This window comes from Hemiscyllium ocellatum, chromosome 2 (assembly GCF_020745735.1).
Source record: "Hemiscyllium ocellatum isolate sHemOce1 chromosome 2, sHemOce1.pat.X.cur, whole genome shotgun sequence".
In the NCBI taxonomy this organism is placed as follows: Eukaryota; Metazoa; Chordata; class Chondrichthyes; order Orectolobiformes; family Hemiscylliidae; genus Hemiscyllium; species Hemiscyllium ocellatum.
The window spans coordinates 118,766,159-118,828,425 of NC_083402.1; the positions used below are offsets into that span (position 1 = coordinate 118,766,159).

Below are 62,267 nucleotides of genomic sequence, written 5' to 3' on the forward strand. Positions count from 1 at the left end.
GATTAGTTCAAAGGGGTTAGGCATGTGCTAACATCTAGGATGAGCATGTAGGCATGGTAAAACAAAACTGGGCCAATGGGAGTAAGTAATATTCCCTCTCCATGGCAGGTCAGAACCGCGTCATCAGGTGAGAGGTTCTGTTGATGTTGCTGCGTCTGTCTAGCTGAAATCCGGCTCCTGGCAGTCACCCAAACCATCTTTCGCTTTATATGGAGATTGAAAATGGATCACATCCACAAAAACATGATGAACAAAACGCCACGTAATGTTGGGAGAAAATACACTCAACATATCCCTCATCCTAATGCCCACATTTGTGGCTGGCAACATCAAGTTGTGCCACTCAGAAAAATAAGCACCAAGTGCCACTACATGATCAGGTTCTACCTGTTGCTGGGTGTTGTAAAAGATGTTTCTGACCTTGTAACCATAGAACGTTCCATTCAGCTCATACATTTACATAAAAGACAACTTTTGATTATTAGTCTGACATGGTGATCTGCAATTCGAATCAAAGTCTTACAGGAAAAGGAGATTGTAGGTCCTGTTGGAAAGTCATTATTGTCGTTAAAATTTTGGTAAAATGCCACATTACCTGCAAATAAGCATTAAAATATAACATAGCTGGTGGTGAGAAGGCCCTCGATTTCAGATCCATCATACATATCTTGAGTTTCTTTGCCTCTGTATGTTAACCTCAAGCTAGGTCTGGATGTAAGTTTGCTCGTTGAGCTGGAAGGTTCATTTTCAGACATTTCGTCACTGTACTAGGTAACATCATTAGTGAACCTCCAGTGAAGCAATGGTGTTATGTCCTGCTTTCTATTTGTGTGTTTAGGTTTCCTTGGGTTGGTGATGTCATTTCCTGTGTTAATGATGTCATTTCCTGTTCTTTTCCTCAGAGGGCAGTAGATGGGGTCCAAGTCAATGTGTTTGTTGATAGAGTTCCAGTTGAAATGCCATGCTTCTAGGATATCTTGTGTGTATCTCTGTTTGGCTTGTCCTAGGATGGATGCTGTCCCAGTCAAAGTGAAGTCCTTCCTCATCTGTATGTAAGGATACTAGTGATAGTGGGTCATGTCTTTTTGTGGCTAGTTTTCTGCCTATTTGTCACAGTTCTTGCAAGGTATTTTGTAAATGACATTTGGTTTGCTTGTTGTCTATATAGGGCCCTCTAAGTTCATTAGCTGCTGTTTTAGTGTGTTGGTGGGTTTGTGGGCTACCATAATGCCAAGAGGTCTGAGTGGTCTAGCAGTCTTTTCCGAAATGTGAACAGGGCTATTATTTCAAAGGAGACCATTATTTCATCCTCTTCTATCTAATAAGAAAGAAGAGGATGAAATAATGGTCTCATTTGACGTAACAGCCCTGTTCACATCCATCAACAGCAACCTGGCCAAAGAAACACTGACTACACTATTAGAAGAACCAAAGACACTTACACCAAACACATGCAACTTCATCAGCAAAGGATATCATCAAGTGAGTGGACCTATGCCTTACCATCCACTTCATTTTCAATAACAAAACCTACAGACAAATGCAGAGACTCGACAAAAAGCTCTGCCAACCCAAACTTTGGGTCCACTACGTGGATGACACCTTTGTCATTACTAAATGAAACAAATTAGAGGAAACCTTCAAGGCCATCAATAGTATCCTTATTGGCATAAAATTCACAAAAAGGGGAGGAAAACAAGAACAACCTACCATTCCTAGATGTCACAGTAGAGTGAACAGTCAATGGAGAAGTTGAAACCAGCATCTACAGGAAAATAATGTATACAGACCAAATAATGAACTACAGAAGCAATCATCCCAACACCCACAAACAAAGCTGCATTAGAACAATGAGCCACCCCACACTGCAGCAGAGAAATTAAGAGTATAGGAAAATCACCTATACAGCGTATTCAAAAAGAATAGGTACCCAATGAACACAGTCATTGATTTCTCAGCAACAAACCCAAACAAGCAGACAAAATGCACCCAGAAGCCCTAGCCACTCTCTCCTACATCAAAGACATCTTGGAAATGACTGCCAGACTACTCAGACCTCTTGGCATCATGGTAGCCCAGAAACCTAACACTCTATAATAGCAGCTAATGAATTTATAAGACCCTATACAGGCAATAAATAAAACGAACATCATTTACAAAATACCTTGCAAGAACTGTAACAAACACTAAATTGGACAATCAGGCAGAAAACTAACCACAAGGATACATGTACATCAACAGGCCACAAAAAGACATGACCCACTATCACTAGTATCCTTATGTACACTTGAGGAAGGATACCACTTTGACTAGGACAACATATCTATCCTAGGACAAGCCAAACAGAGATACGCATGAGAATTCCTAGAAGCATGGCATTCCAACCAGAACTCTATCAACAAACATGTTCACTTGGACCCCATCTACCACTTTCTGAGGAAAAGAACAGGAAATGATATTGACACAGAAAATGACATCACCAACCCAAGGAAATCTAGGCACATAAATAAAAAGCAGGACATAACACCATTCACTGGAAGCTCACTGATGATGTTACCTAGTATGGTGACAAAATTTCTGAAAATCTCAGTGAGCAAACTTGTATCCAGAACCTCAACCTGAGCTATAAATCTCAAAACCTGCTCAAGGTAGCTGGTAGGTAAAAGACCATTTTTCAAACACTTTTGGAATGTGCCTTTGCAAAGTAAGTTTTAAAAAAAGGTAGTGCTTTTTGTCAATGTTCATCTTGAACAGCTCCACAAACACAGGACTCTGCTCCGCAGGCTGGAAGATCACAAGCTTGATGAAAAACACACTTCAGTCTCCCTGTAGCTTGTTGGTTTCTCATTTTCCTGAAGAAGGGCTTATGCCCAAAACATCGATTCTCCTGCTCCTTTGATGCTGCCTGACCTGCTGCGCTTTTTCCAGCAACATATTTTTAAGTTCCAGTTTTTCAGCATTGTCCATAACCATGTCATACAAACTGAAAATACACAGAATTGGAAGACACTGGTTTGTTTTGATTTATATTCAAACTTAACTTTGAATGGTGCTGTAATCTATGTTTATAAATTTTATGAATAAAATGTATTGAAGAAAAAGATAAACAGACACAGAAGTCACGTTGAGTAAGTTGTCTTGTTGGTCAACAAATTACATGAAGGAAGGTTCCACAGACTGTATTTACTCAGTGTACATATTACTGCTGGAAAACACTGGTCAAGATATAGACTTCATTTAAAGTTCTGATCAAAACCTCAGTATGTAGTTGGCCAGTGAGTTAGTCTGTTCAAGTAAACGTAATCATGTTGATTGCAAAATATTGATTTTACTGTCTTATTTCCAACTTTATATTGGACATTAAGACCTGGGAGGAAAAAATCTTTCAATAATGATAACAATGCAACCACTGTTGATAGTCTTAAAGATCATTTAGGAGGGAGGGGAAACATCACCTGCTATCCTTACCTAGTCTAGTGTACATGGTTGACTCCTAACTGTCCTCTGAATAATAAATGCCTACATACCATGAATGATATTTTTATACATTCTGCCTGTTGTGTATTGCACTGAATAAGATTAGCATGTGCCCAGCTGCAGGTAGCTATTATTGAACAAACTTTATTTATACCTCCCCCACCAAATGGGTAGCAGAGGGAGCAGTATAACAGATGGAATGTGCTTCCATTTACCAATAAAAATAGCTGATGTGATCCACTTGCAACTCAAATGTAAAATTCTCCTGATTGTGATCATGTTGATAAATAAGCGATCAAGAGGAAAGTGATTTGAGTTCTTTTAGTATTCACATGAGCTAACAAAAAACATGGAATTGAGAGTAATGACTAGGAACATGAATAGGCCAGTCTCTCAATTTCTTTGCACATAGTAAAGTGTTAGGGCTTTCTATACTGTCCTGTACGGTGTTCATTTTGACACAAGATTGAATGAAATGTGTTAAACAATATTGCATTATAGCATTGCATATCTTGCGTACCCATTTATTGCTCTCCCTTGCAAACATATCACTTAGAAAGGCAGCTTCTTCCAAACTGCTCAGATCTTCTGTTACACTATATGGCATTATTTTTATCGCAGTATTATTTTAAAATTTCATTAGAATAACACCAACTACAGAGGTAACTAAATCTTTAAATGGTTTAAGCATAATTTCAGAGCCCCAGCATCTTTTCATAACCTTGCTTTATTCAATTATTAGAACCAAGATACAAAATTTTACCAGAAGCAAAGAAACGACGACTCGCCTACGAAAAGGTTCCTGGAAGAATTGATGGGCAGACCCGCCTCGTATTCTTTTGAATAAGTTTGAGAGTTGTTCAGTTTTTCTTCAAATTCTTTTTTCCTCTATAGTTATACTGTATGAAGTTAAATATTAACAGATCTAACTAGCCCAATGTATTCTATTGTGTATTAAGCATTAAAATATTAGATTGTTATTCATCGGAATGCTGAATTATTTTAAGGTAATTATCATTGATATTCATGGTATTGGTCGGAGATCCAGTTTAACTTTCTGCTTTACCATTTTGAAGTTGTGCAAATGAAATGCGCAGCAATGGTCACAAGGAATTTTAACATTTATGAATTATTGCTGCTTTGGTCCTTAGCCATTGAGTAGGTACACTTTCCCTGCAAAGCTCATTCCAATGTAGTTTTCTTTTGGCATTCTAATATTGAAAGAAAATTTAATCCAAAACAACTTTCCTTATTACTCAGTTTCTATATAAGTAGGATATCCTGCAAAGTTAAAGATATTGTTAAGAATATCAATCAAAGGGATTGCTTGAAAATTACAAACTTGGCCCGGATTCATTCAGATCACAAAACTACACACCCAATGCACCATCAAGCTAATTTGTTATTATTTTGAATATATTTTGTTTTTGGCTAGGAATTAGAGATATAATTTTTACTTGAAAATTTAAAAAATACTGTCAAGGCTGGAGATTTTAAATATAATGTAGTAAACACTCAACAGGTCAGGCAGCATCTGTACAGCAAGGAATATATGGTTGAGATTTCAGATTGATCACTCTTATCAGAATACTTTCAAGTGGGGTCAAACCAAAACATTAATCTAATCTATTTCTGTTCACAGATCATGCCGAATCTGTTGGATGTTTCCAGCATTTTTATATTGGGATTATAGTGTGGCATCATTCATAGAGTTACACAGCACAGAAACAGACCCCTTGGTCCAGCCTGTCTGTGCAGACCAGATGCCTGAAATTATCTAGTTCCATTTGCCAGCATTTGACCCAGATCCCTCTAAACCCTTCCTATACATTTACACAGCTGAAAATGTGTTGCTGGAAAAGCGCAACAGGTCAGGCAGCATCCAAGGAGCAGGAAAATCGACGTTTCAGGCATGAGCCCTTCTCCAGGAATTCCTGAAGAAGGGCTCATGCCCAAAACGTCGATTCTCCTGCTCCTTGGATGCTGCCTGACCGGCTGCACTTTTCCAGCAACACATTTTCAGCTCTGATCTCCAGCATCTGCAGTCCTCACTTTCTCCTATACATTTACACACCCAGCTGCCTTTTAAATGTTGTAATTGTACCCACCTCCACCACTTTCTTTGGCAGTTCATTCCATATAGGCACCTCCCTCTGTGTGGAAAGTTGCCCCTTATGTCTCTTTTAAATCTTTTCCATATCACCCTAAACCTATGCTCTTTAGTTTTGGACTTCCCTACCCTGAGAAAAAGATCTTGGCTGTTCACCAGATCCATGCCCCTCATGATTTTATAAATCTATATAAGGTCACCCGTCAGCCTCCGATGCTCCAGAGGAAAAAAACCCAGTCTATTCAGCCTCCCCCTATGGCTCAAACTCTTCAATCCTACTGACAGCCTTGTCTTTTCTTCTAAATCTTTTCTGAACCATTTCAAGTTTAATCATATATTTTCTTTAGGAGGAAGACCAGAATTGAACACCATATTTCAAAAGTGCCCTAAACAATATTCTGAATAACCGCAACATGACATCCAAACTTTTACAATCAACACACCGATCAATGAAGGCAAACACCCTCACCACCCTGTCTACCTGTGATTTTCAAGAATTATGCACCTGCACCCCTAGGACTTCTTTTGTTCTGCAACACTCCCCAGGGTCCTACCATTAAGTGTATAAGTCCTGTCCTGGTTTGCCGTTCCAAAATGCAACACTTCACATTTATTTAAATTCCATCCATCACTCCTCGGTCTATTGGTCCATCTGATCAAGCTCTCTTTGTCCTCTAAGATAACCTTTTTCACTGTCCATTATACCAGTTTTGTAAACTTACTGACCATACCTGCTACATTCACATCCAAATCATTTATACAAATGACAAAAAGCAATGCACCGAGCATGATTGTTGTCACAGGCCTTTAGTCTGCAAAATAACCATCTACTACCCCTCCTCTACCTTCAGGCCAATTTTGTATTCAATTGGCTAACTCCCCATGGACTCCATTGCTAACCAGTCTAACATAAGGAACCTTGTCGAATGTCTTGCTGATGTCCATATAGACAATGTCTACTGTTCTGCCTTTAATCTGACCAACTTGTCAAAAAACTCATATCAAGTTAATGAGACATGATTTCCCACACACAAAAAGCCATGTTGACTACCCCTAATCAGTTCTTGCCTTTCCAAATCCATGTAAATGCTATCCCTCAAATTCCCCACCAAAAACTTACCTAACACCGATGTCAGCCTCAATGGCTGATAGTTCCTTGGCTTTTCATTACCACTTTTTTATATAATGACACCACATTAGGCATCCTCCAGTGTTCTGGCACCTCACTTGTGTTATCGATTATACAAACATCTCAGCAAGGGTCCCAGCAATCTTTTCCCTAGCTTCCCACAGAGTTCTTGATCAGGGTCCAGAGATTTATTTACCTTTGTGTTTTAAGACTTCTTGCACTTCCTTTTCTGTTATATGAATACTTTTTAAGACATAGCTATTTATTCCTTCAAATACCCTAGTTTCCATGACCTTCGCCCAGTAAACACTGATGCAGAATACTTGTTTAGTGTAACACCCGTCTCCTGTGGTTCCATATATAAAAATCAAAGAGGATGTCTAAGGGACCCTAATTGCTCCCTGTTTTGTCCTTAATGTATTTGTAGAATGTCTTTGGATTCATTTTAAGCCTTTATATCAAATCTCTCATGTCCCTGTTTTGCCTTCCTGATTTCCCTCCGAAGTATACTCCTACTGCCTTTATACATCTTTAGGGATTCACAATCCCAGCTATCTACACCTGATATCCGCCACCTTCTTTTTATTGTCCAGAGCATGTCCATTTTTCTAGTCATCCAGCAATCCTTACACCTACCAGCCTTGTCCTACACACACCAACAGGATTATACTTTCTCTAAATTCTCGTCATCTCATTTTTGAACACCTCCCAATTTACATTCGACCCTCTACCTGGAAATAATCTGCCCCAAATCAGCTGTTGAAAGCTCCTAATATCGTCAAAATTGACCTTACTCTAATTGATAACTTTAACTTTTAGATCATGTCTATTCTTTTCCATATATATTTTAAATCTAATAGAGTTATGTTCACTTGCCCCAAAGTACTCCCCCACTGACACCTCCAGACTTGCCCTGCCTTATTTTCCAAAAGAAGGTCCAGTTTTGCACCTTCTCCAGTAAGTACAGCCACATACTGAATAAGAATATTTTCTTGTACAGTCTTTAATTTCTCTCCATCCAAGCCCTTAACATTTTGGTAAGTTTCAATCTATGTTTGGAAAGTTAAAATCCCCTTCCGTTATAATTCCACAGCACTATTATGTTAGTTTCAATGCCTTTCATTGCCTATATAACAATGAAATAGTGAGACTACGTTGTCGACAAAAAAAACTGAAAGATGCCCAGTAACTGAACGTATGGATCCTGTCTGGACAAATTGATGTAGCTCTATATCTACTGCACTCTGCTTCTGAACTCACATAGTTTAGGCCTGAGGAGTGCAGGAAAACTGGTTAAGCAATCCATCAGATGAAGAGTTTCTGGCTTCTTGATTTAGTGGCTCAAGTATACAGTAACATTATTTATACCATTTGGAAAGCAGCAAGGAGTTACCCTGGAATCCTAATCATATTTCCTCCTCACACGGCCTCAGAAATGAATAAAGCCATTCATTTCAGTTTTGTGATATTGCAGCATGCAAAATAGCTGCAGTGTAATATACTCAGTAAGAGCAATACATGCTGAGCTGCAGCTAGGATGCTACAGTTAAACTAACCTTATTTCCACTCCCCATCAGAACAAAGACTACAGCTAGCTCTTAAAATACACTACACACCCTCCCAAAAGGAGCAACATTTGCACATGAAAAGGGCTTGCAGCATTTTAAAAGAGTTAGAATTACAGATAGGATCTCTTATGGCAAGTTACCTTTACCGCTGATATAGTTTTATATACCTTGATTGCACTCCATACAGCTATTGAAACTGGTTCGGGATTTGGAAAGGCAACTTGACTGTCTTGATTAGATGAAGATGTTAAAGAATGATGATGAAAGGATGGATAAGGTTTAGTTTAAATAGCTACAGAAAGACGGTTTTGCACTGAGAAATAAGTGTATTTCACAGAAGGTAGATTTAAAAATACCAAATCTATCCAAGTATGTGAGAAATAGTAATCTGTAGTTAGGAAAATAGTAACTGAGTGAAATGCAAATATCATCCTTGCATTTAGACAAGCTGAACAATATTTGTCATGCCTTTGCATTATCATGTGATTGGTTTCTTTTGTTTGCTGATATCAATGCAGATGCATAGCATGACTCATACAAGGAAGTGAGTGCTGGTCAGAAGTGTAAAATTAAAATCTCCTGACAGTACATTACACACTACTGTTTTGTTCTTTTTAAATATGATCTGATGCATTCTGTTCTGTTGCAACAGAACTTTATTTTTCACAGTTCAGTCATAAAAGTCTTATTTTTAAAGTCTACATGCTACGGAAGACATCTTTTTTATTTAGCCTTAGCTTCACTTTCCATCCTTAACACATTGAGGGAGATTTTATTTTGAACAATTGAACAGTTAAACTTAAAGTACTGCCTGGATGCAACAGGAAAAAACAGGAGGGGAGTGAGGTTGACGTACCAACCTATTTTATTTCCATTCAAAGATGCCAGAACAACTGAGCAGCCTCCAATATGTGCACTTGAATGCCCGAGCATTTTCTCGCTGCATTGTGCTCAGGTGCTGGTATAAACTAAGCACTAAAAATGAACATCAGTCTGATATTTAACATAAAGGTGTGATTTTGCAACATGTATTAAGAGATGTGAGTGTCTTTATAATCAATAAAGATGACCATAAGTGCAAACATTTACAAGATTGTTGCCAGGACTCAAGAGTCTGAGTTACAAGGAGAGTTTGGACAAACTAGGACTTTTTTCTTTAGAGAGTAGGAGACTGAGGGGGGACCTTAGAGAAGTGAATAAGATCATGAGAGGCATGGCTAAGGTGAATGCACTCAGTCTTTTTCTCCAGGGTTGGGGAATCTAGGACTAGAGGGCATCTAGAGGGAGTTTAAGGTTAGAAGGGTAAAAATAAAAGGGAACCGGAGGGGCAACATTTTTTTAAACACAGAGGGTGGTACGCACATGGAATGAGCTGCCAGCAGAAGTGATTGAGGCGGATACATTAACAAAATTTAAAAGGCATTTGGACAAATACACGGACAGGAAAGGTTTAGAAGGATATGGGCAAAGTGGAGGGAAATGGGGTTAGCATGGATGGACATTTTAATCAGATGGACTAGCTTGGGCCAAAGGGTCTGTTTCTGTGCAGTAGGACTCTGACTCCCTGTGATCAAACACAGAACATTCTGCAATACAATGATGCATCTGAAAAAAAAGACTAATTTTAGATGACTGAGAGTCCTTGGTTAGAAATGAAAACTAAAAATATGTAACAGTTTCAATTCTGACAAAATGTCTGCAGCCAGAGTTAGCTCATTGTTTCACTTTTCAGATGAAGGTTCCTAACGCACCTTACTGAAAAATTGTTCCTGTTTAAAATTTCCACAATTTGTAGCTTTAAGTGGCTATCTTCCATTGTTAGCCACTAAACCAATTCCACATCACAGAGACCATACAGGCTCAGATACACTGATTTGACAGTTTTTTTTTTGTCCTCGACACTTAGCATCTTTGTAAGAATACGATAAACAATTCTGAACATCCATGTAACTTTCCTAGTCCTTTATCTGTGGCCTAATTTGCATTCCATGTTTTCACACATGCCACTTGGATGGAAAAAGAATCGAACAACTATTTATTAGATGCCAAAGACCACATGTACGTCTCACTGACCCATCAGCAACATAGGTGAGCGAGGGCAGGATAACCTGCCTGGGCCTTGCTTTGTATGAAAGAGAGGGAAGAGAAGGCAATGACAATTCAGAAGTTTCACATTGTGTCCCACGTAAAAACTTTTCCAAATAAGGAGTCATGTTTACAGGATGCCTGGTGCAAAACTAGAAGATCAAACAGAAACTGTTAATTGATTTTGTTGCGCCGAAACCTCAGTTATGCATTAACAATAGTTCAGTGTCAAACTGTAAGACTTCTTTGGAATTTTAAAAACCAAAAAGGATATATTTCAGCTATGAACCCAAGTATATACCCCAAGTAGAAGGATGTGAATATGAACATTTCAATCAAGACCATTTTCTTTTCAATAGTATTTTAGTTATTTATGTAAGTTAGCCAAGCTACAGGGCTTTAAACTATGAAAATGAATTTCCCCAGACTTCTGACCTGCTTCAGCTAACATCTTGAGGAAGCCAAAAATACAGTACCTTTTGAAGTGGTATCCATAGCTTTAGGTATGGATAGTGAACACCAGTTTTTACCCAACAGCCAAGGCAATTCACGTTGCAAGTTCTGTAAGTACAAGATTTATTCAATGAAAATTAAACCTAGCTGTTTAGATACTGATCAAATTGGAGGAAATTTGTCAGTGACAGTCCCTGCGGTCAGTATTTGTCCAATGTACAGATTTCAGCCACAGTTCGGTGGGTACTGCACTTCTATCTGTTAGAAGCTTATGGGTTCAAGTCTGACTCCAGAGACTTGAGCACAAACACAGCTGATTCTCAAGCACAGTACTGACTGAGTGAATGCTGCACGTTTAAAGGTGTCATTGTTTTGCGTTAGACACTTAAACAGAGAACTAATCTCAGGTGGATTTTAAAGATCCATGGTGTTATTTTCAAGACCAGGAGAGTTCTCCCCAATGTCTTATTGATACAGTATCTGGTTATCACATTGCTGTATATGAACACTTGATCCACAGAGATTGGCTGCTATATTTTCTACATAATGTTAGTAACTTATTGGATAGAAAATGTTAATATGTAAATATGTCCAATTTCATAATTTGGTATAAAAGCAAAGAAAAGTGACTTTCCTAAAGTCAAAGTAGGGCTTAAACAAAGTGAAAACTATAAAAACTTTAAAGGAGGGCATGGATTAATCAGAATGGAGAGAAGAGTCAGATAACACATTTTAACAGGAAAAATACTGAGAAATGGTTGAAGCATTTTGATAAAGATACACCTACATTTAAAAAAGTTGTTTACTTGAAAAAACTTTTCCAAGTCATGCATTTGTTACATGTCACAATTCAAACACTTAAACAGATTGTTACCAAATTCATTCATCTTTGAAGCAATTCCAAATTATATTATCTTGGAATGGAATAAACATATTTAATCATTAAACTAACAAATTAATAAATGTTTTAGGTTTACACATGTACAGCAGGTTTAAAAATAATTGAAATCATTACTCTGCACGCACACAAATTTCCAATTTTGAGTGATTGAGGCTTAAGTCATTTCATGTAAAATTGGTGCCAATGCAACACACATGCAAGATAGGTACAGGCTGAACTTCAGTTATGTGACCAGACTGTATGATTCGCCAAGCTAATCATTTCACACCAGATCACAAAACACATTTTAAAAAAAAAATTATTTCAAATAAATTTAATGAAACCACACAAATGCGCTACATAATTGTTAAGATTGGTTACAATTAATAATTAAAGAAAAAGGTAAGATGTGAAGGCAGTTATATGCCTGCCATGTCACAGCAACTCAAAAAGGATGGTGACAATTCTTTGGAAAGACTTGGTGAATAACATTCAAGTGTTTGTTTTATAAATGACCTGTACTTGTTTTTTTTTGATAACCTATAAACACTGTAGAGGCTTAAGTTATATCTGTGACTGCTTATCTTTATGGCAGTAAAAAAAAGCAATAACATGCACAAAGTTTACTTGACAGTACTCCACTATCCAAGTGAGCAATGCACTCTTCAAGTGGTATTATTTTCTTTAATTAGAACAAACTTTACTTACTCTTTAAAGGCAAAATTAAATACACTCCAAATGCAGATTATGTACTATTGCACTGGCAAGCTGATGCCAAATTCATCAGGGTTATTTTGCTGCTAATCCTTAATCAAGGATTCTCATTTGAAAAGCAAAATGTAGTGAGGCCCATCATCACTACTGACAATTTTCCTTCCAAGAAACCCAACCATAATGGGACTGACTAACCTATAACTAAAATAATAATTAAGATATTAAATGTAGGCATAATTATCTTTGTATGGTTTTTAGTTTTAACAAAATTCCAACAATTTCACACAGTAAACCTCTTGCCCTTCTTACAAATTGAATATAAGGCATTTCTATGACACCAACTTGCCCACTGTTGAGAGGTTTCTAATGCAAAAACATTCATATTCCACAAAAAGGTAGAATACTGCCAGATTAGTAGGAAACTGTTATATAGATACTAATAAATACAGAAATTGTTTTGGCAAAGAAGGAAGTAAATAACAGTACGAAAAAATGTCTTCATAAAGAGGCAACATTAGTCATAGACAGGCTTCTTCCAAAAGTATCCAATTTCCTGCAAGAGAGAACAGATCATAAAAATTAAACAAAACATCCTGAGAGATAACTAATAACAGATGACTGATAAAAAGCTTTGAAGCAGAAAATGGCTTGCAAGCATAAGAGAACATGGAGACTTTCTGAAGTACTAAGTAAAGTTTCAAAGGTTTTAAATAATATCCTTTTGGTAATATTTCACAGAGATAAGTGGGCAATAAAAATCAAAGCAGGACCAAAAATAAAATGAATGCTGTAAATTTGAAATAAGAACAGAGTACAGTTCTGGCAGCACCCATGGTGAGAGAATCAGACTTCATGTTGAGATCAATGACCATTTTAACAGAACTGATGAAAGAATACAAGCATGCTTTAATTACTAAACTCTGGAAAATTACCTTTTCAGATAAAACCTCACTGACTAACTCAAACTAAGTGTTATTTACTCAATGTCCGTGCTCATTGGTATTTATAAATTCTTTCAATTTTAAAATACACAGTTTGCTTTACAAATGCCTGACATCTTTGGCTATCTCTAACCTCTTCCAGCTTAGCCTTCTGTGTCTCCAGTACTGGCCTCTAACACATCCCCAATTTTAATTATTTCACTAAGTGGTGGCTACATCTTTACCCACAAAGGCCCTACATTTTGTGGCTTCCTCCCGAACCCAGATGATCATCTCTACCTCCTTCTAGAAACTCCTTAAAATCTAACTCTCTAACTAAAATTTTAAATCAATTCTCCTAATATCTCCTGATGTGGTTCAGTGACTAATCTTGTTTGAAAATGCTCCTGGGACAGGCTTTGGATTTGTTCACTATGTTATCTTGGTCACATTGTTTCAATGAAAGTGGTTAATGTTACAACTAACTTGTGACACAGCATATTTTATCCTCCTGTCAGAAGCAAAGCTGTTCCCATGCTATTGATACAAAGGAATAGGGATTAAATGTGGGGATGTTAAATAAGTATTACATCTCCCTTTTTTTCAAACAGTTTACCAAGTGCACCTTCAGTCATTTGTGTATTTTAAAAACGCAAATTAACTGCAAGCTATTATAACCTGATTCTACAATCTGGGCTCCTTGCAACAACAGCTCCCATCCAAACAGCAAACTTAGCTCCTAAGAACATCATTCAAAAGAGAAGGCCAAGGGCATGAATCAGGCTGGATCTGCCTTACAATAGTTTCCTCTGTGTAATCAAACGTCACTAATCTACAACAGATGTGAGAATCTATGGAAAAAAATTGTTTAACCCAACACAGGAGCCATTGGAGGTCAAATACAACATACCAACTAGAACACAATAACTCAATTAATTTCTTTTTCATTATTATATTCTAGTACTGACATGTATGATTAAGAGTTCTTTTGAGAGGAGTTTCAATTTCTCTCCTCTCAGTACCAAACCTTGCAAATTTCTTTTGCCAACTTGCCCACATTTTGTGGACACCATGTGCCAACAGACCATTTCAATATGGGAGGAAGGGCATCACCACTATGTCCAATCTAACCCTGACCTCACCCACACTCAAATGCATTTCCAATTCTCTCCTCACAATCAAATTATCTTCAGCATGAGTCTTTAAAAGATACTTGAGACTGAGTGTACGATTTTTACCATTCATGAATCACAGTGACATTGAGATTAAGTGGTGCACACTTAATTCTGATAATTGCACAGAACTAATTTGGATCCTTTCTGAACCGCACAGCTTAGTTGTGCGGTGTTTTTAGGCAGAAGCAAATTCACAGACTCCATCATTGACCTTTTTTTTCATATTTTGAGGCACCTCCATTCTCATGCTGTTCCCTCCTCTCAGTAATTCTCTTCTGCCCGGTCTTGCTATCATAGCCCCCCAGTCTTCCTCATAACCTCATTCTCACTAACCTGTCCATGCTGCAAGAATCCCACTCGCCTCCATTTAGGTTCTGGAACTTGAATTTGCAGACTGCTATGGTTCAAGGAAGTGGCCAGTGCTCTTGGTGGCACTACTTGGACTATAGAGCCTCTGGGCAATCTGATCAGCCACTGAGGTGGAAACACTAGCCAGCAAGGAGCTGAAATCCTGCCTCCAGCCTATTAACACTCCATTAGAGATGATGTGTTCCTAGCCAACTCTGAGGCAGGGACAAGATGTAGAATTCTGCCCTAATCAGTTTTTTAAAAAAATTAAGTTCATTACATTGTGTCTCAAACGAAAATGACTCAGTGACAAAGCCTGATGGAAGTTCTTGCTTAGGCACTGCTTGTTTACACCAAAGTTGGGAAAGCACATGATACTGCTCATTAGTAACGTAAAGCTTCAGGCCATTACAACAGCAACTCAGACACAATGAAACTTCAGACTTGATACAAGTCGTATCAAACAGCTTCCCATCATTTTGGGAACAATTGATTCTTAAAAAATTAGGTGACAGGTCAGGATCATGAAAAGACAATTCCAAACAAATTCCCAAAAGGTTTTGAAGCTTTATATATCCTGATGATGAACATAATTAGAAGCAGGAGTAGGCCACTCAGCCCTTTGAACACGCTGCACCATTCGATAAGATTATGGCTAATCTGATTGTTGTCTGTTGTCCCAACAACCTTTGACTCTTTTGTCCACAAGAATCTACTTACCTCCTTCTCAATTATGCCGATTCTATAGCCTCTGCATTCCAAAAGCTTCTGACCCTCAGAAGAATATGCTTCATCCTAAATGGGAGACCCCTTATTTTTAAACTGTGACTCCTAGTTCTAGTTTCCCATGAGGACATCCTTTCAGCATCCACACCATCAAGTCCCCTCAGGATTTCTTGTGTTTCAATGAGATCACATCTTAATCTTCTAAACTATAATGGATAGAGGCTGAACCTTTCCTTATTATTAAGCCATCCGTGGCATAATTCGAGTAAACTTCACTAAAGTGCTTCTAACATTTTAACATCCTTTCTTTAATAAGATCACCAAAACTGTACACAGTGCTGCAGATGGAGCCTCAAAGTTCTCTGCAACTGTAACAAAACCTCTCTATTTTATACAATATTCCCCTTGCAGTAAACAACAATATTCCATTTATGTTACTAATCACTTGCTGAATGTGCATACTAACTTTACATGGCTCAGGTACCAGGATATCTAGGTCCCTTAGTACTACAGAGTTCTGAAATCTCTCTCCATTTAAATTTTACCCCTTTCATGGTTCTTTCAAGGAGGAGTTGCAGGTAGACAGCATAGTGAAGAAACTGTTTGTTAAGTTTGCTTTTACTAGTCAGTGCACTGAGTATAGCAGTTGAAATGTCATGTTGTGGCAGTATAGAACAATGGTTAGGCCATTTTTGGAAGACTATATTCAATTCTGGTCTCCCTGCTACAGGAACAATATTGTTAAACTTGAAAAGGGCCCACAAATGATTTATAAGGATGTTGGAGAGTTTGAGCTATAGGGAGAGGCTGATTAGGCAGAGGCTGTTTTCCCTGGAGTGTTGAAGGCTGAGGGGTGTCCTTATAGAGGTTCATAAAGTTAAGAGGGGCATGGATAGAATAAATAGCTAAGATACCAGAGAAAGACCTAGGATCTTCTCGCAGGTTAGAGGAATCTAAAACTACAGAGCATAGGTTTAAAGTCAGAGGGAAAAGATTTAAAAGAGATCTAAGGGGGAATTTTTTCAGGGAAAGGGTGGTGCATATATGGAACAAGCTGCCAAAGGAAGTGGTGGAGGCTGGTACAATTACAACATTTAAAAAGGCTTCGGATGTATATTTGAATAGGAAGGGTTGAGAGAGACATAACCAAACGCTAGAAAATAGAACAAGATTAATTTAGACTATCTGGTCGGCATAGACAAGTTAGACTGAAGGATGTTTCCATACTGTGCATCTCTATGATTCTATAATATCTTTCCTATAGCAGGGAGACCAGAATCGAATACTGTATTCCAAACAAATGGCTTAACCAATGTCCTCTATAGCCGCAATATGACATCCCAACTCTTATACTCAATGCACTGACCAATAAAGGTAAGCATATCAAACACTGTCTCCACTACCCTGTCTGCCTGCGACTCTACCTTCAAGGAACCTGCACTCCACTGTCTCTTTGTTCAGCAATACTGCTCAGGACCTTACCATTAAGTGTATAAATACTGCCCTGGTTTGCCTTACCAAAATGCAACACCTCATATTTATCTAAATTCCATCTGCCATTCCTTGGCCCATCTGATCAAGGTCCCATTGTCCTCTAAGGTAACCTTCTTCCTTGTCCGATACGCCTCCAATTTTGATGTCATCTGCAAATTTACTAACCATTCTGCCTATATTCACATCCAAATCATTTATATTAGTGGCGAAAAGAAGTGGATCCTTGTAGCACACCGTTGGTCACATGCCTCCAGTCCAAAAAAAACCCTTCAGTAAATGCTGGAAAAGCACAGGTCAGGCAACATCTGAGGAGCAGGAGAATCGACATTTCGGGTGTAAGCCCTTCATCAGGATTTCCCACACACAAAGCCATGTTGACGATCTCTAATCAGTCCTTGCCTTTCCAAATACATGTAAATCCTGTCCCTCAGGATTCCCTCCAGCAACCTACCTACCACTGCTATCAAGCTCATCTGTCTGTAGTACCCTGGCTTTTCCTTACCACCTTTCTTAAATAATGACACCATATTAGCTGTTCTCCAGAATTTGGTATCCCATTGCTATAAATAATACAAATATCAGAGCATGGAGTACAACAATCACTTCCCTAACTTCTCGCAAAGTTCTGGGATATACCTGATCAGGTTCCTGTGATTTATTCATCTATGTATTTTCAGATGTCCAGCATCATCACCTCTGTAATATGGACACTTAAATAAATATCAGTATTTATTTCTCCAAGTTCTCTACCTTCCATTTCCTTCGCTACAGTGGATACTAATGTGAAATATTCATTTATTATCTCACTCATCTCTTGTAGTTCCATACATAAATGGCCTTGATCTTTAAGGGGTCCTATTCTCTCCATAGTTATTATTTTGCTCTTAACGTATTTATAAAATCACTTTGGATTCTCCTGAACCCTATTTGCCAAAGCTCTCTCATGTCCCCTTTTCACCCTCCCGACAGTCTCTCGAGTAAACTCTTACCACCCTTATACTGCTCAAGGAATTCACTCAATCCCGGCTGTCCATACCTGCCATAGACTTCCTTTCTCTTGACCTGATCCTCAATATTTTCAGTCATCCAACATTCCCTACACCTACTAACCTTGCCCTTCATACTAACAGGAACATACTGCCTCTGGACTCTCATTATCCTCTTCAGTGAAGTCAGATGCAAAATGTGTGTTCAATTTTTCTGCCATTTCTTTATTTTACATTAATGACTCGGACACACTCTCTAGAGGAACAGTGCACACTTTACTCTGCTCTTTGAAATAAAATCAGATTGTAAGAGTTTATATGAATAAGCTAATTCTTGTTTTTTTTCTTCTTGTTTAATACTCCTGCTCCTTAACTCTTAATTTCATCCTTAACTTTTTAAACATTCTTTGCTGTTTTTTTAATATTCTGTCCAATGTTTCAAACTTCTGACCTCTCATCTTTGCAGAATTATACTCTTTTTATTACACAGTTTGTGGCATCATTAACTTCCTTAGTTAGCCATGGATGCTGCCTCATTTCCTTAGAATCTTTCTTTCTAGAGAAGCGTGTTATGAAATATAATGGCTTCAAAGCGACAATTTGCATTTATCTTAACAAGATGGTATCTCAAGGATTATATTGTTACCACTAGTATTTGTGAAAGATTCCAGTAATTAACAAACATAACAGAAAATTAGGCAAATTAGGCAAAAGAGTTAAATATGACTATGATTCCAGATATACACAAATTAATGAGAAATCATTTTTATATGGAATATACAGAATAGAAACAGGCCATTTTGCCTGACCACTGTGCATTTAGGCTTTATGTAAAGGGAAGTTATTAAACAAACGAGACTGTGACAGGGTGTTGTAGAAAACTTAAGAGATGAAGAGGTGGGGCATTAGGAAGTACTTTGCATCTAATTTTAATTATTACAGGATGGTACTCTGCTCAAAATAAACACAAATATGTTTCATAAATATCTCAGAGGAAAAATAGAACTCATGGTGTAAGGAGAAATATATTATCACGGACAGATGATTGCATGACTAACAGGAAGCTGAGAGTAGATTAGATTACTTATAGTGTGGAAACAGGCCTTTCCAGCCCAACAAGTCCATACCGACCCTCCGAAGAGCAACCCACCCAGAGCTATTCCCCTACATTTACCCCATTCCCCTAATACTACATGCAATTTAACATGGCCAATTCACCTAACCTGCACATTTTTGGACTGTGGGAAGAAACCAGAGCACCTGGAGGAAACCCACACAGACATGGGGAGGATGTGCAAACTCCACACAGACAGTTGCCAGAGGTGGGAATTGAACCTGGGTCTCTGGTGCTGTGAGGCAGCAGTGCTAAACACTGTACCACCGTGCTGCCAAATAAATTACTCCAAATAAGTACAAATAAATTAGCTTTTTTCAGGTTGGCAAGCTGTAACCAGTGGAATGGGTCAGGAATCAGTGCTGGGGCCTCAGCTGTTTGCACCTACCTAAATGACTTGGGAGATGGAGTCAAATTTATAGTTGCTCAATTTGCTATTAATGCAGAGATAGGTAGGAAAGTAAATTGTGAGAATATAAAGGATCTGCAAATGGATTTGGGCTCATTGGGCAAAAAGTTAGCAGAGAGAGTATAATGTGTAATAGTGTGACCTCTTGTTCACATTTTGAACTATGTACAGCTTGGTTCTCCTTATTTGAGAAAGGACAGAATAGCATTAGAAGCAGTTCAGAGAAGAGAGGTGATCACACTGTAACATTATGATTCTAAGGAGTAGATGCTGAGATGTTGTCTCCCTCAGACCAGAACCAGAGAATAGAAAAATAGATAAAATAGTATGTGAAAAATAAGGGACTGCAATTTAAGATGGTGATGGGGAGAATTCTTTTCTGAGGGTTGTTGTGTGAAATTCTCTTCCCTTTAATCAAATGGCAGAGCTGACTTGAGAGGCTGGAAAACCTATTTTTAATTTATATGTTCGAAAGATGCAGACTAAATTCAAGGTATGAAATCTAAAATTAACAAGTTCAGAGTTCATTTATCCTGGTTACTGTGAAGAAAATGATCAAATATATGTATCTATAGTAAAAGCAAAACTAGATTCTGATATTATTCCATGAACAGCACCTTCAAGTTGCTTCAAATACACTGCGCCATAGAGACAGACATTTTGCCCAGCATTCAAATGCACTGTAAAGGTCTGCATGTACAGTTCATCAGATTCAAGTCTTTAAAATTATTGATATACTGATGATGTGCAATTGAACAGTTCAGTTGAGGTAATAGGGCTGCATGAATTTTGTATAAAAAAAAGAGATTGGAGGTTGGTCATAAAAACAACTGTCTTGGGTGGTGATTTCTAACAAAATTGTAATTCTCCCCATCACCATTTTAAATCAGAGTCCCTTACTTTTCTGATTCTATTTTATCTTTTTTTATAATATGGTTGTGGTCTGAGGGAGAGAACATCTCAGCATCTACTCCTTAGAATCATACAGAATACTGTAATATGTAATTGTCTTCTAAATTGATATAGGCCCAGTCATTCCTCCTAAAGTAACCCTGTATTCTCCAGAATCAATTGAGTGAACTTCTCTGAACTGCTTCTAATGCTATTCTGTCCTTTCTCAAATAAGGAGACCCAAACTATACGCAGTTCAAAAGATCGAGGCGGAAGATAGGTAAGATTTGGGACACTTAACCACTCAGTCAAGGCCTTTCAGGATTTGCCAGTGAGGGATTCTAAGGAATCTTGGACAGTTTCTTGAATTGGTTACATCTCTTTTCTTTTAACTCAGAGGGGGATAGCTAGGAATGGTCCTTTGTTAAAAGGACAAGTTCTAGGAATCCTAGTGACCGTTTATTCAAAGTGTATCACATAAAACAATAAAATATGACAGAAACTGCTAAGCTTAAGGGCTGCTTGATGTACCTGATTTTAGAGAAGGGAACAGGACCTAGGTTCTCTGAAGGGGTTGCTTCCTGCAGGTAATCCTACCAGCAGTGCATCTTTACAGGCATTCTGGACGCAATACTGCTGGAGTTCTGTGGCAGCTTGTGAAACCTGTATTTAAAACAAAGATTGATTACATTTCACGCACAAAAGCAGAGGAGAAAGATAAATTATAATTTATGTGACATCAACGTAATTCCCACAATTTGCTCACCTATCTATTCAAACATGGTTTTCACATTCTCAACAATTTGTACCCAGCTTGTTCTGTTGGTGTGAGACCAGAAGTCAATTGAAGTTTTAGATTTATGTCTCACATTGTGAATATCGATCTAAAGCTACAACCCACTGCCAATGTGAATAAGTGTCTCTTTATCAATATTGACCAGAACATCAGTAATAACTTCCCATTCTTCTCTGACAGTTCCATGGGATCTTTTACGCCCACTCGAGCAAGCAGATAGATCCTCAGACAAGCAACTCAGAAAGACAGCACCTTCAATCTGCAATGCCAGTGCATCTTTATGTTCAACAACAAATGGGAACAATGCAATTTTTCCTCAGTTTTTTTCTTTGATAATGTTTCCACCAAGTTTTGAACCAAGGATTTTTCATGCAATTGGCAAACAGGAGAACTACACCACTACAGAAACAAATATGTTAGTTCGTTATCCAAAGAGTGTTTTCTCTTTTTTTTCTTTCAGAGTGAACTGGGTGTCAAAGAGTGCTTTCTCCCCTGAATCCCTGACCCAGAGATACTTGATCTTAATTTACTAATTAAACAACTACTTAAAGGGGTCTTCTGAAGCATCAGCAGTATCCTAACCTGTGGGACAGAAGGTCAGAGTTTAAATCTCATCTACTCCAGGCATGTGATCGCATGCCTGAACAGTTGTTTAAACGCAGCTACCTGGGTCCTTAAACTCTGGAATTCACTCCTTAAACCCTTTAGCCTTCTGATCAAGCTTCCTTTTTTAAAACATTCCTCTCAATCTACTTCTTTGGCAAAGCTTTTGGTCACCTGAATAGATCATTATGGAGCTGTGTTAAATTGCATTTGATAACCACTCCTGTGAAACAGCTCAAGATGCTTTACAACATTAAAGGTGTGACATAAATGCAAGTTGTTGTTCACTTAGCTGATTCCAGTGTGTTTATTTTTGCCGTTTAGTGTGTGTTCTAGTCTCTCTTTTGCCCTGCCCTACTACAAACTTCCCCACTGCAGAAGTTGGAATTTTGTGCCAGTTTCACCTTTAACAGAAAAAAAGCAAAGAACTGTGGATGCGAAAACAAAAACAGAAATCGCTGGTGAAACTCAGCAGGTCTGGCAGCATCTTCAGGGAGAAAGCAGAGTTAACATTGTGAGTCTGGTGACTCTTCATCAGAATTTCTTTAACAGTAATGTTTTTCTTCAGGCTTTGGCGGTACATCCCCAAGACGTCAGCACTGACTGAAGCTCTCCTTTAATTGTGATTTGACAAAAGTTCAAACTAGAAGCAGCTAGAACTCCAAAGACGTCAATGATGCACATTATGCATATTAGTGCCTTTATGTTTTTGGCAGATGCAGAGCCAGGGATTCAGATCCCAGTCAAAATGTTGGACACATCTGAAACAAATACTGATCAACTGTAGTCTGCCATAACAATGTAGCAGAAACGGGAAAACCAGTCCTGAAAGATCAATTCTGATTCTGATGCATCTAAATCATACAATAAAGCTCAGTGCAATGCTGAGTTTAACTTCAGGTTTAACCTACATTCCTTGCAGTATGCCCAAAGCCAAAAAATTGTATACTGCAAACTTAAAAAAACAATTCTTGGTAAAGCAACGCCACAGAGGCAATAGCTCCGTTTAAAAGTTTTTCAAGGAAAACATGACTCACCAAGTGTGAGTCACATACACAAAATTTATACGTAATGAACTAATGTATTTCTACAGCTCACATTTACAACTCCACACAGTTTGTGGATCACCCAAAGCTAATCACTGAAATATTTATGAATTATTGCTTGAATTATTGAATGATATCCTTCAAAAGGTGGGCTTTTGGCTCATTGTGCATGTTCCAGGTGTTTGAAAGAACTATTCAATTAGACCAACTGCTTGTGCTCCTTCTACATAGCATAGGCATCATTCTTCTGCATATTCCCATTGCAAAGTCACTTTCTATTCCACTTGTGTCTGTTTTCCTGAACAGTAAATCACTTCGCAACCAAGTCCTACTCTGGTGTTTTTAAGTTCTAGGCAGAATGGTTTAAATTTCTGGGCTACTTCAGGGCATTGACGCAACGAGGTCTTTCCCTTTCACTCCTTAATCTTTTCCCCAATTGATGCCTACCTCTGTATTTCCTGCAAACTTATTATATCTTCAATATTTTCCAACTGACAAAGGTCATGGATCCGAAATGCTGACTGTTTCTCTGTCCATAACTGCTCCCTGAAATGGTGAGGTACTTCTAGAATTTTCTGTTTCTATTTTGGGAAATGTGAATTTTTGTTCTACATTGTTTTTGAAAGTGAAACAACAATTGGACACCCAAGGCAAGACTTTCACTTTTACGAGATTAGATTAGATTAGATTACTTACAGTGTGGAAACAGACCCTTCAGCCCAACAAGTCCACACCCACCCTCCGAAGAGCAACCCACCCAGACCCATTCCCCTACATTTACCCCTTCACCTAACACTATGGGCAATTTAGCATGGCCAATTCACCTGACCTGCACATTTTTGGATTGTGGGAGGAAACCGGAGCACCCGGAGGAAACCCACGCAGACACAGGGAGAATGTACAAACTCCACACAGACAATTGCCTGAGACAGGAATTGAACCCAGGTCTCTGGCGCTGTGAGGCAACAGTGCTAACCACTGTGCCACCCATGGGTATCTTGAGTTGGCAAACTCCCCAATTAGGCAAATGTTTCTCAGTAGATAGTGTTCCACCAGACCCACCTTTCACTCTGGGACATATGAAGTGGGTTAGAGTCTGGCCCATTGCCCTCTGAAGCAGATTAGAGGTGGCAACAAGCCTGGCTGAATGTCAATATAGGTAAGTTCTCTGGGGCTTTGTCCTAGCTGTGTTGTTATCCCCATCATAACCCCACATTAAAACACAGCAAAGTGCTCACCAGGCTGTTGGAGCTGCCAATCTTGGCTGGGAACCTCGAACCACTCCCCCCACAGACCAATTCCAAACCAAGCTAAGATAATTAAAGCTTTTGTAAATCAACCAAACATTCTATGTAATGTTGATAAGTTGCATGTCACTGCAGGCGCTACTTTATATTGCTTCCCCTCTATTTTTGTCCTCCCTGTTCCATTTGCAGGCTACAGGCTCTGGCGATGGTCCATCTCGGTGCTGGTTTGGATGCGCAGGAGACTGTTTAAAATCCTTACCAAGAGACAGTCATTGTAACTGATAGAACACAGATTTCTTTTAACTCTCACTGACAGTTTTTCAAAAAATGCAAATATCAGGCCATTTAAAAGACAGTCACGCTGTGACACTTTAACGGATTATCCTTCCAGAGTCTACGTATCTACACCATAAACTTACAACTCCCACACTGCGGTTTAAAGCCCCTGCCACATTCAAAAAGAGGTTTGTTTGAACCAGCACAGAGTTCAGGTTTCTCTTGTTCGATTCACATCCACCCCCACCCTGTCCCCACAAAGGGAAAATCTCTCTATTGGAAACAAGGTTAGACTCTAGCATCTGGGTCCCAAGCAAATTTGGAAGCTCTACAAAGTCTCCGCAGCTTGGCTCATGCAAAAGAAACTATGGTCAAGCCATGCAAGTAAAGGAAAAGTGCATTTAACTATATGCTCATAAATCTTTTGATCACAGTGACATAGAAATAATATTGGATTTAGCATGTGCTAAGGGGGTAATCAAGGCTGAAGTTTGAGACACTGAAACAGGATATTGATTAGGATGCACCTCAATGTTTGTATATATTCTAAAATCTTTCTGATGGCCACTGAATAAACACAAGAATTATGCAATGCTTGGTTCTATTTCAAGAAAACTATATAAGTGGTTCAGAATTAAAATATAACTCAATTTGGAAATTTACTCAAGTTCCATTGAGAGGTGCCATGAAATAGCCTGCATAGGCATCTCTCAAGTTTCTAGATATAGGATTGTGTGCATTGCTCAGTGTTTGGTCTTAAGGTTAACCTTTTGAACTATTAATAACTGAAGGTACGGGTTACCACTGTCACTAATTTCTATGAATTCCTCAGGCTTATGCAGCATTGCAAATAAAATTCGAGCAGTTTTCAATTGATAAGAGTCCAAAAATATTAAAAACTTTACCTCAAGTAATAAGAGATTTGGGGAGGAAAGGTGGAGACATATGGAGATAGGTATGCAAATCAGCCATTAAAATGGAGGATGAATAAGAAGTTACAGGGAAAGGGTGAGGCAAGATTATGGAGGTGACTGAAAATGAGGGTGAGGTAATGTAAAAACCACGAGCCAGTGTAGGTCAGTCAGCAGAGGGCTGACGGGTGAACGGGACGTAAAACCAGTTGGGAAACAGGCAGAGCTTTGGATGAGTTCAAATCAAGCAGAAAGGTAAACAAAATTGTTGTTTTAGATCAGTTCTGCCTCACAGTGTCAGGGACCCGGGTTCGATTCCAGCGTCGGGCAATGCCTGTTTGCACATTCTCCCGGTGTCTGTGTGGGTTCCCTCCAGGTGCTCCAGTTTCCTCCAATGATCCAAAGCTGGCCATGCTAAATTGTCCAGAGTGTTCAGGGATGTGTAGGTTAGGTGAATTAGTCAGAGGTAAATGTAGAGTAATGGGGAATGGGTTTGGGTGGGATACTCTTCGGAGGTCGGTGTGAACTTGTTGGGCCAAAGGGATTCTTCTAATTCTAAATCATTGCATGACTCAGTGTCAAATTCCTGTCTGATAAATGCTCCTGTGAACTGCTCTGCATCTAAGTGTGTTGGCATTTAATGTCAAACTCCTTCATGACAGACTGGTACTATATTTAACTGACAGATCCAAATAGCTAAAACATTGTGGAAGTGAAGGAGGAACTTCAATTCTTCCTTGATCACAACTCCAACGTTTAATTTTAATGCCCAATAAAAGTATCAATACATTACTGCTAAAAAATGGTTTCTCAAGTTTTGAGACAGAACATGTGCAGAGACTAAATCCAGCATTAGTTGATCAGCCAGCCTACAATTAGACACACAATGACTTCCCTTCTCATTTTTAAAATAATCTGTATTTAAACGGTCCTAAAAATACAGAGTTCCGCTGCATTCAAATTTCAATTTCTCCAGTTTTCTTAATATTCATTCATGGGATTTGGGCATCATGAGCAAAGTCAGCATTTAGGTGGGGAGATAGTGGTCTGGTGGCAATGTTGATGGATAAGTAATCTAGAGGCCCAGGCTCAATGATCATGGGTTTAAGTCCCATCGTAACAGGCACCGCTGGTCACTCGCTCAAAGGGTAATGAGAGGGATAAGCAACAAATGCTTCCCTTGCCAACTGCACCTACATCCCATGAATGAATCAAGTAAATTATTGCCCATCCCTAATTACCCCCAAGAATGTGGTGGTGAACAGGATTCTTGAAAACAACTGAGTGACTGGTTAGGCCATTTCAGAGGGCAAGTCAGAGTGAACCACAATGCTGCACGTTAGGGATCACATAATTTCCTTCCGACAAGAGGATGAATAAACCAGACAGGTTTTTAATGACAATCCAATAGTTTCACAATGACATGATTGCCAATATAAGCTCACCATTCCCGGCTGATATGATTAATTGAATTGAATTCTCTAGCTGATGGGATAGGAACATAATTCCTGAAGGGACTCTGGAATCCGAGTCAATCATAATTTTCTAAAGGAAATCAGATAAATATCTGAAGGGGAGAAATTTGCAGGGCTGCTTGGAAAGATTTGGCGAGTGGAAAATAACTGGATAGCTCTTTCAAAGTGTTGGCACAGTCACAATGGGCTGAATGAGCTCTTTCTATGGTGCCTCAGGTCTCCGAACTGATGACCTATTCAAATACATGTTAAAAGTATTGTTGGAACCAGAAAAGAAAAAGAGCAAAAATGACAAAAGTACCTCCCAAATGTGTTTTCATTTTCTATTGTTGAAAGATTGAGATGTTTTCTCTCCCCCACAGTAGAATCAGCAGAACATTTAAAAGCTTCAACCAAGGCATTAGTTACAGTGTAGCATCTCATGCAAGATTGGAATCTACAGCTACGTGGGAGGTTTCATTCCTTAGAAATCATTTAAATGACAGCTCATAAAATATAATTTTCAGGTCACTAATCACCTTGGGAGTTGACCAATTAGAGAGCTAACACATAAAAAATGATCATCATCCATAAAGGGAACAGTGTGACGGCCTCATAGTTTCAGAAATAGTTCCTCTGCTCCATGTTTACCTGTCCACTGAGAGTTGTCCCATTACAGATCAAGCCCAGTTTCAGTCAGGAGCTAAAAGCTCCATTATATTACTATTGCTGCAGGCTAACGTGTTTGCCATTTGATTTGATTTAATTATCTGAGTGAATAAGCTGCACAGTTATGAGAACATGGCTGGGTGCTTCTAACCTTTTCGGGAACAGCAAATGAGGAGGAGGAAGAAAGTCAATAAGTACATCATGGAACTATAGAGCAAAGAAACAGCCATCCTGCCCATTGTGCCTGTGCTAGCTCTTCAGGAGCTATCCAGTTAGGACCACTTACCTCCCCTCATGGCTTCCCATCTCCTACAAATTTTCAACCATTTATTCAATGTTCTTTTGAAGGTCACGACTAAATCTGGTTCCACCATCCTTCCAAACAAAGCTCTAATGAATGTGGCATGAAGGAGGTTTTAATCTCTTCAGGTTTCTTTTTTAAAATAAAAGAGTAGGTGCTAGAAATCTGAAACAAATACAGAGAATGCTGTACAGGTATGGCAACATTGGTGGAGAGAGTAACAAATTTAACGTTTGCAGTCTTCTTCAGACTGGAGAGGACTTGGAAAACTTTTTGGTATACTTTTGACAGTGGTGGAAGAAGATCAAGATGGCAGATGGTGTAAAGACCCAGTGAAAAAGACAAATGGGCTATTAATTGTGATGAAAGAGAAGAACAGATGGGGGTAATTTAAGGTGTGATCGGGAGAGAATAGGTTCTCCTTACTCCAAGAGCAAAGTAAACAAGATGCAAACAAGTCTGGAGGAGGGGAGAATGCAAGCAAAATGAAGAACAGATACTATGCAGGTAGTTTCTGAATTTATGGAATTCAATACTGACACCTCGAGACATTAAAGTACCTAAGTGGAAAATGAAATATTATTCCTTGAGCTCGGACTGTCCTTCACTGGAACACTGCATCAGTCCCAGGACAGAAACGTTAGCATGACACACATATTGAATTGGCAGGTGACTGAAAGATGGGGTCCCTCCTACAGACAGAGCCAAAGTGCTCCAAAAAGTGGTCATCCACCTGTATTTGATCTCACTAAATGTAAGGTAGGCCACATAAAGTAATCCTTTGAATGTGGAGATTAATGGGTTGGAAATTGGAACCCAATTGCTGTTTTGGGAAAGAGGGGAAAGCGTGAAGGTAAAAGTACGGGAAATAGGTCAGACAAGGCCCTGTCAATCATAATGGGCAGGACGGATCATACTTAGTCGAGGAAAAAGGAGGAAAGGAGATCATGTCGGAGCCAGTCTGGTGGAAAATGAAATCATCAGAATAGATGCGACAGAGATGGAGAAACTAGGAGAATGGAATGCAATCCTGGCAGGAAGCAGGGTATGTGGATGCGCAGTCAGGGTAACTGTGGGTTTGTAATGGCTATTGGTGGACAGCCTATCTCCAAAAATTGAAACAGTGAAGTCAAGGATGGGGAGGGAAAAGTCAGAGATAGACCAGATGAAGGAGAGAGGATGGAAATCGGAAGCAATGCTGATCCTTTTCTTCAGTTCCATACAATTATCCACTCTGTCCATCCCCGCCTCACCTCAGTACAGGACCCATTCTCTCCCTTTGACACCTTAATTTAGAAACATTTTACATCTCTCTTTCACCATCATTAACAATCCCTTTTCCTTTTACACTGACCTCGACACTATCTGTTGCCTTGCTACCTCTCTGTCAAAAGCCTACATAAAAAAATCCCCATTCTGAAGAAAAGACATACTCTGCCCTTGTGCTACTTTCCCTAAACCCCTGACCTGATTACTAACCCTACCTGCACTGGAAACAGTATGTCCGGTTATTCCATTCAAACTCCCTAAACATTCTGAACACGTTCAAGTATTTACATATGGAAGTAAGAAGCAGTTATGTCGAGGTGTACAAGCATCCACTGAATACAAGAAATAGCAGGAGTTGGCCATTTGGTCCTTTGAAGAAGATTAAATAATATCATGGTGATTTTATTGAGGAATCATCTCTACTTTCTCAATCCCCATAATCTCAACTCCCTTGTCGATCCAAACTCTAACTCAGCCTTGAATATATACACTGGCCAGCCTCCACTGCTGAGTTAACAATCCTCAGAAGAAATTTCACTACATTACCTTTTTAAAATGGGAGACCCCTTATTTTGAAGGTGTCCCCCACAATTTGAGGTCGCCCACAAGAGAAAACATTCTCCCAGGATCAACTCTACCAATTCCTGAAAAATTCTACATTTCAACAGTCACCTCTCATTCTTCTAAGTTTCATGAGTGTAATGTAACAATAAATTATCCACTACTCCATTAGAGATTAATACTGTTGGTTTTGTTTTGCACATAATGAGTTCTCTCTACCTTTCTTGCTCTCTGTTGGTTAAAAATCCAAAATTTCTAGATGTTTTCCCTTACAGAAGAATGCATGAAATATTTACAGGGTAGTGAAAACTGTAACATGATTAACTAGGATAGGATTTATATTCCACTTGAAGTCTTTCACACATACTCTAATTTTCACAGTTTTGACAAACATTAATAATCAATTACATACTTGGAAATGCAGCCCATTTTATTGCTAGTTTACTGGAGGTTACTAATAGACAAAAAGAGAATATGATAAACACTGTGCAGAATATGTACAGCAGGGTTAGAGAAAAGGCTGTTGTGGGTTAAAGAACAAGGCCAAGGTTAGGAAATAAGGTAGACAAGGAAGCTGGAAGAACATAGCAAGCCAGGCAGCATCAGGAGGTAGAGAAGTCAACGTTCCGGGTGTAACCCTTCTTCAGGCCTAGTCTGACTCACCATCTCCTGATACTGCTTGGCTTGCTGTGTTCTTCCAGCCTCCTGCTTGTCTACCTTGGATTCCAGCATCTGTAGTCTTTTTACCTCTAACTAAGGTTAGGAATTGTGGCTGTTTTTCATCTCTTAATGCTTTACACAATGGTGGTCAGATTTCTGTTAAACATTGCCTGTTGGGATCTCAGGAACACAGCCCTCCAGAGGTGAGATAGCCACATTTGCTGCAGAGGAAGGCTGTGGGCTAAGATGGTGCAAGATTCTCTCCCTCTGTTCTCTCACAGCTCTCTTCTCAGCCAGCTCAATGTCTCGTTCCTGCCTTATCTCTTCTGATGTCCCTCAAAACTGTCAACATCAAGAGGTCACAGCTGTCAGTGGCCATCCCCATGTTGCCCTTGTCAACGTCCATCAGCTTTAGACTTCACTTGTAGCGGACATGGCCCTACAGCCAATTCACCATCTAGAAAGTCTTCAGGTATATAACTGGCACCAACACCCCCCACCCCTGGTGAACGTGGCTGAGCCAGTGCTGACACTGCTACCTCCGTAATGAGCATATACTGAAAGCAACAGCATTCTCTAGGATCTCTGAGTTGGTGACGTTGTTCTGCCAAGAGATATTAACAGTATGATGAGACACCAAAGATGGAAACTGACTTGGCCAGTTTCATCAACTTAGGATAAATAGCAGCAATGAATGGACTAAATTGAGAGCAGGTTCATGGCTTTACTTGGCCATCTCCTGTTCTTATGCTCTAAAGGCATCTTTACAATCTCTTCATTTGACTGATTTATTGTCACGTGAACCAAAGTACAGTGAAAACCTTTGCATACAAGCAGTGCATGCAGATCAGAGGTTGTAAAACACGCTTAGAGGCATACAGGTTACATTGCACAGGGTGTGTGGCAGGTGAGATCAATGTTAGCAAGACCAACATTATTTGAGACTACAGAATCCATCAGTCTAACGACAGCCAGGAAGAAGCTATTCCCAAACCTGCTGGTGTGCACGCTCAGGCCTCTGTATCCTCTGCCTGATGGAAGACGTTGTAGGAGATCATTACTGGGGTGCGATTGGTCTTTGATGTTGGCAGCCTTTCCGTGGCAGCGAGCCATGTAAATGGAGTCCATGGAAGAATGGTTGGCTTCCGTGATGGCCTGGGCTGTGCACACCATCTTCTATGGTTTCTTATGGATCTGGGCAAAGCAGTTGCCATAGCAGGCTGTTATGTACCCAGATAATGTGTTTTCAATGGTTCATCTGTAGTAGCTGAAGAGGGTCCTTATGGACATGCCAAATTTCCTGAGCTGCCTGAGGAAGTAGAAGCATTGTTGTGCCTTCCTGACCATCACATCTACATGGGAAGTCCAGGAAAGGTTATCAGTTATTGTCACTCCAAGGAGCTTGACGCTGTCGACACTCTCAATCTCAGTTCCGTTGATATAGATGGGGCGTGTGCTCCTCCTTACTTTCTGAAGTCAATGATCAGTTTTTAGTTTTGCAGAAGTAGAGAGAGAGAGGTTGTTCTCACTGCATCACATCACCAAAGCCTCTCATCTCCCCTCTGTATTTTGACTCATCATTGTTAGATATCCATCTTACTACAGTGGTGTTTAAGCAATTGTGTGGATGGCATTCATTTGGAATTTGGCAAAACAGTCATGGGTGTACAAGGAGTACGGTAAGGGGCTGAGGACACTTCCTTGGGGGTGCTCCAGTGTTGATTGTTATTGTGGATGAGGTGCAGTTACCTATCCCAGCTGATTGCAGTCTGTTGGTCAGAAAGCTGAGGATCCAGTTCCAGAGGGTGTAGCCAAGACCAAGGTCTGAGTTTTGAGATCAGTCCGGAGGGGATAATGGTGTTGAAGGTGGAGCTGATGTCAATAAGCAGGAGTCTGACATAGGTGTCCTTGTCCATTTAATCCAGGAATGAGTGCAGGGTCAGGGATATGGCATCCACTGTGGACCTGTTATATGTCAGTAGACAAATTGTAGGGGATCAAGGCAGAGTGGGAGACTGGAGTTGACGTGGACCATGACCAGCCTCTCTAAATACTTCATGATTATTGAGGTCAGAGCCATCAGTTTGATGTTGGTGAATACCCCCGCCAATTGGTCCGCACAGGATCGGAGTTCTCAGACAGGGACACTGTCCAGGCCAGTCGCTTTCTTTGGGCTGACTCCCAGGAAGACTGATCTGACGTCAGCAGCATTCAGCGAGGGAACAGGTGTATCCGGGGCTGTCGGGTCACTGACGTTCTGCTCGAACTGAGCACAGAAAGCATTGAACGCATCAGAGAGGGTTTTAGAGACAGCTTTTGAGATCAGAATTTGTGGGTTTGGTGTTTAAAAAAAATCTATGATTTAATCTCTACTCTTTCAAGTTTCAACAATCTGGACAATCAGCTTCTTATTTTCTTCCTAGTTTGTATATACGTCACAAGCTCACTGTTACTTTGTCCTGGTTTTTCTTTGAAGGGGTTGTAAGGCAGAGGTCTCTGTGAAAGTAAACAAATTTGAGGCACCCTGGGGTTTTTTTTCCCCAAAAAACTTGGAACAATGGAAGCAGCCTGAGTGTGACCAGCTCTCTCAGGCCAGACTTTCTAGTTTTTTTTTAGTTTTTAGGTTTAGTTTTCAGAAGCCTTTGAGGTCTCAAGAGTTGAAAGCTTCCGTGAATATGTCATGACTGATATACTTTTTCTGAATTTTCCTCCTAGATTGAAGAACTGCATGTGAGAATCTGTGTCTGCATTTGCCTTTTTGCTAAAAGGTGTGTTTAAGGAATGTTACTATATTGGAACAACTAATTAGTAATAGTTAACTATTATTTGGTTAAGTTTTCCAATTGTTAAGTTATTCTAAATTCCTCTTTTGTTTGTAGTTTAACTATCGTGTTTAAATAGATTGTTTTACTTTATTTATCTCAAGAGGGTTGGAATATAAAAGCACTGTTGTGCTACTAAGACTTTATAAAGCTCTGGTTAGGCCCCATTTGGAGTACTGTGTCCAATTTTGGTCCCCACACCTCAGGAAGGACATACTGGCACTAGAGCGTGTCCAGCGGAGATACACGTGGATGATCCCTGGAATGGTAGGTTTAAAATACAAGGAACGGCTGAGGATCCTGGGATTGTATTCATTGGAGTTTAGAAGATTAAGGGGAGATTTAATAGAAACTTACAAGATAATACATGGCTTGGAAAGGGTGGACATTAGGAAATTGTTTCCGTTAGGCAAGGAGACTAGGACCCGTGGACACAGCCTTAGAATTAGAGGGGGTCAATTCAGAACAGAAATGCGGAGACATTTCTTCAGCCAGAGGATGGTGGGCCTGTGGAATTCATTGCCGCAGAGTGCAGTGGAGGCCGGGACGCTGAATGTCTTCAAGGCAGAGATTGATAAATTCTTGATTAATCTAATCTAATCTAATTTAAGATAATCTAGATTAGATTAGATTAGATTACTTACAGTGTGGAAACAGGCCCTTTGGCCCAACAAGTCCACACCGACCCGCCGAAGCGCAACCCACCCATACCCCTTATTTTAACACTATGGGCAATTTAGCTTGGCCAATTCACCTGACCTGCACATCTTTAGATGTCACAGGAATTAAGGGCTACGGGGAGAATGCTGGTAAGTGGAGTTGAAATGCCCATCAGCCATGATTGAATGGCGGAGTGGACTCGATGGGCCGAATGGCCTTACTTCCACTCCTATATCTTATGGTCTTATGGTTTAATATCGAGTAGTTTGACCAGTTGCTTCATATCTGGAACACGGCACTTCACATATAGCTTTAAAATAAGAAAACGTGAGGTCTAGGCTACTTACATGAAATATTTTGCGGGATTCTGGTTTGATCCAGAACACACACCTATTACGTTCTGCCATTATCAACACCCCACATCCACTCTATACTAGTGCAAAGAATTTTTTTTAAATGGAAGAAAAATTGAATCGAATTCAAGGTCACAAACTTTAGCATGAACAGGATTGCCCTGGACAAACAGATAGTTTGTCCCAAATAATCCCTATCGGTTGCAATATTCCACTGGAGCCTGCTCTCACCCCTCTTCATCTCACCATATCAACATATCCTTCTCTCTCCTTCACCCTCACATATGTATCTGGTTTCCTTTGCATCTATACGATTCATCTCACCCATTCCCTGTGGTATTAATCCAACCATTTTCATTGATAATTTATTCTACTCTTACTACAGACATTCAGTTGCGATAATTTTATTTTAAATTTCAAAAGAAAACAGTAATAATGTAAAATTACATGTAGCATCTAAACTTGTACTCAGGAGATCTGTCACAATTCCCATTTTGTAACTGAAACAAAACTCCAAAACATCCATCAGCCACATACATTATGCCTCAGTTCCCCAAAAAGCAGCTAATTTGGGGCTTATCGTCTGCTGTCCCCTGCTACACCCACTAAATGGAGACCTGGAGTGAGAATCTGGAAGAAGGGAGGCAAATTATGAGAAATTAAGAGTTGAGGACAAGCAAAAAAAAAGAATGAAATGCTAATTTGATTCCTAAGTTCAGCTGCAGAATCACCAAAACAATTTTTTGTGTGTTGTTGAGAAGGCAGATATGTTGCTAGAGGTTTCCATCTTGCACTTGGAAGAACAACCACAAGAATACCAAATCTCAAAACCTCATACTGCAGTGGGATGGAGGAGATATTTGAAATTTCTTGCATTTGTCCTGATGTGTGCAAGGTGAAAAGCTTTAGCAACAAGTCTCATTTTCCAGTAAAATTCACATTCTGTATTAACAAACGTTTTGTACTAACAAACAACATTGACTTGTACAGAATGTGAATTTCGATCTCCAGCTTTCAACAATGAAGCAAATTTCTGACCTTGTGGTTAAGTATAAATAGTAATTCTGAGCAAACAGTATATTTCAGCCATCTATATAAACAGAGTCTCTGAATTACTGATTTTGAGTCTGTCCTACAACACAACTTGGCTACTTCTCCAGTGCAATATTGAAGGAGTGCTGCATTGTCAGAGGTGCTGTCTTTCATATAAGACATTATACTCAGCTGCCCTCTCAGGTGGATTTAAACGATTTCAAGGCAAAATCTTTAAGGGCAGCTGGGCAGTTGTGACCAGCTCAATATCCCTCATCCAATACCACTATGACAAATTATCTCGTCATAGTCTGCGTGCTGTTTTCTGTGTGCAAACCTACCATGTTCCTACATTATAACTTTGACAATGCTTCAAAAAGGTATTACACAGGGCCATTTACCAGGATTTTTGTGATGTGAACATTATCTATCTCTTGCTAACTCAGTGCTGGTTGTTATCCAATTCTTGTTGTCATTTCTACAGTCGTTACTCAGCATTGAGGATGACAAGAGGGTTGATGACTAAATTTAAGAAATTAGCAAAAGGAAATCAGGAGAATTGTTTTACTCAGTGACCATTGATGACCCTAAAAGGTCAATGGAAGCTGATTCAATAGTAGAGAAAGGGACAAATACTTGAAAAGGGAACATTTGCAAGGTTATGGGATAAAATGAATGAGTGGCATTAGGTGAATTGCTCCTTCAGGGAGCCAACACAGTCATAATGAGATAAACAGCCTCCTTCAGTGCTATAACCACGCAAGTCTGAAGCAGGTGTTCAGTAGTACTGAGCTTGACAATTGCTGAAAAAAGTCATTTTATTCAAATATGTTGATTTGCACTTAATAGGATAATTCACAAGAATGCTAATTTCAGGGGAAATCCAAAATTGATAAATGTATGAGGGGAGAGTGTTGGCATATTCAGATTCTATAATAGGTAGAAATTTCCATTTAATACATAAGTGGACTCAGTAGGTCGTTTGGTCAGGGACTTCCCCTCCCAGATAAAGTTGCCATTTTTTCTGAGATTAAAAATAAATCTTTTGAGTCTTTCAACAGAGAAAAAGGATCTGTGGTGACTGGCTGCAAGTATTGATACAGATGCAAATATTCAATATCCATCCAACCATTCTGAAGAGCCTGCGTTCCCCAAGAGGAGGAAATGCCATCACTGCAAACATTTTTGATCAGAGACTAAAATAAACGAGGAAGTTAACAGGAAATGTTAAGATCTGAAGCCATAGAGAGCCCAGGGACACCAGCTGCAAAACCTGAGTCAATAAACTTAACCCTACACACTTTTTAAAAACTGCACATTTAATTTTTCTTCAATCTAATTGCTGCAGAACACTAAATCTGAACTAATGCATGTTACATATGAGAATCTCATTGTGGAGCTATTGTCAAATCTTAACATCAAAAAGTAAAACTATTTTGGGAGGAATGAGAAAGACGCAGAAATCTCCTGCATTCCCTGTAAAAGGGAGCAATTTACAATCCCTAAACTAGGTTATTAGAATATGCGTTTATACAGCATCTTTCACATTGCAAAATGCCCAAAGCACTATGCTCAAGTATTACCATAGTCAAAATGTGAATTCCACCTGCTTTCTCCCAAGAAACATTTTTACATCATGACACAGACAATATCATTTTGACTGCTTCTTCTATTATTAAGGATTCATGATAGTTTAATCAGATTACGATTTTCAATTGCTAAGACGACTCACTAGGTTGCTCTATACTAAGAAGTAATCTCTACATAGCAGAAAGATCAGTGTGGATCTAGATATTTTACTCCCTTCCCCCCACCCTTTCATTTGCTCAAAACTTTTATCAAAACATATCTATCTTTACTCCGTTCTAGTGCAGGGTCATCATTGACCCAAAACATTAGTGGTTTCTCTACACAAATACACTGCCTTATTTGGTGAACCTTTCTAGAATTTTGTGGCCTCTTGATCAAGAGGGTGGGCTCAAGCAACGTTTAAAGAAGGAGCAAAAGGGACATTTTATGGTGGAAATTCCAGATTGTAGGAATCCAGACTGGCACAAAGTACAAAATGTCAGGAAGATGAAAACTGGATATAAGAATCACAGAGTTACAGGCGTATGGAGTGGCTGTGCAACTTTCTCTAACTTTCAGTCAGATGAGAGAATAACCCCATTGTTACAGCACAGGAAGCCATTGGCCCTTCAGGTCTATACTGTTTCTCCTCAGGAACAATTCACCTACTGCCATTCCCCTGCCTTTCCTTGCACATAATCATCCAATTCCCTTTTGATTGAACCTATTTCCATTGCATTCTTGAACAATGCATTCCTGATTGCCATCGTTCCTTTTGCCAATTACCTGAAATCTCTACCTTCTCATTCTCGACCCTTTCCATAAATGGATAGTTTCTCCGTATCTACTCTGTCCTGGTCCCTCCTAATTTTGAATATCCGTACTCAATCTCTTCTCAGTCTTTGCTTCTCAAAGGAGAGCAGTCCCACCTTCTCCAGTCTGTCTGCGATACTGAAGTCCCTCACCTATCCTTGTGGATCTTTCTAGACTCTCACTAATGGCTTCACATTCTTCCTAAAGTGCAATGTCCAGAAGTAGATCGTAGAATTATAGAATCACTACAGTACAGGTAGAGACCATTTGGCCCATCAAGTCTAGCTGAATCTTTGAACAGTTTCCAACTCAGACCCACTCCCAGCCTGTAACCCTGCATTGCCCATTGCTAATCCACTGAACCTTCACATCTTTGGATTGTGGGAGGAGCAGAGCATCCAGTGGAAACCCAAGCAGACAAGGTGGGAACATACAAACATCCATACAGACAGGTTGGATTCGAACCTGGGTCCCTATCACTGGGAGGTAACAGAGCTAACCACTGGGCCCACCGCACAGTGGGTGTAATACTCCAGCTGAGGCCAAACCAAAGGCTGTGGAAGGGTTTTCAAAAGACAGTCCTCACCAAAATAGACTGATGTGTGTTGAGATGGGTGACACTCAGTACAGGTTAGGATAGGAACAACATTAGAGGGGCTCAAGTTTATGAAGGATACAAAATGGAAAAATATGTTCAAAATGTTTAGGCTAGGCCCCAGCACCCCGACATTCCCTGCATACAGCCGAATTCTCGCTGAACTGGTAAATGAACCTCACCAGTTCTGGTTGAAAAGATGCTAATGAACAACCACTGGGATAAAAATAGATACTACTCTTCTTGCATTTATAAACACAAATAAGATAAATGCGACATCGAGAGCGCTTTAAAAAGTTCTGGTGAGACCTGAAACGCTAACTATCGCCATCTCTACAGAAGCTATCTGAGCTTCTGGGTATGTTCAGCTTTTTGTGTTGATATTTCAAAGAGGGCTGTGAAGCGCTTTGGGACATCCCTATTGAAATGCGTTATATAAATACAAGCCTTTCTTTGCACTCTGGTGCACTTGAATTTCTGTTGGCCGATTGTGTAAATGCAGAGATGCCGTTCAGCTTTGCTCTGAACTGCCTGACTATAAAAAAGTTCCAGGCAGGCCGGAGCCCAGCAACATAAACAGGCTTCTGTCTGGCACGAAATCAAAACCTACATTCGCGGCTCTCTAAAGAATGCAAACCACTTGTGAGATGATCGGTCAGAAAAGGTATTTTAGGGAAAGAAAAAGCTCGAGGCTGGATGAATCATTCGGGGGGGGGGGGGGGGGCTGCACTGTCGTTTTTGTGCAACTATATTGCTGGGAGGGGAATAACTTTTGTACCTATACTTCGAGGTTCTGCAATGCTGTATAAGGGAGATAAATCTATTTTAACACGGAGTGCACAGTATAACTAAATGAATGCCATCCATTATTCCCGCTCCTTCCTGAGTGGGATACAATTTGTTGCGGTCCCTTTGCCGGATTCCCGGGAATAGAAGGTTGGCGTTCGCTACAAAATGTGATATCCACGCGTTTCATTCAACCCACCTTCATCCTCTCTATCCCTGCCTCGAACTTCAGCTGCTCCACCATCCGCTGCATGCTCGACACGTTCGAGTTAGTACTCATGCTTTCTCCCCCCAGTACTTTCTTTCTCCTCTCTCTCTTTTCAAATGCCGGGACTGGAGCTCAGAGTCTTGGTCTGGGCACTTTGCAAATGCTCCACCCGAGTTGCCACGAGAGGAACTGATGTCATTGGGATTCAGCAGAGTGAAGAGAAAGCGGCCGCTGAAACACACACAGTTAACGCAAGATGGGTAAAAGCTCCAACAGAAGCGCTCACACCGCCATCTACCTCCTTACTGGGAGATTTGCGGCTGTATTCGTAAATAAAGTTAAACATCACACAACACCCAGGTTATAGTCCAACAGGTTTAATTGGAAGCACTAGCTTTCAGAGCGCTGCTCCTTCATCAGGTGGTTGTCAATGTTCGTGTTCTAGAAAAATGAGAAATGCTACGTTTTTTGAAAAAGCCACACAGCAAGGAAATAGACCCTTCCGTCCATGCGGAACATAATCCCAAACTAAATTCCCCCCTTCCTGCCAGCGCTTGGCCTATAACCCTCCAAAATTTCTTGATCAAAAAGACATTTAGATAAGTATTTGAATAAGTAACTCTACCAGCATCCCTCTCTTTCACTGGAAGTTCATTCCACACACAAACTACTCCATACGTTAAAAAAAATTGCCCGATGTCTTTTTAAAATCTTTCCACTCTCACGGTAAAAATATGGCCCCATTCTTGAAATCTTCGAGTAAAAAATGAGGTCTGCAGATGCTGGAGATCACAGCTGCAAATGTGTTGCTGGTCAAAGCACAGCAGGCCAGGCAGCATCTCAGGAATAGAGAATTCGACGTTTCGAGCATGAGCCCTGATTCCTGATGAAGGGCTCATGCTCGAAACGTCGAATTCTCTATTCCTGAGATGCTGCCTGGCCTGCTGTGCTTTGACCAGCAACACATTTGCAGCCATTCTTGAAATCCCCCACCCTATGGAAAATACACCTGCCATGATTTTAAAAGTTTCTAAGGTTACTCCTGAGCTTCCTACCTCCAGCAAAAAAAGTCTGAGCCTCTCCAGCCTCTCCCTATAAGTCAAACTCTCCATTCCAGCAACATCCTGGTAAATCTCTTCTGAAACCTTATCCGATTTAAGTGTCCTTCTGACAAGGGGGGAGGGGGACAATAACTGGACACAGTACTGTTAAACATTTAAGCATGCAGGATTCCAAATAAACTGATCTAGCAGCCCTCCATCACTCTCTTCTACCTCCACAATGTAGTTGTTCAAACAGAAAACATAACTAGATGGCCAGCCAGACACTACAGCATGACGTCAATGCAACAAACATGAGAGTTACTGTAGATAGGATACTTGGCCTTCTGTGAACTTCTAAAAAGATCAGAACCAGAAAAATACTAAACGTTTTAAATCAACATGGGGTTCTGCTACCATAACAGTACTTGCCCTTCATTCTTGACAAACAGACACCACCAGAGCTGTATTTCCCTCCCCACCCCTATCCACTTTCCATAAAGACTGTTCCCTCTGCAGCTACCGGGTCATTCATGCCCCCTAACAACCCACCCTCCCCTCCCCTCCCAGCACCTTCCCCTGCCTCTATAGGAATTGCAAAACATCCAACCAAACCTCCCCCCCCAACTCCATCCAAGGCCCCAAAGGAGCCTTCTACACCCATCAAAGCTTCACCTGCACTGCCACACGTCATTTACTGTATCTGTTGTTCCCAATGCAGTCTCCTTTACATTGGGGAGACTGAACGCCTACTCGGAGAGCACTTCGGAGAACATCTCCCAGGACACCCACACCAATCAACCTCACTACCCTATGGCCGAACATTTCAACTCCCATCCCATTCTGCAGAGGACATGCAGTTCCTGGGCCTCCTCCATCACCACCCGACGCCTGGAGGAAGAACACCTTATCTTCCACTTTGGAACACTTCAACCCCCAGCACTTCACCAGTTTGATCATTTCCCCTTCTCCCACTTATCCCAGTTTCAACCTTCCAGCACCATCCTCATAATCTGTCCCACCTGTCAATCTTCCTTCCTACCTATCCGCTCCATCCTCCTCTCTGACCTATCACCTTTACCCCCACTTCCATCGACCTATTGTACTCAGGTACCTTCTCCCCAACCCCATCCATTTATCTCTCCACCCCATAGGCTCCCAGCCTCATTCCTGAAGGGTTTTGCCACAAAATGGTCAGTTTTCCTGTTCTTAGAAGCTGCCTGACCTGCTGTACTTTTCCAGCACTACTCAATCTCCAGCATCTGCAGTACCCACTTTCACCTATCATACTCTCCAGTAGAGCACTGTGCATCTTTCTAGCAAAGGTCATCACACACACCCACGCATCTTGTGAACATTTAACTGAATGCAACAATGTGCATCATGACTGAAACCCTCAATTCACCACCTTTCTTCCGGCCTCACATCACTCCTCTACATAACCGCTAACAGTCAGAAATGAGCAAAGTGGTCAAAACCATCCATGCTATTTCTCACAGCACTCCATGACCATTCACTGCTCACCTTCCCATCTTGGCACCCCATTTGGAGCAATCTTACTCGAAGACATACTAGCAAGCCTCTGAATCAAGGAATGGGAAATATGTTAAGTAACTAACAAACTCCTTATGACAATCATTCAAATGGAAGGCCCAGAACAACCGTAGCAAAAATGGTCCATGTAAAACTGATTCAAGACAGGTTGCAATATTGAGAGATGCACCATTTCAATTAATTCTTTTGTACTTCCAGGTGTGCAGGATTCCAAGTCAACTGATCTAGCAGCACTCCATCGCTCTCTATTTCCATAATGTATTTCTGATTCAACAATTACATACCTAGATGAATGATCAGACACTAAAGCATGACCTCAATCCAAGGCAAGGCCCAGGCCCTTATGTAGCCAGTCTCCACCAGTGGGGCTTCAGTATAAAATTATGCATTTGTGAAGAGACAAAAAACAAAGCTGCTCACTACGGAGGGCTGTCTTCCCTACAGATTATTTAGTGGACTGACCAAATCTTGGCTTCAGGGATTTGCATTTGATAAAGAAAATTCAATTCCAACTAATTCTAAGAAGTTTCAATAGGTTATATATTAAATTCAAAATAAGTGCCACCCATTGCATGAGTTAATGCAAAAAAGGTGATCGACCTATTAAGACAATAGGACACTCGCCTGAAGTATTAACTTTCTCTCTCTTTCGCCACAGATACTGCCAGACTTACTAATTTACAACTTTTTTTCCAGCACGTCCAATAATTTTCTTTGCATACTTAGTGTTCATGTTTGCATCTTTTGTTGGCATTTTAAGAAATTCTACTCATTGTGCTGTCAAAATGTTACTGGCACTGAAAATTAACTATTACAAATGTTTTATTCCTTCATATTTTAATTATTGTGTACCTTAAATTTATAAAATTTAAATCTTGCAAATGTTAGTTTTCCATGGCTGCTTTAAACAACTTGCTATTGAATACACCTATTGTGAAAGTAATGATGTAAAAATTGAAAGAACAATCATTTAATTGGATTGATTAAGTAGTATACTCTTCTGCTGGTCTTGTTCACTCAGGTTCTAGCAACTCTCTCTCAAACTATGACATTATCAGTTTGTATTTTTAGTAAAATGTAAAAACCCAAAACATGCAAAGGAATCTCATTAAGGACAGACACTATTCGACTCCCTTTTATTGCAATGGGTGGCACACTCTATCACACACTTTCAAAAAGGTGTGGAACTCCTAATCTTAGATGTGTCATGATATACCTCTGGAGTAGGTGGGACTTGAACCTGTACCTTCTGGCTCAGAGGTAGGTAGCCTCTAAACAATCTTAATCATTGGCAAAATCCAGGTTTGCCAGAGACTGTTAGATCTTCAATCTAATACTCTCTCAACTGAGCTGAGCTATGTGGATTGAACAATTCTTTGCCTTAAAGACTTCTTTTCCTGGAGGCCTAATTAAACCTAATTAAGCCTTGGACAACTATTGCCTGGATTTAGCAATTTCTCTTGCTCTTTCTGAACTACCTGATTTGTCCCCTCTGCTATGTAAAATCTAAATCAACAAAACAATTTCATTGTCAACAATTTCAAACACATACTCAAATTCTTTTTTATTTAAAACTTTTCAAAAGACAGTGGTGGAACACTGTTCTACCAGAAGTAGAAAACTTTTAACTTACAATCTAATGTCATTGTATGCAGGCAACTGATTACTGGATATTTTCTTTATTTAAATTGGAATAAATTATTAACCAGCAACTTAGGCTCCCAAATCTCAAGATTAGGAGACTGGACACTTTGCATTGGCACCAGTATGTTGTTTAAGTGTTCATAAAGGGCTTTCTCACAGTTGACATTAGCTTTGACACTTTTCATTTTTACTTTAGCTATTGTTTTAATTCTTGAAGGCGGTTTCCTGGAGATATTTTGCATGGCTTTAATTTTCGTTTAAATATGGCAGGAAAATAGAGATGCCCACAAAGCAGTATTGACTTGTGAACTATACAGTTACTATCAGATTATGAATGACTATTCAACAAAATACACACCAATTTAAATACAGCAGCAATAAATGAATGTAGTTACAAGTAGTTTCTATAATTGATTTTTCCATTTGCACAACTAGAAAGACATAATCAAATCAGAGATTCTAATTAAAGATCCCATTTACTCAATGTATAAATAATGTATAAATAACAAATCTGATCAAGAATAGTTTATAAAAAATGGTGAGTTTTTAAATGTACATTTCATCAGCTATTCAGGCTTGAAGAACATCCCATTATATGCCTCCACCATAAAGTACATTCCAAAATATGATTGAGAAAAATTTAGTTTTTAAATTAAAAGCATTTAAAAATTTGAGATGCATTTGTTGAAACCATGCCACAATATTTTTGAGCTTTTAGAGAAGACAAATTCAACATATAGGGTAAATGACATTGATCAACAAAAAGTAGAGTAATATTACTCCACCATACACACTAGGCTAATAGGTATGAATGCAAGTTCCAACAGCACTGTATTGCTAAGCAGAAAGAACAAAATATTCTAACAAAAAGCTATAGGTATATAAATGATATTTTGTTTACTCAACTGTTACTTCGTGCTTATGTAATGTGTTCAAGGCCTCATATGGGAGGAGTAGTTTGCAAACATATGACATTGTGATCTAACCCACTGAAGCTTATGAGCTTTAAACTGTTTATGTCCCGTATTCCAATGAGCTCAAAATTTGTGCAAAACTTATTCCTGGACTGTCCCTAATATCCCTCACTTTCCAATGTACGCTAAACACATTGTTCAGAGATATGCATAGAATATACTATCCACTTCCATATCTCAAAACTGGAAGTGGACAGAAAAACAAAAAACTCGCCATTTAGCATAACGTTTGCAGTAACCACCATATGAGACGAACACTTACAATTTCTCTTTCTTTCCAAATCAGGCAAAGATACGTTATATTTCTATCAAAAATTTAAACCTTAACAATAGCAGAGGGAAACCAGAGAACACTGTTTATATATGCCATGTCATGCTTTTGCAGATTTTTAAAAAAATCTAATAGATGATATTACAATCAAGATTTTGCAGCAACATGCATTAATATAGCAGGATTATCTGAAGCATTTAGTAGAAATACTATTAAACGTTGACACTATAATAGGAGAACAAGTGACCAAACATTTTACAAAGAAGCCAGCTTGAAGAAATAATTAGGTACAGGTGGAGGAACAGTGAGGTAACTCTAGAGCTTAGGGCCTTGGGAGTTGAAAGATTCAGTACCAGTAGACAGCTGAAGGAACAGGGGAACTGCAAAAGTTTGAAGCAGCACATGGAGCTTCAAAGTGTCATGGTCATTGGGAGGAGCAAGCCCATTGGAGGGATTAAAGCACAAATTTGAAAAGACAGATCCTGCTACATAAGAGTACAGATTAGTAGATACGCAAGATTTTCATTCTCATTCTAGAATCAGTGAGCAGTACGCTCTTCCCCTTTGTGTTATTTCCTAATCTTGAGAGGAATTCTTTTTTCCAGCAAAATCCTGTAATAAGGTTGTTGAATAATTATACAGAGCAGAAAATGTTCTTCACATGCAAGATAACATGCCACTACAGGTCCATTTTTTCTTGAATGAATTGATTTTAAGAATAATGCTAAAGTACAAACAAATTAAGGGCTTTTAAAATATTTGAAACCACTTGAAACATTTGATTCAAAATAAGTCTGTTTCCAAATACTGGAGTTTTCAATGTCTTTACAACATATGAAAGTATCCATAAAATAATGAATTTTAAAAATAAGCAGCACTTAAATCTCCACTTGTTCAATTATAAAATGTTTACTTTATATAAAACTAGAAGGAAATCCCTTCACAACAGATGTTTCCAGGAATAGCTCCAAAAGTATGCATCCTGATCCCTTGTGATAAATATCATTCTATACCATTTTCTGCAATGTAAATTATAAAACCAAGCCAACATTACACGCAAATCTACAATAAACATAGATTAGACACTGCTCCACTTCATCATTTGAGTACTATCTGGCATTAAATTAAGTTAATGTCCAACTGTCTTGTTTACTGAGCATCAGGAAAAAAGGTTTTGAAAGGCATAGCAGTTTCAATTTGATCATCGTATTGATTAATTTTCCTGGTGTACTGCATAGTAATACATTTCAGCCATAATTCAAAAAAACAAAATTCAGTATAAAGCAAGAAGAAATAAATTAAGTCAGACAGAGTGAAAAGAGAGATTCTAATTACAATAAGTTAATTCTGAAACTGTCATTAAGTTCCAATTAGCATGTTATTAGAAAAAGCATTACGAAACGTTTGGCAAAACTCAGCAATGAATTTCAACAAAATAAATCAGACAGGCATTTTTCCAGAATATATCCCCTCAAAATGTAGATTTTCATATCTTGCTGAATATTTATTCAAACCTACAAAACCTTACAGCCTCCAAAACAAAGTGCAACCAATGCTATTCTATCAACTGTTTCTTCCACCAATTATTTCCTCTTAAGGCATTGATTTCTTTCAGAGGTAGAGTTAGAAAGAATGAACTTGCCTTTACATAGGGCTTTTCACTTCAGGCTATCAAAAAAAATGCTTTGCTGTAGTGCAATCACTGTTGAAAAAGCAACAATCTTAACTTGCAGTCAATTTGCTGATAGCAAGCTCCCACGGCCAAATGTGATAACCATTGGAACTTTCTTCCCCACATTAATGGCTAAGGTATAAATATCGGTAAGATTAATACCAGTTGCCTCAGTGGTCACAATTTACCTGTAAAACCTTGATAAGATCAACTCTTGTGGGGATTACCAGTGACACCAGGAAAATTAAAGCCGGTTAGTTTAATCTAGTCTTCACCTGTTGTTATCCACTCAGCATACTTATCAAGGCAGATAAACGATCAGTAATCAGGAGCCTGATGTTCCCTTTGCCAAACCAGGAGTGTATGGAAGATTTGTATTACTGCACACCCTGTCAAATTTTAAGTTAATAAAGACAATGGTTCGAACCTAGATGCTTCTTGATCTGAACAAGTATTATTTAAGCACACTGAAGGCAATTATGCTTCCCTGAAGCAGGGGTCCTTTTTTTTTTAGATATTGTAATAGGAAAACATGATCCTCGACCAAATTTTTGACCAGCTGTCCTAATATTGATTTAGGGTCAAACTTTGCTTATTGTCCTGAACCACACCTCACTTGACAGCATCCTTAACCCAAAATCTTCTGACTCGGCATCAAATACCACTCCAGGACCTGAGCACAAAATCCACAGCCAACATGCAAATACAATGCTGCTGGAGTGCCATCTTTCAGATTAATCTTTAAAATGGGGGCCTGTCTGGACAATACTTTATCCCTCAATGAACAACACAAGTTAATCTGGTTATTTCCACCTTGTTGTGTGCAAATTGGCCATTACATTTCCTTTAACAGTGACTACACTTCAAAGTTTTTCATTGGTTCTACAGTGCTTTTGGTCATCCTTATGATAGGAAAGGCACTACATAAATGCAAGTTCTTTTGTATATTTCCTGTGAAGCACCTTGGATAATTTGCTGTATTAAAGATGCCAAATAAATTCAAATTTTTGAATCAAATCGCAGGTTTTAAATAGCCAATTAGGTGAGAGCTTTATTCTCACAATGAAACTATTGCTGCATCTTTGGTGAACTGAGACATTTTGAATTCTAAATCCAAACCACCATCCTAGTTATTGTTCATTAATAAAAGCAAAGTAGCTTCTCGTGACTTACATTCGTTAGAGAAGAAAAATTGTATTCATCCACCAGATAATGCAACCACCCTCTCTCCCATATTTCCAATACAAGTGGCATACAAAACGTTTGTCATCTTTCATTGTATGACTACCTGTTGGTGAGTAGGCATTATTACCAATCTAAAATCTGTTGTGGGTTAACTGGCAATACATTTCAAAGACTGCAGTTAACGACATTCTGAACTGTCGGTTGTGCTTTGTTTATTAATACTTGCTTCTAATGTTTAGTATGTGGATATTATTCTCAAAATCTAGAAATTTTAAAAAAAAGGTGCTAATTTTATAGTTTTAAAACTTTAAAATAGGACAAACTTATGCCTTTAATGCCACACATTTTAATTTTTTGGGTAATTAAGATAATTGATTTAGTATCTCATTCCAAAATCATGATGACAGAATACTTCAAATTTACATTCAAGGGGTAAAACCTCTTGGCCTGAGAATTTATCTTTAGAATGGACAGCGAAGAAAGATGTTTCTTAGGAGATGGATTGTTTTGAATGTCAACCTCAATTTAGTTTAAACACCATTAGGCGCAGGTACATATTAATATTCCTAACCAAATTTTGAGATAAATCTGTTACAATCCATTCACTTCATATATAAAATTTTCATGGAACTATCAACATATGCTGGCATAAAAAACAGAAAATGCTGCAAATACAAAATCAGAAACCATCTGTGGACAGAGTTAGTGATACAAGTTGATCACCACAAATGTTAGTGTTATTCTCTACATTTCTTCCAGATTTCCAACATTCGCAGAATTCTGCCATTCAATTAACATTTTCTAGATAACCTGTCTGTGGTTACTAGGGATTAGCTATATTAGTCTTCCATATTAGTGTCACTACATTCTGAACTGGAAGCACTTAATTCAGCACAGATTCTATCGTGACGTATACTGCATAAAGAGAAGATCAGCTATTCTTGGATTTTTGTCTTTTAGAGATACAACTTACCAGTTCGCTCCAAATTAATACCGAGTGATTCAATTAAATTGAAAAAAAGTTAAATTTTTTTTAAAAAATCAAATTGAGGTAGTGGGCATTCATGGATAGAAAAATGATAAAATTTAAATTTGCTTTAAAACCCTATAATAACTAGGAAAGGACAGCAAGGACAAAGCAAATAATGTGGTTATTCTAATAGCTCTCTTCTAACCTTGTCTAAACCTCACAACAATAGGCAGGCGCAGCACAGTAATTAGCATTGTTGCCTCACAGTGCCAGGGACCTGGATTCAATTCCAGCCCTGGGTAACTGCCTGTATGGAATCTGCATGTTTTCCCCATGTCTGTGTGGCTTTCTGCTGGGTGCTTCTGTTTGCTCCCACAGTCCAAAGATGTGCAGTTTTGGTGCTTTGGCCACACTACGTTATCCTGCAGTGTCCAGAGTTGTGCAGATTAGTCATGGGAAATACAGGGTTATAGGGATTGGGTGGGATGCTTTTTGGAAGGTCAGTGAAAACGAGATGAGCCAAATGGTTTCTTTCCACATTGTAGGAATTCTACGATTCTATTTTGGTACCAGCAGTAGCTTTTCAATAACTTATCACAAAACCATTATCAAGTCCTTCCTAGGGAGGAAATGTTAAGAGAACCAAGATGCCCAAAGAAAAACACATCAACCCCTAGTTGTCAGCTCAATTGACAATTGTGAAATAAATCGAAAAGATGTCTTAGGAACTTATAATGGTAGAATTACTTGCATCCATTCATAATGAATGTACAAAATGGGTGCAAGTAAAAAAAAGAAACTATAATCTACATCTGTTCACAAACTTGTTGCATGCATTTGAGCAGCCGCTGATTTTTCTAGTTTATATATCTGTAACTTGCAGGCACCATAAAAGCTGCTGCCATTTGATCTTAAACAGCTATTATTTCAACTTCCACCTAGAAACTAAATAACCATTAAATATCTCACATTTAGATTTTTATTTCTATGACGTTTAATTTATAATCAAAAAAAAATCTACAATGAACTAATCCTTGGCAATGCAATTTCCATCTCACCTATTAATAAAATGAATAAGCAACCAAAACTTGTCCACTTTAGTCCTTGCAATCAAAAAAAAACAAAGTCAGATTCTATAATCAGTACACATTTCCACTAATATTTGGGAATGCATTTTTTGTGGGGTGAATCTAAATAGTAACAGGGTTGTAATTAAACTGAATGCTGTTTAAACTAAATCCTGAGTTATTAGATCAATGATATTTATGTTTCATTATCAAAATAGTTTTTTTTTTAAATATAAAAAGCCATTTTCTGTAAACACTTGTGTAAGTCAGAGGTATTTAGTCATCGATGAATGTTAGCCTTCCTGGGCCCTCATTTCTCAACCACCGCCGATACCGTTTCCATCGTGGATCTGATGCTACTTTCTTTTTGAGTTCTTCCTCTTGTTCCAGCTTATAAACCTAAAAATTAAATAAAAGTCAGTCAATTCGACTGTATCCTGCTTCCCTTTGAGAAGCTAAGACTATGTTGACAACAAGTTACATCATCATATTAGGATCCATAGTTAAAACAGCCAGTGTTAGATAATACAATGGGAGATAAAATAATTAGAGTTCTCACTGCAGCCTGATGAATGCTGCTTAAAGTTTATATCCATGGTATGGTCAATAATGTTCAGGAAAAGCATGGACACAATCCTCTAGGAACACAGGTCAGCATTCAGCCTCTCCAGCATGTTCTACCAATGAGACCATTTCACCTGAGCTCTGATAATCATTCACCACCCTGAAACATTACCTCTGTTACAAGCACTACCAAACCTTCTGACATTTACACATGCTAATCTAAACATCCAATGTCATTTACCCACTGCCACTTGTTGCCATGAGCGAACCGTCATCTGTTGACATACCTCAGCAGAAGGAATCAACAAATTCAGGGATGCAGGAAACAAAGCAGGAGAAAAACCCTCACACCATGAATTCTGCCAGGATTTCCACGCAGTCAGCAATCTTCCCAATACAAAATTTACATCACTAACAATTTAGACCTATGAGTAATCGATCAGTTTGACACACAAACCTTCAACTAAATTTTCCACTTGTCAATGTGCATTACTTTTTGATTTAATTCTTTGTCTGTGTGTTCAGGTGCATATACTACAAATGTTTTAAACTGAAAGTTTGTGAGAAGATTTGTAGCTCGGGTGCTCGTTGTTGTGGTTCTGTTCGCCGAGCTGGGAATTTGTGTTGCAGACGTTTCGTCCCTTGTCTAGGTGACATCTTCAGTGCTTGGGAGCCTCCTGTGAAGCGCTTCTGTGATCTTTCCTCCAGCATTTGTAGTGGTTTGAATCTGTCGCTTCTGGTTGTCAGTTCCAGATGTCCATTGCAGTGGCCGGTATATTGGGTCCAGATCAATGTGCTTATTGATTGAATCTGTGGATGAGTGCCATGCCTCTAGGAATTCCCTGGCTGTTCTCTGTTTGGCTTGTCCTATAATAGTAGTGTTGTCCGAGTCGAATTCATGTTGCTTTTCATCTGTGTGTGCGGCTACTAAGGATAGCTGGTCGTGTCGTTTCGTGGCTAGTTGGTGTTCATGGACGCAGATCGTTAGCTGTCTTCCTGTTTGTCCTATGTAGTGTTTTGTGCCGTCCTTGCATGGAATTTTGTACACTACATTGGTTTTGCTCATGCTGGGTATCGGGTCCTTCGTTCTGGTGAGTTGTTGTCACTAGGACTCATAACAGCACACAAACCAACAGCCACTCTCAGACAACAACTCACCAGAATGAAGGACCCGATACCCAGCATGAGCAAAACCAATGTAGTGTACAAAATCCCATGCAAGGACTGCACAAAACACTACATAGGACAAACAGGAAGACAGCTAACGATCTGCGTCCATGAACACCAACTAGCCATGAAACGACACGACCAGCTATCCTTAGTAGCCGCACACACAGATGAAAAGCAACATGAATTCGACTCGGACAACACTACTATTATAGGACAAGCCAAACAGAGAACAGCCAGGGAATTCCTAGAGGCATGGCACTCATCCACAGATTCAATCAATAAGCACATCGATCTGGACCCATTATACCGGCCACTGCAACTGACAACCGGAAGCGACAGATTCAAACATTACAAATACCGGAGGAAAGATCACAGAATCGCTTCACAGGAGACTCCCAAGCACTGAGGATGTCACCTAGACAGGGGACGAAACGTCTGCAACACAAATTCCCAGCTCGGTGAACAGTTTTATTTATTTTATTTTCTTTTTTTTCCTTCGTCCAGCCCAGGCCCCCGGCACCCAGCACGTCCCCGACCCTGGTCGCCCTCGCTGCCACGGTCCTCCCCTCCGACAGCCACTCGAACCCGCGAGCACGGAGGTGCGGATTCCTGAGCAACGGCTCCCTGACGACAGCCGCTACTCTTTCCTTTTTCAAAGGGCATTTCTGTGTGATCCCTTCCCTATTTATTTTTTTCTCTCTAGGGGGGAAACAATTCTGTTTCTTTTTTTACTAACCTCCACACTACCGCCTAGCTGCGGTAGTCCTTATTTTCCCCAGCACCCATGGTGTGTGTGTGTGCAGGTGTGAGAGGTGAACAGTTTTAAACTGAAAGTTCTCCATTAAGAACTTTCAATCATTATAACAGTTCTGTAAAGACCAGGAATTTAGTTTTATGCATTCATTACATAATTTACTATTCTTGAAGTTGCAACATACAATGCTTACCTCAAAGTTTTCTCGTAACCACAGCTTCCTCTCAAGGAACATCTCTTTCTGATGATCTTCTAAACTGTCAAATTGGCCTTGTGACATTTTCATGTTTTTTCTAATAATATACAATTTTTCTTCTTCTCCATATTCTTCCTGTTTTATGTGAAAACGGTAAATCCACCTGCAATACCACATTATATACCTACAGATGTAATAAGGAGCTAAAACAATTTGGAAGAGGAGTATATCATATAGCTGTGGTTTCTGATAGCCACCTTTAATGTCAATGTTATTTTTGATAATGCTTTTAATGATTTCCTCCTCCTCTTCTTTGATTTCTTCCTTAGAGCGTCTGTTTTTCCCTTTTTCTTTAGTTTTGTTAAGGAGGCCTTGCTGCTTTGCAATTTCTGTGGCCTGGATTCTATACTTTGGCACAGTAGTGAGATAATGAATGGCCTCACTATAACTGCTCCACCAGCTGTAGTACTGCAAAACAACAGAAATTAAAAATACATAAGTGCAAAGAGCTAGCAGGTAAACATAACAAGGTGCAGCAGTCAGTAATTCAGCCCTATTAGCCTGCTTGACCATTTTATATAATCATGGTTGATCTCATATCGGCTTCAACTCCACTTTCCTGTGCACTTCCTTTAACCCATTATTAAATTAAAATCTGTCGTCTGTCTCCTCCAATATATTCAATGTGCATCATACTCTTGGGTAGTGAATTCCACTGATTTATGTTTTGAGAGGAGTAGTTCATCGGTTTAATGCCACAATTGCTGTAACTGTTTTACTGATATGAAGACCAAATCAATTTGTACACCGACAATTTAAAAATATATTGTAACCGGACAGTTTACTTGCAGCTCCATAATGGTCACAATGAACATAATTGCCAAAAGCTCGCAAACTATTATCTGCATTAAAATTTGTGGGCTGCAAGGAATATTGATAAATTTGAACACAAACAGGCTAGTGCAGTATTTTGAGAAGTGTGGAAATCTGCAGTAAACATTTATACACATAAGACAACCATGAAATTAAATGAGGAAGGAGATTTATTCAGTCTGAATTTATCCATCCAGAATGATCCTATAGCCCTTCCTTTTCAGATCTCTTGAAAGTTTACTTCCCGAATTTTATTTAACCCAACCAATGGCTCCTAACACTTCTGCAGTCTGTTTCTTAACATATGACAACTGCCCTCTTTACTAAAATCATTTTCCCCCTATTAGGAGATTGAGGACATTCAGAGTGGGGGACTGGACTCGTTGGCCAAACAAAATATGGGTGGCAAATTCCTCTCGCTGAAGGAATTTAGCTTACTCAAGAGATTCAATAAATGACAAATTTTTCCCATTTTGCAATTTATGATGGGAATTCAACTCAATACCTTTGGGTAAAAGTGTGTAATTGAATCAATGTATCCTGTCTATACCAACCACCACAGAAACTAAAACTACTTCAACATTACAGCTGTAGAAAAGAAGCATTATCATACAGAAATCCTTTGTAATTGCTAAGGTATAAGATAGCCCATATCTTTCAGTCCCCAGCTCTTTGAAAGAACTATCCACTTAGTTCCACTCCCCACTATCCTTCCAATTCCTCCTTTTAAACTACATAGGTAATTTTCTTTTGACAGTAACTATGTTGAGGATGAGTTGTTATGCACATTCAAGACTGAAACAGACAGATTTTTAAGCAGTAAGGAAATCAACAATTATAGTGAAAATTATGGTGGAATTGAAGATGATCAAATCAACCAAGTCTTTGAATGGCAGAGCAGATTTGATGTGCTCCTGCTGTTACATCTTAGTCTATGGTTTTATTTAATCAGCCTCCATCAATCTGGATTTAACAAGTTGCTACAGAAAACAATTTTAAAATTTCCTCCTCGAATGTTTCTGCCAAACATTTTAAATCTCATTCTGGTTTCTAACTTTCCTGTCAGTGAAATTGGTTTCTCCAACAATCTCAACCTCTCATAATCTTTAGCTTCTTAATTAAATCTTCCCTTAATCTTCTCCCCTCCAACAAGGATCATTCCAGCTTTTCTAGTTGTTTGACACAAAAATTAAAAGTTCAATTTCTAAAACAGTTTATAATTATTTCCCATTTGAATTAAACTATTTATTAAGCTGGGAATTTACAGCAAATACAGTTAACAACAGAATACCATGTGAGAAAGATAAGTGAGGAAGCAAGTTATTAGAACACTTAAGATGATGTCAGTATAAGTCAGATCTAACTATAAGCCATTGTATTTATGAACTGCTGATGCTCATCATTAATTGTCGTTCGAGTCATGTTGCATTTATGTGCAACTGAACAGCATATTGCATAAATGCCTTACCTGAAAAAGTGATATAGCACAAACTGTCACAATTATAACTATTCTGACATCCACTTTGGGTGCTAGCCTTCTCTTGTAGTAATGGTAGTAATGCCTGTAAAATTCATCAGGATGATCAAGCATGTAATCATAATCCTTCCGGGCTTCATCATCCTTTAAGAAACAGAGTTAGAACAAGAAGCAATCACTAACACTGTCATTTTTAAAAATCTAATATTACCAACTGATTAAAAAGACTAATAAACTTTAAGTAACATCCATTTTTACAACTGATTCTCCTATTATACATAAGAGGAGCAGTATAACTATCACAGGTATAATAAGCAGCACAGGCTTTAAGGTGTCCCCACCTAGACTGCAATCCACTCAAACTGAATACTAATACCAAATATAACACAACGTAATACAAGCTTCTCTCAGAGATCTTTTTAAACTGTAATGTTCTTCCTGATGAAAGTATGACAAATTGGTTTGATTTAAAAAAATGCACAACAAGGTAACTAAGAAAATTTTGGTCCAATTACCTATGAGAATATTTTTGGTTTTCATGTAAAACCTGACAAATAAGGAGGAGTCCTGAAAAAATTGATCCTGTAATTGATGAGAACACAAGGTGATTACAGATGGATCTAAATTTAGTAGGGCATGAATTTGAAATAGGTTATTGCATGAAGTGTTCGTTGATAATTAATCACTCAATGTGCACATATGGAAAATGTCTGTTACTGTCATACTGACGAGATTTTCTGGATTAATAAGATACTTCTAAGCAGCCAAAGGCAAGGACCAAAGGTTATAAGACAACTTTCTCCTGCAGCCTGGAAATGAGACTGCAAGAAATACTTCGGTGGTGTTTAATGTGGACTACTGTTTACATTTCCAGCAACTTTAGATTAGATTAGATTACTTACAGTGTGGAAACAGGCCCTTCGGCCCAACAAGTCCACACCAACCCACCGAAGCGCAACCCACCCATACCCCTACATTTACCTCTTACCTAACACTACGGGCAATTTAGCATGGCCAATTCACCTGACCCGCACATCTTTGTGATGGTGGGAGGAAACCGGAGCACCCGGAGGAAACCCATGCAGACACGGGGAGAACATGCAAACTCCACACAGTCAGTCCACAGGAATTGAACCCGGGTCTCAGGCGCTGTGAGACAGCAGTGCTAACCACTGTGCCACCGTGCCGCCCACAAATTCTATTTGTATTCTATTGTTGTATTCTATTGACAACTGTCCACCTTAAATGTCAAACGAGCAACTTAAAATTATTTGCTACAACAATTAGGAAGAATACATAAAAAAATACATTTGATTTTTTAAATAGGTAGGTGGCTATTTTTGACTGGTGCAGACTCAATGGGCAGAAGGGTATTTTTCTGTTCTGTAAACCTCTATGACACCAAGTTGGTAACCCTAACAATTCTACATTTAAGCATTAATAAGAGAACCAAGTTAGTTAGAAAAGTCTTAGGTTTGAACTCCAGTTTTTGCTGAGCTGAGTAACACTTCCATCTGTGTCACAAAGTTAGACTTGGAGCCTTGCAAACACGATCCAGGTTAGCTTTTCACTACACTGCAATACAGACATATTGTTGGAGGTCCTGTTGACCTGTTCAAGTGGATGTACGCGATCTCATGGCAGTATTTGAAGAAGAGTAGGAAGTTGCCTAGGGTGCTATAAAATCCTCAGTCAACATCAAAAAGAACAGATAAATTGGTGGTTTTAGTGCACCCAAACAGCCACCATATTTGGCGACATAACAGTGATTGCGTTTCAAAAGTAATTAAATCACATGAACTATTTCACCACATCCTGAGGATCTGAAAAAGTGCTATATGGATATTGGGACATATGGGCTAAGAATTTCACATCATGACCTCCATTCAATGTCTGAAGCTATGGACCAGAGGCAATGCTTCAGACTCTACATATTCTTTCCCTTCTCTTATCCAAGTCAAATGACAAGTTAACATTCATATAAACCACCTCAGGGATGTACCAGAAAGTACCTGGATTCTACAGAATCCAGCAACAGCTAATACTTGCATCGGACAACAGGCAAGGAGGAAAATACTTCAAGATTTTCATGCGTACATTTGTTGCCCAATATAATCTGCTCTCAACTCCAGATATATATTAATGTCTGTAAGAGATAAGACAGTGAGCAATGATGCAACTTCACACATTCTTCTCTTTTCCAGAGAAGTTCATCAACTCTTGCTCAAAATCTCAAATGCAGCAAGAGGAGAAATTTACCAATTTTGTTTTGACATTTTTAAAATAAAGAATGTGATAAAACTGCAACAAGTTAGAAACAGTTATAAAGTCACTCATGACCATGAAGAGCAGATGAAATATATACATTTTACAATTTCATCCTTTGACAGTGACTGTGCAAATGATGTATTTGGAAATAAGGCTAGCAGTTCTAAGTTTTAAGTGAAGTGCTTTTTAATAGTAAATCTAGAAGGAGAAACAGAAATACAAATTCTCAGTGACAGCTACCATTCTTCTATGCAGTGCAAAGTAGTTTGCTTTTCATCCAACCATTCAAGGTTCTACACTTTTTAAAATTAACTACCACAGTAACCAGAGATGCAGGTTTCATTTTCCCAGTAGCTGACATTTGCAAACAAGCTAGTCATCACCATCAACACTGCCAGATCTACCCCTACCCCCACAAACTCCCACCCCCCCCCCATTCTCTAACAGATGTTCCCTTGGCCCCAGATGCAGCATGCGCCCAATTCACACCTTCAGTGTTTCATAGGCGGTGGCAACCAGTAGGAACTTCTCCTCGGGGTTCTCCCCGGCCTCCGTGGGTCTGTACCGGTCCGGGTGGAAGCGCCGGGCCAACTGGCGGTAAGCGCGGGCGATCTCGCTTTTGCCAGCATCTCTTGACACTCCGAGGACGTCGTAGCAGGAGACGGCACCGCAATACAAGCCTTCCACCAGGCCATCAACCCTACCCAGCAACGTGAAGGCAACGGCGCAAAATCGAAGCAACAACCCCACTACAGCCGGCCCGCTCGCCGACGCCATGTCAACGAACTGGCGACTGACGTCGTTGCACATGCGTAGTTCATCAGCGCTGCAGCTTACGTCAGCGGTCGCGCGTGGTTAACGTCACAATTTCAAACGCTAACGGCTGTTTGTTCGCGCGGGTAATTGGCGCAGTGAGTTCATTCAGCCCATCGTTTATATACTTGCCCTTTGCATGGCAAGTTTTTCATCATTGTAGTAAGGTGTTTGATAAGCTTGCCTATGGTAGGCTGCTGAACAAAATACAGAGGCATGGGATTGAGGGTGTTTTGGCAGTTTGGATCAGAAATTAGCTTGCTGAAAGAAGACAGAGGGTGGTGAATGGGAAATATTGATCCTGGAGTTCAGTTACTAGTGATGTACCGCAAGGATTTGATTTGGGTCCACTGCTGTTTGTCATTCTTTTAAATGATGTGGATGAGTGCTTAGAAGAAGGATGGGTTATTAATTTTGTGGATGACAGTAAGGTCGCCAGAGTTGTGGATAGTGACAAAGGATGTTGTAGGTTTAGAGGAGAATAGATAAGCTGCAGAGCTGAGCTGAGAGGTGGCAAATGGAGTTTAATGTGGAAGAGTGTGCGATGATCCACTTTGGAAGGAATAACAGGAATGCAGAGTACTGGGTTAATGGTAGTGTAAATGAGCAGAGGGATCGCGGTGTCCATGTACATAAATCCTTGAAATTAGCCATCTAGGTTGATAGGGTTATTAAGAAGGCAAACAGTGTGTTCACTTTTATTGGTGGAGGGATTTAGTTTCAGAACCATGAGGTCATGTTACAGCTGCATAAAACTGGTGCAGCCGCATTTGGAGTATTGTGTACAGTTCTGGTCACCACATTATAGGAAAGATGTAGAAGCTTTGGAAAGGGTTCAGAGGAAATTTACGTGGATGTTGCCTGGTTTGGAGGGAAAGTCTTAAGAGGAAAGGCTAAGGGACTTAAGGCTGTTTTCATTAGAGAGACTTTTGAGAGGTGACTTAATTGAGACATACAAGACAATTGGAGGGTTGGATAGGTGGACAGTGAGAGTCTTTTTCTTATGGCAATGGCAAGCACGAGGGGACATAGCTTTAAATTCGGGGTGATAGATATAGAACTGATGTCAGAGGTAATTTCTTTACTCAGAGAATAGTAGGGGTATGGAACACACTGCCCGCAACAGTAGTAGACTCGCCAATTTTCAGGGTATTTAAATGGTCATTGGATAAGCATATGAACGAGTATGGAATAGTGTAGGTTAGATGGGCTTCAAATTGGTTTCAGAGGTCAACATAACATCGAGGGCCGAAGGGTCTGTACGATACTTAGTGTTCTATTTCTCCTTTCTATCCTTCATGATCCCCCCCATTAAAGCCCTGTGATCTTGTCTCCTTCAAATATTTATTCAATTCCTTAAAATCATTCAAATTTTAAATATCATTATTAACAGTTTGTTGTTTTTCCAAATGTATAATGAATAATATCGAAAGCTTATGATGTTATCTCATGATATTAATATGCTACACTAACATTCCAGTTTCAGGAGTGCATGGGTTCAAGCCCTCTACTCTAGAGAGTTGATCACAAAAAAATCCATAGAGATTTGGGGGAGGACTGCACTGTTGGATGCACCAATTCTTTATTAGATATTGAAAAGATCTATGCTTTCTGTCTTGTGAAGTAGATATGTAACATCTGATAGAACTATTCTAAAGATTTGCAGGGCCTGTTTCTCAAGTGTACTATCCAGCATTTATCCCTTATATGCCTATCCAGCTTTTATATGTCTATCCAAGAGTCACTCAAATGTCCCTACTGTATCTGACTCTACTACCATGGCTGGCAATGCATTCCATACACCTATCACTCTCTAAGTAAAGACCCTGAAATCTCCCCTCAATCACCTTAAAATTATGACCCCTTGTGATGTCCATTTCACCCTGGGAAAAAGTCTCTAGCTATCCACTCTATCTAGGCCTGTCATCATCTTGTACGCCTCTGTCAAGTCACCTCTCAACCTTTTTCACTCCAGTGAGAAAAGCCCTAGCTCCCCTGACCTTTCATCATAAAATATGCCCTCAGATTGGTCAACTTTTCCTGCATTACAACAGCACTACACTTCAAAACACTTAATTAGTTGTAAATATTGGGTCATCCTAAGTTTAAAAAAAAGTGCTGTACACTTGCAGTCCAACTAACCAGTGTTTTATTTAGTTGTATTTCAATTTCCAATCATTTATATTCCAGACCACATGAGGTAAAGGCCAGCATGAAAATGTGTTGCTGGAAAAGCACAGCAGGTCAGGCAGCATTCAAAGAACAGGAGATTCGACGTTTCAGGCATAAGCCCTTCTTCAGGGCTTATGCCCAAAACGTCGAATCTCCTGTTCCTTGGATGCTGCCTGACCTGCTGCGCTTTTCCAGCAACACATTTTCAGCTCTGATCTCCAGCATCTGCAGATCTCACTTTCTCCGTAAAGGCCAGCATCCCAGCTGGTCCCAATTATCAACCAAACAGCTGGATTGTAAATATATTAACAACTTACTTGTTTGCCTTACTATCATAACTTATAATAGTTGACTCATTTTATTCTATAAAATCCAAGCTAATCTTCATTTAAAATAGGTACTGCCAGTTTACACATTTGTGAAATATTTGGCTTCCAATCCCAGGTAAAACCACTTGTGCCTGAAACTAAGATTCCTTATACCAGGTAAAACAGATCGGAATCCCAAAATGTGACTATAGAGGTAAAAAGAAAATTCCCAATAAATATTGTGCTATATCCTTTGTACACAAAGGTTCCTTTAAGCTACTAGGAACATCCCTGTTAAGGTCTGGTAGGATGTATTGGCTTAATCACTTTGAGAATGTTATTTCTAGAGCATAACTTCAATTTTTCCCTCCCCAAAGTATGGCCTTACTTACTATAACAGTCTTTACTAAGGTATGTTATGCTACATTGTAGGTTAAATCATTTGCCTCTGTCAATACAGCCATGTTGTCAGAATTTACAAGTTTCCATCTCTCTAATCTCCATTCCCAGTTTAGTCAGTGGTAAAAACACCTAAGAAAGTGGCCTATTAGGTTGCTCTCCTTACTTCCACAATACATTCGCTTGTCCCCATGTTTTTGTTTTTGCTGCTGTTTACCTATTATTTACTAAACTCTGTGATTGGCCTGCATTGCTCGCAAGACAAAGCTTTTCATTGTGCCTTGGTACACGTGACAATAAATTCAATTCAATGTAATTCCCTTCTTTCTCCACAATCTATCTTTATAAGGTTAAAGGGACTTATAAAAGGTGATTGTGATATAACATATCTGTTTTATGAATATTATATTTTTGACTTGCTTGATTTATTTTTACTTTTAGACCAATGAATTGTTATTTAACATATGAATGCATATGCCCATACTTCTGGGAACCCAGCTCTGTCCCTGACATAGCAAGGACAGGGACACTATTAGTCATAGACAAGTGGCTGTATGCCCAATCCTAGAGATTAACTTTATAGTACGTTCAGGATCGATACATTGAACTCTAACTCCAGCCTATCAGCAGTGTTCAGGATATGGATCTTCAATTCCTGGATGTAACCCGAGGTAATCATCACATAATCTGAGAAATTTACTTAATTCTCTGACAGTATATCATTTTGGTGAGATGCTAAAAGTAGGCCTTGTAGGTGGATGTAAACAATTCAATGATAATATTTTAAAAAATTCCACATTACCTGTTCAGTAACGTATTGCTTTTTGTGGGAGTTTACTGTGAACAAAACAGTTGCCATGTTGCCTACATCAGTCACAAAGATGTGCGGGTCAGGTGAATTGGCCATGCTAAATTGCCCGTAGTGTTAAGTAAGGGGTAAATGTAGGGGTATGGGTGGGTGGCGCTTCGGCGGGTCTGTGTGGACTTGTTGGGCCGAAGGGCCTGTTTCCACACTGTAAGTAATCTAATCAGTGACTACACTTCAAAAAGTGCTTAATTGTTTAAGTACTTCGGAATGTCCTAGGTCCTAAACTCCAAAAATTGTCCTGTAACCTTCTCCATCTGTTTCATCCCTTTCATACCAGTATATTCCTTAAAACCTATCTTTTTCACAGCACACTGGTTACTTGACCTAATATGGCTGTTTGGAATTCTTCCATAAACAGCAATGGGACGCCTGGTTAGTTATTCACTTTAAATGATAGGTTTTGTTAGCTAAAAATATTATTATATGTGGAAGAGATGAGTAAACAGACTTGGGTTACAGGTCAGCCATTATCCCATTAAATGTCTGAAGAGGCTCACTGGGCTGAATGCCCTCTTCTTATGTTGAAGTGAATAATAAGTGTTTAAGGAGACACCAGATAAACTTAAGGCAAAACGAATATAAGGATATATTGACAAGGTGAAGATAAAGATGAGAGCCTCATAGAGTTATTCAAGTTAAAAAAAGGCATTCAGCCCATTGAGTCTGTGCCTTTTGTACACAATTTAAAAATCACACACCACCAGGTTATAGTCCAACAGGTTTATTTCAAAGCACTGGTGTTCAGAGCACAGCGCTCTGAAAGCTAGTGCTTCCAAATAATCCTGTTGGACTATAATCTGGTGTTGTGTGGTTTTTAACTTTGTTCACTCCAGTCCAACATCGGCTCCTCCACATCATATTCTTTATACAGCAATCTAGTCAGTCCCATTCCCCTTCTCTACCTGAACAGCTCTGCCA

At 39.3% G+C, this 62,267-nt stretch overlaps 2 protein-coding genes across 2 annotated transcripts; both read right to left on the minus strand.

The window, feature by feature from the left end:
* Positions 1-11,718: 11,718 nt before the first annotated feature.
* gng10 (guanine nucleotide binding protein (G protein), gamma 10) lies at positions 11,719-39,334 on the minus strand. The gene is made up of 3 exons (XM_060839354.1): positions 39,102-39,334; positions 21,011-21,142; positions 11,719-12,969 (listed from the first exon to the last, which is right to left on the minus strand). The coding sequence occupies exons 1-2, from the start codon at positions 39,180-39,182 to the stop codon at positions 21,017-21,019; spliced, it is 207 nt and encodes a 68-aa protein (XP_060695337.1). The 5' UTR covers positions 39,183-39,334; the 3' UTR covers positions 11,719-12,969; positions 21,011-21,016.
* Positions 39,335-45,982: 6,648 nt separating this feature from the next.
* dnajc25 (DnaJ (Hsp40) homolog, subfamily C, member 25) lies at positions 45,983-57,566 on the minus strand. Its single transcript, XM_060841745.1, has 4 exons — positions 57,279-57,566; positions 54,513-54,665; positions 52,169-52,639; positions 45,983-49,886 (listed from the first exon to the last, which is right to left on the minus strand). The coding sequence occupies exons 1-4, from the start codon at positions 57,564-57,566 to the stop codon at positions 49,764-49,766; spliced, it is 1,035 nt and encodes a 344-aa protein (XP_060697728.1). The 3' UTR covers positions 45,983-49,763.
* Between the last annotated feature and the right edge of the window lie 4,701 nt (positions 57,567-62,267).

Coding starts and splice junctions, on each gene's coding strand:
- gng10 (XM_060839354.1), bottom strand. CDS start 39,182: ATGAGTACTAACTCGAACGTGTCGAGCATGCAGCGGATGGTGGAGCAG. Junction 21,143..39,101: donor CAGGGATAGAGAGGATGAAG/GTGGGTTGAATG, acceptor TTTTAAATACAG/GTTTCACAAGCTGCCACAGA.
- dnajc25 (XM_060841745.1), bottom strand. CDS start 57,566: ATGGCGTCGGCGAGCGGGCCGGCTGTAGTGGGGTTGTTGCTTCGATTT. Junction 54,666..57,278: donor CCGCCTATGAAACACTGAAG/GTGTGAATTGGG, acceptor TGTTTCTTAAAG/GATGATGAAGCCCGGAAGGA. Junction 52,640..54,512: donor GTGCTATATCACTTTTTCAG/GTAAGGCATTTA, acceptor GTTGTTTTGCAG/TACTACAGCTGGTGGAGCAG.